The following is a 71,353-nucleotide window of genomic DNA, read 5'->3' on the forward strand; positions in this document are numbered from 1 at the left end:
GAAAATCATTAGTTATAACCTAAACTAGAGTTAAATAAAGTTAGTAATACCTTTTATCACATGAATTATATTAATTGTCATAGGGTATGATTTGGTTACTTAATCACTTAAGAACTTCGGAAAATCATATCTTCTTAACTGTAACTCCAATTTTAGCTGTTCTCGAACCTACGATATCGTGGCAACGCGTAGAATAATAATATGCAGTTCATTCTCTTGTTTGGTGTGATGTTAATTTTATCCATACAATGTTTGTTTCTATTGTTGCGAGTAGACAAGCAAGTGACTGAAGAACTCGAAGCACAGCAGGTTGAAGACTCTGAGTAGGAGCTCGCTGAAGGCAAGTTGTGCCCTTGATCACTCTTCTTTATCCAATATTGTGCATGTTAATCATTGTGACATGCTCATACTAATTTTGATGGGACCTAATAGGATACTCTAGTTTGGTTTACCTTGCACCTTGCTTACCACTAAACTATTGGGTAGTATCTGCTATTGCTCTATGTGGTTTTGGATGTTATAATACATCTTATTCATGATCATACTATTTAATGTCAACGGATTATTTACTGTTCATGATAAGATTATTGTGTTAATTAGAACATGGAGAACCACCAAAGAAAATAGTGCTACTGAAAGGGAAATGTGCCCTTGGGCCATTTCTAAGTATTTTGGTGATTGAGTGCCAACACAAGTGCTTAAATGTGAAATTATGCTCATGGATGAACAAGGTGCAAATCAAGAGCAAAGGTATGTTTCTAAGTCTTAGTACATTGGTTTTGTGTACTAATATACTTGTCTAAGTATCAGAAACAGAAAGAAGAAGAAAAGAGAAGAGTTGGTTGTATACAGCCAAGAGGCTGTTTCGGTCTGGGGCACCGGACTGTCCGGTGGTGCACCGGACAGTGTCCGGTGCGCCAGGCTGCCTCGGGCGAAGTGGCCGCTCTCGGGAATTTGCCGACGGCGTACGGCTAAAATTCACCGGACTGTCCGGTGTGCACCGGACTGTCCGGTGAGCCAACGGTCGGCCGGGCCAACGGTCGGCCGCGCGATCTGCGCGGGACACGTGGCCGAGCCAACGGCTAGAAGGGGGCACCGGACTGTCCGGTGTGCACCAGACATGTCCGGTGCGCCAACGGCTCCAGATCTGCAACGGTCGACTGCACCATTTAAGGAAGGAAATCGGGCACCGGACACTGTCCGGTGTGCACCGGACTGTCCGGTGCACCCGACGACAGAAGGCAAGGATGGCCTTCCAGATTTGCTCTCAACGGCTCCTAGCTGCCTTGGGGCTATAAAAGGGACCCCTAGGCGCATGGAGGATATACCCAAGCAACCTTAGAGCATTCTTGATCATCCACACTCAGTCTTTGCGCATTCGTTTGTCATTCTCAGTGATTCGAGCTCCGTTCTAGTGAGAACTTTGAGATAGTCTTTTGAGCTCGATTCTTGGCCGTGTGTGTGCGCATATTGCTGTGGATTTGTGTGTGTTGCTTCCCTCCCTTACTCCGTGCTTCTTTGTGAAATTCAATTGTAAGGGCGAGAGACTCCAAGTTGTGGAGATTCCTCGCAAACGGGAAAAGATCAAAGTAAAGAAGAACACCGTGGTATTCAAGTTGATCATTGGATCACTTGAGAGGAGTTGAGTGCAACTCTCGTCCGTTGGGACGCCACAACGTGGAGTAGGCAAGTTTTGTACTTGGCCGAACCACGGGATAACCACCGTGTCATCTCTGTGATTGATTTCTTGTGGTTATTGTGTTTTGGCTCCTCTCTAGCCACTTGGCAATTATTGTGCTAACGATTAACCAAGTTTTTGTGGCTATAAGTTTAAGTTTTACAGGATCACCTATTCACCCCCCCCCCCTCTAGGTGCTCTCAATTGGTATCAAAGCCGTTCTCTTCAAGAAGGGACTAATCGCCCAAAGAGATGGATCCTAAGGGAAAGGGGATGGTGGTCGACAACAACGAGAAGGAGTCTATCTTCAACGAGCCAAAGAATGACAAGTCTACCGACTTGGGCTCAAGCCACAAGCGCAAAGATGGGAAGAAGAAGAAGACAAGGCGCATCAAGGAGATCGTCTACTACGACAGCGACGAATCCTCTTCTTCCCAAAAGGACGACGACAACGACTACATGAAGACGGTCAATTCGAATTTTTCATTTGATTATTCTCGTATTCCACATAGTTCGAATTCGCATTTGCTTTCCATTCCTCTTGGCAAACCTCCACACTTTGATGGGGAGGACTACGGATTTTGGAGTCACAAAATGCGTAGTCATTTATTCTCTCTCCATCCAAGCATATGGGAGATTGCAGAGAATGGAATGAAGTTTGATAGCTCAGATAGCCCTATGTTTATTAATGAACAGATTCATAAAAATGCACAAGCTACTACTGTGTTGCTAGCCTCTTTGTGCAGGGACGAGTACAACAAGGTGAGCGGCTTGGACAATGCCAAGCAGATATGGGACACCCTCAAGATTTCTCACGAGGGAAACTACATCACCATGCTCACTAAAATGGAGTTGGTGGAGGGCGAACTTGGAAGGTTTGTGATGATAAGGGGCGAGGAGCCAACCCAAACATACAACCAGCTCAAGACCCTTATCAACAAAATAAGGAGCTATGGAAGCACGCGATGGACGGACCATGACGTCGTCCGACTATTACTAAGGTCCTTTACCATTCTTGATCCTCATTTGGTGAATAATATTCGTGAGAATCCCAGGTACACCAAAATGTCGCCCGAAGAAGTCCTAGGAAAATTCGTCAGCGGGCGAATGATGATTAAGGAAGCAAGGTACGTGGACGACGCCTTGAATGGACCGATCAACGAGCCGCAACCTCTTGCTCTCAAAGCAACAAGAGGCAAGGAGGCGCTACCTAGCAAGGTGGCACAAATTGAGGCGGCCGGACTTAATGATGAAGAGATGGCTCTCATCATCAAACGCTTCAAGTCGGTGCTAAAGGGTCACAAGGGGCAGCCAAGCAAGACCAAGACAAAGGGTAAGCGCTCATGCTTCAAATGCGGTAAGATTGGTCATTTTATTGCTAACTGTCCCGAAAATGAAAGTGACCAGGAACGCGAGAGCAAGAGGGAAAAGAAGAAAAATTACAAGAAGGCCAAGGGCGAGGCACATCTAGGAAAGGAGTGGGACTCGGATTGTTCCTCCTCCGACTCTGACAATGAAGGACTCGCCGCCACCGCCTTCAACAAGTCATCCCTCTTCCCAAACGAGCGTCACACATGCCTCATGGCAAAGGAGAAGAAGGTATGTACTCGAGACGGTACTACTTATGATTCCTCTAGTGATGATGAATCTAGCGATGAGGAAATAGACTACTCTAGCTTGTTCAAGGGATTGGATAGAAATAAAATTGATAAAATCAATGAATTGATTGATGCATTGAATGAGAAGGATAAACTCTTAGAGAAACAAGAGGATTTATTGTATGAAGAGCATGATAAATTTGTAGAAGCTCAAAGATCTCATGCTCTAGAAGTTAAAAGAAATGAAATGCTTTCTTGTGAACTATCTTCTTGCCATGAGACAATTTCTAAATTAAGGAGCATTAATGATGATATGAATGCTAAGTTAGAGATTGCTAGTAAATCTACCTCTTGTGTAGAAAATGCTATAACGTGCACTAGGTGTAAAGATATTAACCTTGATCCTTATAGTGAACACCTAGCTTGCATTTCTAAATTAAATGAAGAGGTAGCTAGTCTTAATGCCCAACTTAAGACTAGCAAAAGTGATTTTGAAAAACTAAAATTTGCTAGGGATGCCTACACAGTTGGTAGACACCCCTCAATTAAGGATGGACTTGGCTTCAAGAGAGAAGCCAAGAACTTAACAAGCCATAAGGCTCCCATTCCCGCCAAGGAGAAAGGGAAGGCCCCTATGGCTAGTAGTGTGCAAAAGAACCATGCTTTTATGTATCATGATAGGAGACAAACTAGAAATGCTTATAGGAATTATAATGCTTATGATGATTTTGACTCTCATGCCATGTTTGCGTCTAGTTCTTCCTATATGCATGGTAGAAATATGTCTAGGAGAAATGCTACTCATCATGTGCCTAGAAAGAATATTATTCATGCTCCTAGGAAAGTAGTGAATGAACCTTCTACAATTTATTGTGCTTTAAATGCTTCCTTTGCTATTTGTAGAAAGGATAGGAAAATAGTTGCTAGGAAGTTAGGGGAAAAATGCAAGGGAGACAAAACTTGCATTTGGGTCCCTAAGGATATTTGCACTAACCTTGTAGGACCCAACATGAGTTGGGTACCTAAGACCCAAGCCTAAATTTGCCTTGCAGGTTTATGCATCCGGGGGTTCAAGCTGGATTATCGACAGCGGATGCACAAACCATATGACGGGGGAGAAGAAGATGTTCACCTCCTACGTCAAGAATAAGGATTCCCAAGATTCAATTATATTCGGTGATGGGAATCAAGGCAAGGTAAAAGGGTTAGGTAAAATTGCAATTTCTAATGAGCACTCTATCTCTAATGTATTTTTAGTAGAGTCTCTTGGATATAATTTACTATCGGTTAGTCAATTATGCAATATGGGATATAACTGTCTATTTACAAATGTAGATGTGTCTGTCTTTAGAAGAAGTGACGGTTCACTAGCTTTTAAGGGTGTATTAGACGGCAAACTTTATTTAGTTGATTTTGCAAAAGAAGAGGCCGGTCTAGATGCATGCTTAATTGCTAAGACTAGCATGGGCTGGCTGTGGCATCGCCGCTTAGCACATGTGGGAATGAAGAACCTTCACAAGCTTCTAAAGGGAGAACACGTGATAGGTTTAACTAACGTGCAATTCGAAAAAGATAGACCTTGTGCAGCATGTCAAGCAGGTAAACAGGTGGGAGGAGCACATCACAGCAAGAATGTGATGACCACATCAAGGCCCCTGGAGCTGCTACATATGGATCTCTTCGGACCCGTCGCCTATCTAAGCATAGGAGGAAGTAAGTATGGTCTAGTTATTGTTGATGACTTTTCCCGCTTTACTTGGGTGTTCTTTTTGCAGGATAAGTCTGAAACCCAAGGGACCCTCAAGCGCTTCCTAAGGAGAGCACAAAATGAGTTTGAGCTCAAAGTGAAGAAGATAAGAAGCGACAACGGGTCCGAGTTCAAGAACCTTCAAGTGGAAGAGTTCCTTGAGGAGGAAGGGATCAAGCACGAGTTCTCCGCTCCCTACACACCACAACAAAATGGTGTGGTAGAGAGGAAGAACAGGACGCTCATTGATATGGCAAGGACGATGCTAGGAGAATTCAAGACCCCCGAGTGCTTTTGGTTGGAAGCCGTGAACACGGCTTGCCACGCCATCAACAGGGTCTACCTTCATCGCCTCCTCAAGAAGACTTCATATGAGTTACTAACCGGTAACAAACCCAATGTATCTTACTTTCGTGTATTTGGGAGCAAGTGCTACATTCTAGTGAAGAAGGGTAGAAATTCTAAGTTTGCTCCCAAAGCTGTAGAAGGGTTTTTATTAGGTTATGACTCAAATACAAAGGCGTATAGAGTCTTCAACAAATCATCGGGTTTGGTTGAAGTCTCTAGCGACGTTGTATTTGATGAGACTAATGGCTCTCCAAGAGAGCAAGTTGTTGATGGTGATAATGTAGATGAAGAAGATGTTCCGACGGCCGCTATACGAACCATGGTGATTGGAGAAGTGCGGCCACAGGAACAAGATGAGCAAGATCAACCTTCTTCCTCAACTATGGTGCATCCCCCAACTCAAAACGATGAACAGGTTCATCAACAGGAGGCATGTGATCAAGGGGGAGCACAAGATGATCATGTGATGGAGGAAGAAGCGGAACCGGCACCTCCGACCCAAGTTCGAGCGATGATTCAAAGGGATCATCCCGTCGACCAAATTCTGGGTGATATTAGCAAGGGAGTAACTACTCGGTCTCGATTAGTTAATTTTTGTGAACATTACTCCTTTGTCTCTTCTATTGAGCCTTTCAGGGTAGAGGAGGCCTTGCTAGATTCGGATTGGGTATTGGCCATGCAGGAGGAACTCAACAACTTCAAGCGCAATGAAGTTTGGACACTGGTGCCTCGTCCCAAGCAAAATGTTGTGGGAACCAAGTGGGTGTTCCGCAACAAACATGACGAGCACGGGGTGGTGACGAGAAACAAGGCTCGACTTGTGGCAAAAGGTTATGCCCAAGTCGCAGGTTTGGACTTTGAGGAGACGTTTGCTCCTGTGGCTAGGCTAGAATCAATTCGTATCTTGCTAGCATATGTCGCTCACCATTCTTTCAGGTTGTACCAAATGGATGTGAAGAGCGCTTTCCTCAATGGGCCGATCAAGGAGGAGGTGTACGTGGAGCAACCCCCTGGCTTCGAGGATGAACGGTACCCCGACCACGTGTAGTTTAGCAGGGTGATGACGCAGAAATTCGAGATGTCAATGATGGGCGAGTTGAACTACTTCCTTGGGTTCCAAGTGAAGCAACTCAAGGACGGCACCTTCATCTCCCAAACGAAGTACACGCAAGATCTGCTAAAGCGGTTTGGGATGAAGGACGCCAAGCCCGCAAAGACTCCGATGGGGACCGACGGACACACCGACCTCAACAAAGGAGGTAAGTCCGTTGATCAAAAAGCATACCGGTCAATGATAGGGTCTTTACTTTACTTATGTGCTAGTAGACCGGATATTATGCTTAGCGTATGCATGTGTGCTAGATTTCAATCCGATCCTAAGGAGTGTCACTTAGTGGCGGTGAAGCGAATTCTTAGATATTTGGTTGCTACGCCTTGCTTCGGGCTCTGGTATCCAAAGGGGTCTACCTTTGACTTGGTTGGATACTCAGATTCCGACTATGCTGGATGTAAGGTCGATAGGAAGAGTACATCGGGGACGTGCCAATTCTTAGGAAGGTCCCTAGTGTCATGGAACTCTAAGAAACAAACCTCCGTTGCCCTATCCACCACTGAGGCCGAGTACGTTGCCGCAGGACAGTGTTGCGCGCAACTACTTTGGATGAGGCAAACCCTCCGGGACTTTGGCTACAATCTGAGCAAAGTCCCACTCATATGTGATAATGAGAGTGCTATCCGCATGGCGGAAAATCCTGTTGAACACAGCCGCACAAAGCACATTGACATCCGGCATCACTTTTTGAGAGACCACCAGCAAAAGGGAGATATCGAAGTGTTTCATGTTAGCACCGAGAACCAGCTAGCCGATATCTTTACCAAGCCTCTAGATGAGAAGACCTTTTGCAGGTTGCGTAGTGAGCTAAATGTCTTAGATTCGCGGAACTTGTATTGAATTGTAGCATACATGTGTTTATGCCTTTGATCATGTTCATTCTGCATTTTGTTGCTTATTGTGGTGCTCAAGTTGTACAAACATTCCCCGGACCTCACAAGTCCTTGTGTAAGTGATGCACATGTTTAGGGGGAGTTCTGCTACAACTTGACCCTTTGAGACTAACCATATGCTTGAGTTTGGTTGTTTTAGCCTCAAAAGAGGATTGAAAGGAAAAGGTGGACTTGGACCATGAAAGACTTCCACTGCACTCCGATGAGAGGGTAACTTATTCCATGTTCATCTCATGTACTCTTATTGCCTTTGTATTCTTATTGACGATTTTGGTGAGGCAATGGGGTTAAAGGGCCAAGATTGATCCCGTTTTGGTGCTTGATGCCAAAGGGGGAGAAAATAAAGGCCAAAGCAATAAATGGATCAGCTACCACTTGAGAAATTTTGAAAATAGTAGAATAGAGCTTTTGGTTTGTCAAAAACTCTTTTATTGTCTCTTTTGTCAAAAGTTGGCTTCTTGTGGAGAGAAGTATTGATTATGGGAAAAAAGGGGAGTTTTTGAAATCCTTGATCAATCTCTTTTGGAATGACTCTCTTCATGTGTCAACATGTGTGTGTGACTTAGAGATAGAGATTTGAGTTTGATTTGCAAAAACAAACCAAGTGGTGGCAAAGGATGATCCATATATGCCAAAAATGAATCAAAATAAATTTGAGTTTTATTTGAAGTGATTTTGCACTTGTTCTAGTTGCTTTATGTTGTGTTGGCATAAATCACCAAAAAGGGGGAGATTGAAAGGGAAATGTGCCCTTGGGCCATTTCTAAGTATTTTGGTGATTGAGTGCCAACACAAGTGCTTAAATGTGAAATTATGCTCATGGATGAACAAGGTGCAAATCAAGAGCAAAGGTATGTTTCTAAGTCTTAGTACATTGGTTTTGTGTACTAATATACTTGTCTAAGTATCAGAAACAGAAAGAAGAAGAAAAGAGAAGAGTTGGCTGTATACAGCTAAGAGGCTGTTTCGGTCTGGGGCACCGGACTGTCCGGTGGTGCACCGGACAGTGTCCGGTGCGCCAGGCTGCCTCGGGCGAAGTGGCCGCTCTCGGGAATTTGCCGACGGCGTACGGCTAAAATTCACCGGACTGTCCGGTGTGCACCGGACTGTCCGGTGAGCCAACGGTCGGCCGGGCCAACGGTCGGCCGCGCGATCTGCGTGGGACACGTGGCCGAGCCAACGACTAGAAGGGGGCACCGGACTGTCCGGTGTGCACCGGACATGTCCGGTGCGCCAACGGCTCCAGATCTGCAACGGTCGACTGCACCATTTAAGGAAGGAAATCGGGCACCGGACACTGTCCGGTGTGCACCGGACTGTCCGGTGCACCCGACGACAGAAGGCAAGGATGGCCTTCCAGATTTGCTCTCAACGACTCCTAGCTACCTTGGGGCTATAAAAGGGACCCCTAGGCGCATGGAGGATATACCCAAGCAACCTTAGAGCATTCTTGATCATCCACACTCAGTCTTTGCGCATTCGTTTGTCATTCTCAGTGATTCGAGCTCCGTTCTAGTGAGAACTTTGAGATAGTCTTTTGAGCTCGATTCTTGGCCGTGTGTGTGCGCATATTGCTGTGGATTTGTGTGTGTTGCTTCCCTCCCTTACTCCGTGCTTCTTTGTGAAATTCAATTGTAAGGGCGAGAGACTCCAAGTTGTGGAGATTCCTCGCAAACGGGAAAAGATCAAAGTAAAGAAGAACACCGTGGTATTCAAGTTGATCATTGGATCACTTGAGAGGAGTTGAGTGCAACTCTCGTCCGTTGGGACGCCACAACGTGGAGTAGGCAAGTTTTGTACTTGGCCGAACCACGGGATAACCACCGTGTCATCTCTGTGATTGATTTCTTGTGGTTATTGTGTTTTGGCTCCTCTCTAGCCACTTGGCAATTATTGTGCTAACGATTAACCAAGTTTTTGTGGCTATAAGTTTAAGTTTTACAGGATCACCTATTCACCCCCCCCCTCTAGGTGCTCTCAGCTACCACAAGGGTGGTATGGAACATTTTTGGCTGACTAATTAGGAAAGCTAACGGAGTACCTTACCCGAAAGGGGTAAGAACGGTAGAGGAGCTGCTGATATAGGAAGGTTCTCGGATTGATCATTCTGCAATGGCTTTTCGTAAAGGAGATTATTATATCGCTCTTCTCAGAAACCGTAGCGGGTTTTCTAAAGCTAGTGGAAGTTTGTAAAGGCCCCGTAGTGCTACTCTGCCTCGTCTACTCGACAGAGATGAATGAGAAGTCGCGATCCCTTGGCAAATGGGTAACATGACTTGTGGGTAAAGATGTGCAACCTCTGCGGAGTGTAAAACTGGTATATCAGTGGTGCTCACGGTCATGAGCGGCTCGGACCCTCACATGAGTAACTTATGGAATTAAACTTAATCTGTCATATGCATTGCATTGTGGAATTTATTATTAATTGTGATCTCTTATTTAATTGGGTTCATATATACTTATACTTAGTAACTGCTAATAAAATTTTTAACAACTTATTAAAAGCAATGCTCAATCTTAATGATTATTTGTTGACCGGTCTTACATTGCACATGAGCCCCCACCATAAGTGAGCTCATGCACATTATTCTCCACACTTGCTGAGCAATGAATATCTGTGAGCTCACTCTTGCGATAACCCCCACCCCATAGGCAAAGAGCAGGTGCACCGGAGGAGGACTACTATGATGAGTTTGAAGAGATCTAGGTGTCGTCTCCCAGTCAGCTTGACGGCGGTGTGGAATAATAATCTTAGTTTGATTTATTTATTATTGTTGGGATCATGCTTCATCGCCGAAGGTCCTGCAGGAAGAAACAGCTTCGGCTAAAGCTACTTATACATGATGACCGAAGCTACCACTCATGAAGCTTCGGTGTTATAGCATATCCGAAGATGAAGGATCGAACCGACTTAAAGATAGAATGACCTTTTAGTCCATAAGGGTCTGAGTCATTGTTGTAAACTTTTGTAAGGGGTATGATTGTAATTCCTTACAAGCTGTGTCCTGTGCCTATAAATAGTGAACAGTATTCCTTTACTGTTCACACAATCCTTTAATTGCAAACGCATTGCTCGAGAATTATTATCTGTCAAGGCAAAGGTACAAATGTACCTAAACAATATGTTCTGATATTTTAGGTTCATATAATAAAATAATATGTGATTTCTGATACATCTATCTTTAATGTTTCCTGTTTTATATATTATTTCATATTATTTTGTAAGTCTAATCACGAAGGTGCAACCTTCGTGATATTCTGCTCATGGTCTTCGTTTGAAGTTCATTAAATCCTTGGGGAGATAATGCTTCAGCGGACGAAGAGCATTAATATTTAACATTTTATGTTGCCTTGTTCTTAATTCATAGCATTTGAGAACAAGTCCCCAACATTGGCGCCCACCTCCGGTGAACTCACTTCCACTTTCCTGAGACAATGGCTTCGTTCAAGAACCAAGCTGGAACTGCTTCGGCTCCAAAGCTGATTCTCCCGATAACAGGCGCTTCATGCTTAGAGCCGGCTAACAAGAAATAGAAGAAGGAGGCGCAGAGAAGAGTACAACATGTAGGGGTACAAGGACCCTTCATCAAGTCAAGATGGTCTCACATTCCAATTACCTTCTCTCAAGAGGATCTTCAGCTCAAGGATTACCCACACAATGATGTCATGGTTATCTCTTGTGTGATCAAAGGATTTCTGGTCCATAATGTTTTGGTTGATACAGGCAGTGCAGCTGATATCATATTTGCTAAGGCCTTCAGACAGATGCAAGAACCCGAAGACAAGATCCATGATGCCACACATCCCCTTTGTGGCTTCGGAGGAAGGCAGATTGTAGCTCTTGGAAAAATCACAATGCCAGTAACCTTCGGATTTATCAACAACACAAGGACTGAACAAGTTGTGTTCGATATTGTTGACATGGAATACCCTTACAATGCAATCATTGGTTGTGGTACTCTCAATGCCTTCGAAGCAATTCTTCATCCAGCATATCTTTGCATGAAGATACCTTCGGACCAAGGATCTATTGCCATTCATGGAAGTCAGGAAGCTGCCAGAAGGGCCGAAGGAAATTGGACAGACTCAAAAGCAATCCATAACATAGATGGAGCTGAAGCTTGTGAGCAGTACAAGTTTAGAAGGGAGAAAGCTTCTTCGACCGATCAGCCGAAGCCCATGCTTTTATGTGAGGACATAGCAGAGCAGAAGGTGCTATTGGGATCCCAACTGTCTGAAGAACAGGAGAAAACCTTGATAAGATTTCTGTTCAACAACAAAGATGTTTTTGCATGGTCAGCTAATGATCTTTGCGGAGTCAACAGAGATGTTATTGAACACTCGCTCAATGTTGACCCATCCTTTAGACTCAGAAAGCAGAGGCTTCGGAAGATGTCTGATGACAAGGCCGAAGGTGCTCGGAATGAAGTGAAAAGGCTCCTCAGTGCCGGAGTTATCAGAGAGGTAAAATACCCAGAATGGCTGGCTAACACTGTTATGGTAAAAAAGGCCAATGGTAAATGGAGAATGTGTATTGATTTTACTGATCTCAACAAGGCCTGTCCGAAGGACGAGTTTCCATTGCCAAGGATAGATTCTCTAGTTGATGCAGCAGCTTCATCAGAGCTTATGAGTCTGTTGGATTGTTATTCAGGCTATCATCAAATTTGGATGAAGAAGGAGGATGAGCCAAAAACCAGCTTCATAACCCCTAGTGGAACATATTGTTACCTTCGGATGCCTGAGGGGCTCAAGAATGCTGGAGGAAGCTTCAGCAGAATGACAGCGAAGGTTCTTCATTCTCAGATAGGCAGAAATGTGCTAACTTATGTTGATGATATCATTGTAAAAAGCACGAAGCAAGATAATCACATTGCTGATCTACAGGAGACCTTCGCTAATTTTAGACAGGCCGGTTTAAAGTTGAATCCAGAAAAATGTGTCTTCAGAGTGAAGAAAGGGAAATTTCTTGGTTGTCTAGTTTCAACAAAAGGGATTGAGGCTAATCCAAATAAAATCGAAGCTATCCTTCGAATGGAACCACCAAGTACAAAAAAAGGGGGCTCAAAGATTGACAGGAAGACTGGCATCTCTCAACAGATTTATATCTAGATCAGCAGAAAGAAATTTACCATTTTTCGAAGTGCTGAAGTCAGCCGAAGTTTTTCAATGGGGACCAGTTCAGCAGAGAGCCTTCGAAGAGCTGAAGCAATATTTGATAGACCTAACAACACTAACTCCACCAACGCCAGGGGCTCCTCTGTTGTTATATGTGGCAGCTTCGCACTCAGCGGTAAGTGCAGCACTTGTCCAGGAGAAGCTTGAAGGCCAAGTCAAAAAGCAAGCCCCAATATACTTTGTATCCGAAGTTCTTAGTTTATCAAAGAAAAATTATACAGAATTGGAGAAGGTGCTGTATGCTGTTTTGATGGCCTCCAGGAAGCTTCGTCACTATTTTCAGGCATACAATATAGTTGTTCCTTCTTCACAACCGTTGAAGGATATTATGAGAAATAGAGAAGCTACTGGAAGGGTTGGAAAATGGGCTGCGGAACTCAATGAATTTTGTATTTATTATGTGCATAGATCTTCGATTCAGTCCCAAGCATTGGCATACTTCATTGCTGACTGGACGCCAGGGGCTCAGGAAGAAGAAACGAGTAAAGATGCCGAAGTTTGGACAGTATTTTGCGATGGATCTTGGGGAACCTTCGGAGCAGGAGCAGCTGCTGTGTTGGTCGCACCTTCCAAAGTTAAAACTTGTTATGCAACAAGACTTGATTTCAGTTGCACAAATAACATTGCTGAGTACGAAGCTTTAGTCCTGGGTCTTCGGAAGCTAAAGGCGATGGGAATCAGAAGGGCGGTTCTTAAAACTGATTCCCAGGTTATTTCTGGTCATATTGACAAAAGTTATAAAGCAAGAGATCCGAAGCTCGAAAAATATTTAGACACGGTCCGAAGGATTGAGGCTTCCTTTGAAGGGTTTTCTGTTAAAAATATTCCTCGTGGAGAAAATGAATATGTTGATTTATTAGCTAAGTCAGCAGCACAAGGGCTGCCATTACCTTCGGAAGTATTTTTTGAAACAATAAAAGCACCTTCGGTTGAGCTTCTTGAAAGAGCAGTCCTCAACATATCCCCTGTTTATAGTGAAGACTAGAGAACTGAGATCATCTCTTTCCTTCAGGGTAACTTTCTTTCAGATGACGAAGCTTATAACAGGAAGATAGAGGCAAGAGCTCGACCATATGTTATAATAGAAGGGGAACTATACAAGCGTGAGGTCTGTTCTCCGTTACTCAAGTGTTTATCCAGAGCCGAAGGTATATAATTGATGAAGGAAATACACGCAGGCCTATGTGGATCTCACATTGGATCTAGGCCTTTACTTGGAAAAGTTTTTCGTCAAGGATTTTATTGGCCAAAGGCAGCTTCGGATGCAGCGGAATTAGTGCAAAAGTGCGAAGGTTGTCTGAAATGTGCAAGAGATCAAAAACAACCTTCGTCTTTAACTCAGTTAATACAACCCACTTGGCCGTTGCAAAGGTGGAGCCTTGATTTGTTAGGTCCGTTACCACCAGCACAAGGGAACTTAAGATATGTTGTAGTGGCAGTGGAATATTTTTCTAAATGGATTGAGGCAAAGCCTTTAGCCACAATAACTTCGGTCACTATTCAAAAGTTTTTCTGGAAAAATATTGTTTGTCGCTTCGGAGTGCCGAAGGACATTACTGTGGATAATGGGACACAGTTTGATTCTGAAGCTTTCAGAGAATTTTGCGATCAAATTGGCACGAAGATCCATTTCGCATCAGTTCGACATCCGGAGTCAAATGGACTTGTTGAAATAGCTAATGGCATCATAATGACAGGAATAATGAAGTTAATCTTCAATCAGCCCAGGGGAAAGTGGCCAGACGAATTAATCAAAGTGGTGTGGAGCCACAACACAACAGTATCAAGATCAACAGGATTTACACCATTCAAACTATTGTTTGGTGACGAAGCAATAACTCCAGAAGAAGCCAAAGCAGGATCAATAAGAATAGTAGCTTCGGCAGAAGACGAAGCTGAAGCTGATTACTCTGTGGAAAAAGATGCTATAGAGGGGATCAGGCTTCAAGCTGTGGAAAACATCAACAAATATCAAGCTGAAACAATAAAATGGCGTGATAGAAAGGTTAGGCTAAAGAACATTGAACCAGGACATTTGGTGCTTCGAAGAGTAGCCAACCCACAGACAGTAGGCAAATTACAGCTGAAGTGGGAAGGACCTTTTCTGGTAGTATCTTCGTCAAGACCCGGTTCCTACAGATTGAAGGATATGGACGTCAATGACATTCCTAGATCATGGAATGCGGACGAGCTTCGGCGATATTATGTATAGCTTGATGTAATTTTTTCTGTTCTTTTTTGTGGCACCCTTTTCCTTTCCAAAGGGGGAGAAAGGTTTTTAATGGGGCCACAACATGTAATTTTTCTTTTCTTTATTTAAATTCTATAAGAGCAATATCCCCCAAAGATGTAAATGTAAAAACTGAGAACGCACCATCGAGTGCAAAGGAAAGAGAAAAGAAAACAGGGATAAGCTCAAAAGTCGTTCCAAAGGGAATGCAGAGCTTACAGCGAAAAATAAACGCTGATTCCGCCGAAAGTAAAAGGCGAAGAAGCTCCTAAGGGAGGCTTACAGCGAAAAATAAACGCTGATTCCGCCGAAAGTAAAAGGCGAAGAAGCTCCTAAGGGAGGCTTACAGCGAAAAGTCAGCGCTGATACACCGAAAAGTAAACGGTGAAGCCGAAAAATAAATGGCAAAAAGATTTGAGTCATTCCCAAGGGAATGAGGGCTATGATTATGGTTTTTGGATGTACATTCGGATAATCATTTGCACAATGCATTACATCATGACATTTGCATTCATAAACATTCATTTAGACATATATAGGATCATCATCATCATACCATACAGAAAAGGCAGATGCTTCGGCTATGAGGAAAAACTTCGGACAAAGAGGAAATTTTCATGCTTCGTTGTGTACGAAAAGAAGGGAAGGTGTTTTTCGCCTTCGGCTCAAAAGTGAAGTTTCGTTCACAGCAAAGCAGATTGTACACTGATAAAGGAGAAAAGATATATTACAAGGTATGCACAAATTTACATAAGTTTTTTCCACAATTATATTACAAAGATTTCTCCAGAATTTTTTGCAGGAAAGTCTTTTACAACAACTGTTAAGCTTCAGCCCGTCATTCTTCAGCTTCATCATCCTGCACATATTAAAGCAGAATAAGAAAGGTGCAAATTTCAAGGAGAAGGTAAAAGTAACAAGTATAAGTTTCTCACCGGCTTAACGTGGCTCCGAGCTTCGTCACCAGCCATTTTTCGCCCGCCATTTACCCAAATCTGGGTCATAAATCTGTTTCCAATGCTTCGTGCTAGGCTTGGGATGTCAACCAAATCTGCTGGTGACAAGCTGAAGTTTGGCCTATTTACAATTTTTCCGTGCGTACAGCCAGCCTTCAGGAAAGCGGTAGCTGTGCCTCGAGAAGCTAGCAGGGCGCAGAAGTCAGCATGCCCAGCAATAACTTCGTCAAGTGCATCAACCTCGCCTTCAATGTATTCCAAGGTGCTGGGCAGGTTTTTAGCTGAAGGTGTAAATTTATCAGAGCTGGCTCCAATTGAGTGAAACACATCCTTCAGCCGCTGCACGCATCGGCTGCCGAAATTTAAGCATTTCTCCTGAAGCTCCTTCAATGATTTTTGCAAATTTGAATTCTTCTCGATTTCGGTCTTGAGACTTGTTTCGAGGTTCTTCTTTTCCTGCTCAGATTTTTCTGACTTTTTGAGTAATTCATTGTTTAACCTGTTATTTTCGGCTTGTGCTTCAGCCAATGAACCTTCCATAGAATGAATGACGAAGTCCTTCTTTTCCAAGGCAGCTTCGTGATCTTTAACTTTGATTTCAAGATCTTGAACAACAGAGTCTTTTTCCTTCAGAGCAGCTTCGTAATTTTTGACTTTGTCTTCTAGATTTTTTATGGTAGCTTCGTTCTTTTCATCCTCAAGAGCTTGTTGCATTCTCAGCACTTTACTTAGAAGTATACTCTGCCAAAACAACCTTTGTCAGAAAACAACTTAATTCAAAATAAAAAAATATAATAATAAAAAATCGAGAGTTTTTTACCTTGAAATTAGCATAGAGCAAGCTACCGGCGATATGTTGTCGCTGGTATCTGCAGAGGTCCGCTTCTATCTTCGGTAGACCAACGCTTTTGGAGAAGGTCCTAACAACCTTGGCCTCGGTTCGGTTCCGAAGGCATCTCAGCTTCCCTTCATTGACTCCACCAAATAGCAGAGACCCTGGTTTGTATCCACAGGATATAGCATATTTTTTCAGCTCTTCCTTTTCAGCGTCTGACAACCCTTGTCCAAGTATATCTTGAAAATTAAAATTTTCTTTTTCCAAAATGTCTTCAATCTGCTCTTTTCCTTTTTCTGTTGCCGTGTTCACTGCAACCACAGCAGCTTCTTCTTCAGCCATTCTCAGAAGCATATTGTCAATATCATCAAGTGTAGTTTCCAGGTTAGGATCTTCGTTGGCCCCGGTTTCGGCCCTGATGGCTTCGGCTTCAGTGCTTGCTCCGGTAGCTTCGGCTCCGGTGGCTTCGGCTTCAGTGCTTGCTCCGGTAGCTTCGGCTCCGGTGGCTTCGGCTCCCCCGGTTTCGGCTCCGATGGTTGTGGGTTCGGCAGTGACAATTTTTGACGCCGAGGTCGGTGGCGGTGTCTGATGAATGACATCTGCCACTTGGATAATTCTTTGTTTTTTCGGCTTTGCGGGACTTTCTGCTGCCGAAGCTTCTTTGCCCTTCTGAAAAAACTTTGTCAGTTCTGGCGCCAGCGGACTTAGCTTGACAGACAAAGGTTCAGTCATTACCTTCAGAATCTCTTCCACTTCGGCAACAGAAGGTGTCGCAGGAGTTTCCTCCTCCCGGGCCGATGTCTTTGGTTTTGGAGATGCAGGTTTTAGAGATGCAGCTTTTCTTTTCTTTGAAACAGCTACCTTCGGTCCAGAACTCAGTTTTTCAGAAATTTCTTTTTCCTTTTTGGCCAATTTGGTGCTTTCTTTGTCCAGGGCGCTGGCAATCCTCTTTCTCTTCGGGCCTTTGGCATTTCCGCCCAGTTGCTCATAATCAGGGTAATCAAAATTCAAAGCATCTAGCACACGATTCAATCTTCGCTTCGGACGAGTGCCAAAAGCTGCAGTCATCAACTGATCTTCTTTCTTAGAATAATTTCCGAGGATATCGTTGCACATAATCTCGATTGTGTCCAACCACTCCTGGCAGGGCTTTTTAAAGTGTTTCTTAAACTTGTAGTAATACGGCAATCGAACAAGTTCTCCCTTTTTCTTTTCTCCCTCCAGCTTCGGCATCTCCCAATCCCTCATTGTTGGGAACACTTTAAAAGCCAGAAATTCCTGCACCAAGTCTCTAGTGCCAATATGATCTGAAATCACGCGAAATTCAGCCAAAGCAATTTGGCTCGGGCTCCCCCTTATCATGTTGCATCGGGGCCTCGTTTCTCCGAAGGTTAGCTCTAGTGGACTCTGGACCAATTTATCTTCATCTTTATCAACTTTAACATAAAACCACTCAGATTTCCATCCGGCTGGCCATTTGCTTCGGTAGCTTATCACTGGAAACTTCGTAGTCTTGCGATAAGCAAAGTTGTAACATCCAAAATTCTCATGAAGACCATCTCCTCTGGCTTTAGTCTGATAGTGTAGTTCATGGACTCGGCAGAAACCTTCACCGAACGGTTCCACTCCCTGGCTACGAAGGGCCCAAATATAAACACTTAATCTAACAATAGTGTTAGGGGTCAGCTGATGAAGGTAAACCCCAAACTTCTTCAACACATCAGCAATCATCCCATTCAAAGGAAATCTTAATCCTGCTTTAAAGAAGCTTTTGAACACAACCACCTCATTCTTTTCCGGCTTCGGAGTAATCTCCTCCCCGCCAAAACGAACCAGCTCTTTTTTTGCTTCGCTGAAATAGCCCAGCTTCACCATTTTGGAAAGATCAGCTTCAGAGATGGTGGACTTTCCAAAGTCCAGATGACTAGGTTTACTTGGCGCCCCACAGCTGTACTCATCTTCGGAACCAGCTTCTTCAGCTTTAGCTTCTGTTGCTTCGGCACCAGGCGTGTCCTCTGATGAAACCAGCCCAGAACGCCTCATTGCTTCAGAAATCGGAACAGTTTCAACGGCTTCGGTCTCATCTCCATCACGCTCAACCCTAGCAGTGGAGCGTACTCTGGCCATTTGATTTTAAATTTTCTTGAAAATTCCTTAGAAGTTAGTAACCTTTTTTCGAAGTTCTTCTCGTGACAAAGCAGAATCCAAACTGGAGCTTCGTTTGAATGCAAAAATCAAGCTTCGGCTATGGTTAAATTTTTGGCAGCAAAACAGTGCAATAGCAATGAATGTTGTGGTAACTTCACACCTACCTGTCTGTTTATATAGTGTTGCAGGTAAGAAGGTGAATCATCAGGATTTTTACACCGGGCAAACAGTCGCTCGCACCCACTGCATGGTGGGACCGCTCCGCGCTCGGAAACTGTATCGTTTCTCGGCAACGAGCTCAGGGAAGGTGTTTTTCGGACCTTCGGCTTCCCGAAGCCTAAGAGACTTTTTTCACGGATCAAGCTCGTTACGAAAAACGATCTAGCACCGTGAAGGGGCTACTGTTGGGATCATGCTTCGTCGCTGAAGGTCCTGCAGGAAGAAACAGCTTCGGCTAAAGCTACTTATGCATGATGACCGAAGCTACCACTCATGAAGCTTCGATGTTATAGCATATCCGAAGATGAAGGATCGAACCGACTTAAAGATAGAATGACCTTTTAGTCCATAAGGGTCTGAGTCATTGTTGTAAACTTTTGTAAGGGGTATGATTGTAATTCCTTACAAGCTGTGTCATGTGCCTATAAACAGTGAACAGTATTCCTTTACTGTTCACACAATCCTGTAATTGCAAACACATTGCTCGGGAATTATTATCTGTCAAGGCAAAGGTACAAATGTACCTAGGGATGGCAACGGGGAATTCCCCGTCGGGTTTTAGCTCCCCAAACCCGTCCCCGCGACGAAAAAATTTCCCCGCGGGGATCCCCACGAACGCTTGCGGGGGACATTTCTTCCCTATCCCCGTTCCCCGCGGGGATAAATCCCCGTCGGGGATCCCCATCCCCGCTTAAATTATAATTAAACTGTACTTTACTTGTTATTAATGTAAAACATTGTCACTTATACACATTATTAGATGTAAAAATCATTATGTGCACATTAAAATCAATGTATTTGTACAACGGGTAATCTCTTGACAAGGTAATTCTTTATTTTTATCATTAACTATTATATGAAATCATTGTCACATGTACGTTTAACGGGTCCCCGCGGGGAACAGGGATGGGGAATGCTTCTCCATCCCCGTCCCCGTTTACCCGTCGGGGAAGAATTTTCCCCCGTTTACATCCCCGTGGGGGAAGAAACTTCCCCATCCCCATCCCCATCCCCTAATAGAGGAATTCCCCGCGGGGAATCGGGGATCGGATCCCCATTGCCATCTCTAAATGTACCTAAACATTATGTTCTGATATTTTAGGTTCATATAATAAAATAATATGTGATTTCTGATACATCTATCTTTAATGTTTCCTGTTTTATATATTATTTCATATTATTTTGTAAGTCTAATCACGAAGGTGCAACCTTCGTGATATTCTGCTCATGGTCTTCGTTCGAAGTTCATTAAATCCTTGGGGAGATAATGCTTCAGCGGACGAAGAGCATTAATATTTAACATTTTATGTTGCCTTGTTCTTAATTCATAGCATTTGAGAACAAGTCCCCAACAATTATCAATTATTTTGTAAGACATTTACGTTATGTAATAAAGTTTATGACATTCATTTCTATAAACTGAGTCATTGTATTTGTTGATTATGTTTGACGCACATATGAGACACACCCGGGTTTGCCCTTAAAACCTGGTGTGACATTTGACTAGTGAAAAATTCATTAGGTGGAGAAACGAAAAGGACAAAAATACCCTCTAATACGATTATTTTTTCTCCGTGAAAAAGTTAGATTTTAAGTTTATATATTCTGAAGAGAATGAAGTCATCGTGTTATAAAAATATGTTAAGACTTATTTCACATTTATATTGAGCCTCAGGGCAATAGAGTGAGGTGCAGATCTTACGAATATTGGAGGTAGATATTCTCGTTGTTTGTTTCACAAAATGTAACGTAAACGATAATGGTAATGATTTAGTACCAGCGTTAATAAGTTTGAATATGCCAATATCAATTTCTAATGTGGTATTTGATTACAGTTAGACTTAAACAAACATAATTTACCGTTATCAGTTACCCATCGGATTATAAATATGTGAATCAAACAGCACCAATTGTAAGCAATGCGACCGGTAATATAATTGAATCGATGTACTCATGCGCCCGGTGATCGGGTTTCCGGAATCTGGATGAATTTTAGGGGTACATGCTCCATATACACCAACCAAACTCCAAAGGCACCATGTCTATCTGCGGGTCAACAGGAGGAGCTCAATACTAGGTTTCGGATTCTGACTATGTGCAGAGGTATAAAAATAGCTCCTGGGAGCTGAACGTCAGAATGCACTGGCATTGCAGAACCATGATGAGTACTGAGTACAAGGTTATTTCAAACTCCTTTTACAAAAGTTATCAACGAGCAAGTATACACAACACGTTTCATGATCCCTTCCCTTTGTATGTATTTGTCAAAACTTGCCTACTACTGCATAAGTCTATAACATCCTTGTTATTATGCTTTGGCAAAAAAAAGGGGTATTACCTCAACTTACCATATGTATTTTCTATACTTATACAGGTAATAATCTACATAGACTGTGTTGTAGAAAGAATTAGTTTGATCAGGTCTCAAAGAATCAATAGAATCGTTGGTTGTTGAAGACTCCCTTGAAAGTACGATCTATATGTCACCCTGATGTGGAAGCTGGTTTGCCAGGACGCCAGAAACTCTTTGTAGCCACAAGAAATTGCTGTTTCACGACGACAATTTCATAGTGCAGAGACTTCAGGATTGGGCGTATCTTCTTTATCATCTCTAACGTGTCTTTCAACACAAACCATCTTCCAGGTCTCAGTATTCTGTCGATTTCAACCACCACGTCGATGAGGTCACACCTGAATAAAAGACACAAATATCACCTCAAGTTTCTGACAGAATGGGCGCACAAACAGCAGAAGTTATAAAGGTGTGAGAATGCACCTGTTTGTAAGATTTCCAATGAGATTACTCATGTGGAGAAGATCATAGGTACGAGGGTAGGTGCTGAAAGATTCGCACCAGTCATGATATGCCCCAATCAAACCTCTGTTGAAAATAAGTGGCAAGGTATCTGGTTGACCAATTGGCACAGCATTCATAACCCATAAAGGTTGATCAATGAGTGCTGCGGCAAACCTGGTTCAACAAAAGAAGCTTGATTAGCATTCCCATCACGAAATGAAGTCTCCAATTAGTTTAATACCAAGTGATTGTTAACCAGATTGGCATAAACAAAAATCAGTGAGATCTTTGGTACAAGTGTAACAGTGAGTTTCTGGGGTCTCTGCCTTACTGACTTTGCAGTAAGCCAGAAAGTAATAGGATAAAAAAATGGAGTAACCACTTAGGGCATTGCTGAAAGCCTGAAACAACTATAATTATATTCAAGGCTTCAGGCTATGATTCAGTATAAGTTATCCTAATTTCACTAAGAAAAATAATCAGATTGAAAGGCAGCACCCTGCTTTATCAACATATGCTCGGCAGAGCTGCCAACCATTAAAAAAGGAGTGGAGTACAAAAAATTCATGTTAAATCATCCGTTTATAACCCCTTGTGCTGCAGATGTATCAGAAACAATTGAAAGATATGACGAGGTGCTCTACAAGCATTAATATTCATGTCATACAAATTGACTTTAACTATATAAGAGAATAAGCATTAGAAATTTGCCTTAACTTACCCTCCAAACCCAGCATTCATGTCCATTACATTGCGAATGCTTGACCAATTAAGTGGGAAGTCATTGAAATATACTTCTGAAATGAGCTGTTTCCAATACTTTGTATCAGCTTCAAACTTCTCTTTGTTAGAAGCAGAATCATCAGGTACACTTGCATAGCTAACATCAAGTCTTTCAGGCCATGGAACAGGCCAATTATATCTTTCATCTGAAGTGGTAATGGCAGTTGTGAAAAGGCAACTATCAAGAGGAGCATACCTGCAAAAGAAAAAAACAAGGGCAATGGTATACATGACATTAGATAGAAAGATTGAATAGCTAGCACACATCATGTTAACACTATTTATCAGTGAACCAGTAAAGTTATAATCAGAAATACGCATTTGGAGGTGACAAGACAAGTTTAATAAGTTGTGACCTACCAAGGAAAGCGTGATCCATCTCTCTCGGAGCATAGAGGGGGCTCATTGGTCTTTCTTTCAGCATAGCAAGAATTCGATGCTGGCTTTTGATATATAACAACTCCAATTCCATTGACATCTTGAGACTTTACCACTGTTCTCCAGCAGATTGATTTAGTCAGAGTAACCATTGCTGCACAAGCAGAAACGGACATTTCAATTAGCATGGAAAAATATTCACCAAATGACAAAATGCAGATAAAATCTCTAGGATGTTGAATATTCTCGATAGAATATATGACAACCCACGAACCATTCCAGTCATCTTGGTCTCTTTGCTCTTGACGGTAGACAGGGGTTGCAGACCAAATGAAATATCCTCCAGGCCTCAGTACTCTATTAAGCTCCAACAATGGTTTTCCACCTGCCATTCAAAGTGGAAGATTAATTAAACAAAAAATCAAGGAAAATAAAGATGCACTTTACAAAACAGGACAGAAAAATATAATTATGATATTATTTTGGCTTTTATGAATATTGTGAAGAAATAGAATACTTGCCATTTGCATACCAATGGACCCTGCACCTTGCACAGTGTACAACATCGAACACATTATCAGGAAACGGAAGCTTTTGTGTTCCAATTACTGCTAGAAATGCTGGAATTCCACGCTCTAGGGCAAACTGTATCTGAGCCTCATGCTCGTCTTTTGGGGCAAATGACATAGTAATGGCATTCCTGTCAAGCAGGTATCCACCAAAGCTGGCAACACCACATCCAACATCCAAGACAGTTCTTGTGCGCCTTCCCCATTGTATGGTTGGCATAATCTAAAGATTGAATTATCAACAGTAGGTCACAAGGAAATAACAAAACAGCAAGTTGTAACAAAACTGATCTACTCGAGTATAGAATGACTAAACCCCAGCATACGAAATTATATTTAGCAATTCAAGCAAGGCCTTTATGTTCAAACCTGACCAGCAATGTCATGTGGGGACAAGTCTACACTAGGAGGCGCAGGGCCAGGGACGTACGCCGAGCAGAGGAACGTGCGGCCAGGGGGGACGCGCGCACAGCTGGCTCGAGCTGATCGAGTAGATAAGGCAGATGGATATTATTAGTTTTCCCTTAGGAGTTATCAGTTCCATAATTTCAGGAGTTTGTTACTCCAGTTAGTTGGGCTATGGCCCTATATATTCTTGTAACCAGGACCATTAAGGCAAGCAGATTATTAGCCTCATCTCTCTCTTATTTTCTAAAAGCCTACGGTAGAGGGGAATAACCTCACCGGAGAAGACGGCCGACGGCTACGAGCTCCGTAGCCGCGGTCCAGCCAGCCAAGGGTTTAACGCCCTTGACAACCTGGTATCGCGATCTAGACGATCCTCACCATCCCATCTCAACACCTCTTCCGCAGCCTCCATCAGCCGCCAATTTCAGCCGCCGCCATCACCACAATCTTCCACTGCCTCCTCAACAGCACCAGCCACCATGACCGAACCTACCCTCGCCGACGTGCTTGCATCGCTGAAATCCCTCACCTCGGAGCTCCAATACATGAAGGCAGAGGTGACCGCCTTGAAGGAAAAATCCGACTCAACGTCGGATAACGGCGGCAGACGACGGTCGGATGGAATGCGTGATCCGGACCCGCCACCGCAACACAAAAAGTGGGATTTTCCCCGCTTTGACGGCACGACAGATCCAATGCTCTTCCTCAACAAGTGCGAGGCCTACTTTCGCCAGCATCGCACTATGGCGGAGGAACGCGTGGGACGAGCTTCGTACCATATGGACGACATCGCGCAGCTGTGGTACACCCAACTACAAGAGGACGAGGGCACACCGACGTGGGGGCGATTCAAGGAGCTCCTGAACCTGCGATTTGGGCCTCCCCTCCGTTCAGCCCCAATGTTCGAACTCGCCGAATGCCGGCGTTCGAGCACAGTCGAGGAGTACGCCAATCGTTTCCAAGCCCTACTGCCTCGCGCGGGTCGCCTTGACGAGGCTCAACGCGTACAGCTTTTCACGGGGGGTCTTCTTCCACCACTCAGCCACGCCGTCCGCATTCACGGACCAGAGACGCTCGTGGCAGCCATGAGTTTAGCGCGGCAGGTGGAACTAATGGAGTCTGAGCGGCCGGCGCAGCAACCTCCTCGGGCGCCATCGCGCGGTCAGCCATCCGCATACAACCCTCGGGCCGCACTACCTGCGACTCCGCCACTGATGGCACATTCCGCTCCTCCGGTGGTCGCCCAGCAGGGCCGCGGCGACGGGAACCAGCGACGCCTCACTCCGGACGAGATGGCAGAGCGGCGCCGCCAAAACCTGTGCTTCAACTGCAATGAACGGTATACTCGGGGCCACAACAGGTTCTGCAAGCGCCTTTTCTTCATCGAGGGCGTGGAGATCGACGACGCTATAGACAGCAGCGCTGCTGCAGCAGCCGACACAGGGGAGACGGACGCGCCCATCTTTTCCCTCCATGCAGTGGCGGGCGTGTCCATGGGCAAGACCATGCAGATCCGCGTCGTGGTGGGCGCGACAACTCTCATCGCCCTCCTCGATACTGGCTCCACCCACAACTTCATTGCCGAAGAGGCGGCGCGACGATCCGGGCTGCCCATCCTACCCCGACCGCGACTCACGGCAACGGTGGCTAACGGCGACAAGGTGCCATGTCCGGGGGTCATCCGACATGCCCCAATCACCATCAACGATTTCAGTTTCGCCGTCGACCTGTTCGTTCTACCGCTTGCAGGGTATGACTTGGTGCTCGGCACCCAGTGGATGGAGAACCTCGGGCGTTTGACGTGGGACTTCACCGCGGGCACAGTGTCATTTGTGCGCCATGGCTGATGGAATAAGTCTTGAGCATCTAGAGGACAACCTGCTTTTGACTGTCCTCTGTAGTCCTTTAGCATCTAGAGGACAGCTTGACTGTCCTCTGTAGTCTCTTTAGCATCTAGAGGACAGCAGTCACTTTTTGACTGTCCTCTGTAGTCGCTTTAGCATCTAGAGGACAACAGTCGCTTTTGACTGTCCTCTATAGTCTCTTTAGCATCTAGAGGACAATCCTGTTGTGTAGTGTGTGTGAGAAGGTGTGGTAGTGCAGCCCCTAGGGCTATAAATATGTGTCCCCAACCCCTCTAAGGGTATGGCATTGTGTAGTGTTTGAGGAAATAAACAGAAAATTGCCCCAACTCATAGTGTCATCCTCTTGATGAGAGTTAGAGTCCCTCTACTTACAATTGGTATCGGAGCCAAACTATCCTGCAGCCTAAACATCTCGTGCACATCTCCTTCCCGCGTCTCTCCCCACACTCAGTCGGCAGCAAGAGCTCCAACTGTTCCTTCCTCCCCTGCTCAGACGAGCAGCCTTTCGTCTGAGACAGCCTCTTCCACACGCAGCAACCCCTCACTAGCCCACCAAGTCCCTACGCTCGGCCACTTCGAGTGCGCGGCGCCAGCAGGAGGCCGAGGTCGCCGCGGCACAAGAATGCGAGCGAGCAGCAGCAGCGGCTGCAGCGACAGCGGCGAGGGCAGCACGGTTGGCGGCGGCGGAACTGGCAGCGGCGAGAGCGGAAGTAGAAGCAGCGGAGGCGGCGGATGCTGCACGTGCGGCGGCAACAGAGCTCGAGGTTCTGCGCGGCAGTAGAGCTGGCAGCTCTGCTTCTGTCGACGACAACACCGACGAAGAGCTCAGGCTGGCGAGGGAAGCAGCGCGAGAGCAGGCGGCACAGTGGGCAGCCGCGCATCCCCATGGGGGCGCGCGTGGCGGCAGCCCGGATAGGCGCCGACGCGCCGACGACGCTCCAGGCGGGGGCGCACGCGGCGGCAGCCCAGACGGGCGTAGACGCGCCGGCGGTGCTCCCGGCGGCGGCGACCGAGTCGACGGAGATCGCGGCCTCTACAGGCGGCGCGGTTCTCCCTCCCCGGATCGGTACCATGGTCGCCGCATGGCCCAGGCCATTGTCAGGGACATCGGTCCCGGCGGTGGGTGGCCTATCCTCACCAAGACCAACTACGTCGAGTGGGCCGCGGTGATGAGGGTACGGCTCCAGGTTCGCCACATGTGGGAAGCAGTTCGTTACGACGACGTCGACTACCACGAGGATCGGCGGGCGCTGGATGCCCTCATTGCTGCAGTCCCGCCCGAGATGCAGTTTTCGCTTTCCCAGAAGCGGACTACCAAGGAGGCCTGGGACGCCATCGCTGCGACCCGCATCGGCAGCGATCGTGCTCGCAAGACCACACTGCAGGCACTTCGCAAGGAGTGGGAGAACCTGGCCTTCAAGCCAGGTGAGGATGTTGATGACTTTGCTCTCCGCCTCAACACTCTGTTGCAGAAGATGGTGCAGTTCGGCGACGACACCTACGATGAGGAGAGAGCTGTTGAGAAGCTCTTCCGTTGCATCCCCGAGAAGTACAGGCAGATTGCTCGCTCGATCGAGTCTCTGCTAGACCTCTCCACGATGACGATCGAAGAGGCGATTGGTCGTCTCAAGGTGGTCGACGGCGACGAACCACAGGCTCTCTCTGGGCCTATCACTATCGGCGGGAAGCTACATCTCACTCGGGAGCAGTGGGAGGCCTGCCAGGGTGACAAGAAGAAGGGGGAGTCCTCCTCGACACGAGGCCGCAAACGCGGCAAGCCGCGCAAGGCGCGTGGAGGCGCCCAGGCCGGGGCGCGAGGACATGCTGAGGGTGGTGCACGTGGAGGTGCCCAAGGCGGCGCCGTCGGCAACAAGAAGCCGGCACGAGACGATGGCTGCCACAACTGCGGCAAGCTTGGCCACTGGGCCAGGGATTGTCGGCAGCCACGACGTGGCCAGGCCAACGTCGCACAGGCGGAGGCGGAGGAGGAGGCCCTGCTCCTGGCACATGCAAGCATCGAGCCATCTCCAGCGGCACCGGCCGCAGCGGCACTCCTCCACCTTGATGAGTCGAAAGCACGCGCTTTCCTCGGCGACGGCTCCAACAAGGACATGATCGAAGGATGGTGCCTCGACACCGGCGCCACTCATCACATGACCGGCCGACGGGAGTTCTTCACCGAGCTTGACTCTAGCGTCCGAGGCTCCGTCAAGTTTGGGGACGCCTCCGGCGTAGAGATCAAGGGCGCCGGCTCAGTCGTCTTCACCGCCGCGTCTGGTGAGCACAGGCTGCTCACCGGAGTCTACTACATCCCCGCGTTGAGGAACTCTATCATCAGCTTGGGACAGCTGGATGAGAACGGTTCGCGCGTGGAGGTCGAGCACGGAGTCATGAGGATCTGGGATCCCTCTCGTCGCCTTCTTGCCAAGGTACGCAGGAGTGCAAATCGGCTTTACATCCTCAATGTGAAGGTGGCACAACCTTGCTGCCTTGCTGCTCGTCGAGACGACGGGGCATGGCAGTGGCACGAGCGCTTCGGGCACCTTAACTTCGAAGCCCTGAAGCGGCTCAGCGCCAAGGAGATGGTACGAGGCCTGCCGTGCCTTGACCATGTGGAGCAATTCTGCGATGTCTGCGTGTTGACAAAGCAGAGACGACTCCCCTTTCCCCAGCAGTCGAGCTTCCGAGCCAAGGAGAGGCTCGAGCTCGTGCATGGGGACTTGTGTGGCCCGGTGACACCAGCCACACCAGGAGGACGACGCTACTTCTTGCTGCTCGTCGACGATCTCTCCCGCTACATGTGGGTGATGATCCTTGGCAGCAAGGGAGAGGCTGCGAACGCCATCAGGCGTGTGCAGGTCGCTGCGGAGGCGGAGTGCGGCCGCAAGCTGCGCGTGCTGCGCACCGACAACGGCGGCGAATTCACGGCGGCTGAGTTCGCGTCGTACTGCGCGGATGAGGGCGTTCAGCGCCACTACTCCGCGCCGTACAGCCCGCAGCAGAACGGCGTCGTCGAGCGGCGCAACCAGACGGTTGTGGGGATGGCTCGGGCTCTCCTCAAGCAGAGAGGAATGCCAGCTGTCTTCTGGGGAGAGGCGGTGGTGACAGCGGTTTACATCCTCAACCGCTCGCCCACCAAGGCTCTCAACGGGATGACACCGTACGAGGCTTGGCATGGGCGCAAGCCGGCGGTCTCTCACCTACGGGTCTTCGGCTGCCTCGCGTTCACCAAGGAGCTTGGCCACATCAGCAAGCTCGACGATAGGAGCACCCCGGGGGTGTTCATTGGCTACGCGGAGGGCTCGAAGGCCTACCGCATCCTTGACCCAAGAACACAGCGTGTGCGCATGGCGCGCGACGTAGTGTTCGACGAAGGGCGAGGGTGGGCGTGGGACAAGGCGGTGGACGACGGCACGACTCCGACGTACGACTTCACCATCGAGTACGTCCACTTTGAGGGAGCTGGGGGAGTAGGCAACTCTTCTCCGAGCAGGTCTACCCCAGCCCCCAAGTCTCCACCGACTCCAGCGCCACACTCTCCAGCTCCTGCTACAACGAGCTCTTCACCACCACGCACTCCAGCCACGACTCCGGCTACAGCGAGCTCTTCGCCACCATGTACTCCAGCACCGACGGTACCCTCTCCGGGAACGTCCTCTCCGACACCAGCTCGTGTCGAGCACGACCCAGTGGAGCTCGTGACCCCTCTGTCCCGCGACGAGGAGCGCGTCGACGCGTGCTACGACGGCGAGCCGTTGCGGTATCGAAGGGTGGAGGGCCTTCTCATCGACCCGTCGGTGCCAGGCCCTGCATCTCGCATTCTGGCAGGAGAGTTGCATCTTGCATGCGACGATGGTGAGCCTCGGTCTTTCGCGGAGGCCGAGAAACATGCGGCTTGGCGTGCCGCGATGCAGTCGGAGATGGACGCGGTTGAGACGAACCGCACTTGGGAGCTCGCTGATCTCCCTCATGGTCATCGCGCGATCACCCTTAAGTGGGTGTTCAAACTGAAGAGGGATGAAGCCGGCGCCATCGTCAAGCATAAGGCTCGCTTGGTGGCACGCGGTTTCTTGCAGCAGGAGGGGATCGACTTCGACGATGCCTTCGCCCCTGTAGCACGGATGGAATCCGTGCGACTCCTCCTCGCGCTGGCAGCCCTGAAGGGCTGGCATGTTCATCACATGGATGTCAAGTCGGCGTTTCTTAACGGCGACTTAAAGGAGGAGGTCTATGTACACCAGCCGCCAGGTTTTGCGATCCCTGGCAAGGAGGGCAAGGTGTTGCGCCTGCGCAAGGCACTCTACGGCTTGCGACAGGCACCAAGGGCGTGGAATGCCAAGCTGGATTCCACGCTCAGGAGGATGGGCTTCATGCCAAGCCCGCACGAGGCGGCCATCTATCGGCGGGGCAATGGAGAAAATGCCCTGCTGGTGGGTGTCTACGTCGACGACTTGGTGATCACCGGCGCCAAGGATGCAGAGGTGGCAGCGTTCAAGGAAGAGATGAAGGCCACCTTCCAAATGAGTGACCTGGGGCATCTCTCCTTCTACCTGGGGATTGAGGTGCACCAGGGAGACTCCGGGATCACACTTCGCCAGACCGCCTACGCCAAGCGCATTGTTGAGCTGGCTGGGCTCACCGACTGCAACCCAGCTCTCACTCCGATGGAGGAGAGGCTGAAGCTGAGTCGCGACAGCGCGACGGAGGAGGTGGATGCTACACAGTACCGGCGTCTTGTGGGGAGCCTTCGCTACCTCGTCCACACACGGCCTGACTTGGCATACTCCGTCGGCTACGTTAGTCGGTTTCTGCAGCGACCGACGACGGAGCATGAGCAGGCTGTGAAGAGGATCATCCGCTATGTTGCGGGGACTCTCGACCACGGTCTCTACTACCCGAGGTGCCCTGGGGAGGCACACCTTGTCGGGTACAGCGATAGCGACCACGCCGGCGACATCGACACCAGCAAGAGCACAAGCGGGATCCTCTTCTTCCTCGGCAAGTGCCCCATCAGCTGGCAGTCGGTCAAGCAGCAGGTGGTGGCCATGTCCAGCTGCGAGGCCGAGTACATCGCAGCGTCCACTGCTTCGACTCAGGCGCTCTGGCTGGCTCGCCTGCTCGGTGATCTCCTCGGGAGAGACACTGGAGCGGTGGAACTCAGGGTGGACAGCCAGTCCGCTCTGGCATTGGCCAAGAACCCCGTGTTCCATGAACGGAGCAAGCACATCCGGCTGAGATACCACTTCATCCGAGACTGCTTGGCAGAAGGGAGCATCAAGGCGCGTTACATCAACACCAAGGATCAGCTTGCAGACCTGCTCACCAAGCCCCTTGGGAAGATCAAGTTTGTTGAGCTTTGCTCCAGGTCCGGGATGGCCCAACTTTCTCACAAGACGACGCCCAAGACTTAGGGGGAGAATGATGGAATAAGTCTTGAGCATCTAGAGGACAACCTGCTTTTGACTGTCCTCTGTAGTCCTTTAGCATCTAGAGGACAGCTTGACTGTCCTCTGTAGTCTCTTTAGCATCTAGAGGACAGCAGTCACTTTTTGACTGTCCTCTGTAGTCGCTTTAGCATCTAGAGGACAACAGTCGCTTTTGACTGTCCTCTATAGTCTCTTTAGCATCTAGAGGACAATCCTGTTGTGTAGTGTGTGTGAGAAGGTGTGGTAGTGCAGCCCCTAGGGCTATAAATATGTGTCCCCAACCCCTCTAAGGGTATGGCATTGTGTAGTGTTTGAGGAAATAAACAGAAAATTGCCCCAACTCATAGTGTCATCCTCTTGATGAGAGTTAGAGTCCCTCTACTTACAATGGCCGCACGATCTGCTGGGCAGGGGTGCCGTTTCCGGAGGCGGTGGAGTCCTGTGCGGCCGCGACATCGGCGCCTTTGCTCGATGAGCTCCTTGTCGGTTTCGGGGATGTCTTCAGGGAGCCGCAAGGACTGCCACCCACGCGCAACTGTGACCATGCCATCACCCTCAAGCCCGATGCACAGCCGGTGGCGGTTCGCCCCTATCGCTATCCGGCTGCACACAAGGACGAGATGGAGCGGCAATGCGCCGCAATGATCACACAGGGCATTGTCCGGCGTAGCGTCTCGGCATTCTCATCGCCGGTACTCCTCGTCAAGAAGGCGGACGGCGCATGGCGTTTTTGCGTCGACTACCGGGCCCTGAACGCGCTCACCATCAAGGACGCGTTCCCGATTCCCGTCGTCGATGAGCTGCTCGACGAACTTCACGGTGCCCGTTTCTTCACCAAACTCGACCTACGGTCGGGATATCACCAAGTTCGCATGCGGCCTGATGACATCCACAAGACGGCGTTTCGAACTCACGGCGGCCTCTACGAATTTTTGGTGATGCCATTCGGATTGTGCAACGCCCCGGCAACATTTCAGGCACTCATGAACGACGTCTTACGGCCATTTCTGTGGCGCTTCGTACTTGTCTTTTTCGATGACATTCTTATCTACAGCCAGACATGGGCGGAGCACCTGCGCCATCTTCGCGTCGTGCTCACTGAGCTCCGGAGACACCAACTCTTCGTCAAGCACAGCAAGTGCGCGTTCGGCGAGCAGTCGGTCTCCTACCTGGGCCACAACATCTCGGCATCCGGCGTCGCCATGGACCCGGCCAAGGTGCAGGCCATCCACGACTGGCCTGTACCTCGGTCCGCTCGGGCTGTGCGCGGCTTCCTCGGCTTGGCGGGCTACTACCGCAAATTTGTCCACAACTACGGCACGGTCGCCGCTCCGCTGACCGCTCTCCTAAAAAAGGAGGGGTTCTCCTGGAACGACGCTGCGGCCGCGGCTTTTGAAGACCTCAAGTCTGCAGTCACTTCAGCGCCCGTCCTCGCCATGCCAGATTTCGCCAAGTCCTTCACCGTTGAGTGCGACGCTTCCTCTTTTGGTTTTGGCGCGGTCCTCATCCAGGGAGGCCACCCGATCGCCTTCTTCAGCAGGCCGATCGCTCCTCGACATCGCGCACTCGCTGCCTACGAGCGTGAGCTCATCGGCCTTGTTCACGCCGTGCGGCACTGGAGGCCGTACTTGTGGGGACGCCGTTTTTTGGTGAAGACAGATCACTACAGCCTCAAATACTTGCTGGACCAGAGGCTCTCGACGACGCACCAGCACCGTTGGGTGGGGAAGCTCCTCGGCTTCGATTTCGCCGTCGAGTACAAATCCGGAGCAACGAACGTGGTCGCCGACGCGCTCTCACGCCGCGACACGGAGGACGGCGAGGAAGGAGCCACGCTAGCGCTCTCGGCTCCACGCTTCGACTTCATCACTCGGCTCCGACAGCACCAAGGCTCGGACCCGGCACTCGTAGCGTTGCGCCAGGAGATCACCAGCGGCGCACGGGGCGCGCCCTGGTCCCTGGTTGACGGCATGATCCAATACAAGGACCGGCTCTACATACCGCCTGCCGCCACTCTGATCCAGGAAATAGTCTAGGCGGTGCACGAGGACAACCACGAGGGCGTTCAGAGGACGCTGCACCGACTCCGCCGAGATTTCCATTTCCCTAACATGAAACAATTGGTGCAGGATTTCGTTCGGGAGTGCAGCGTTTGCCAGCGTTACAAGTCGGAACACATGAATCCGGCGGGACTTCTCATACCTCTGCCTGTGCCGAACAGTGTCTGGACCGACATAGCGCTGGATTTCATCGAGGCGCTGCCCAAAGTGCGCGGCAAGTCCGTCATTTTGACAGTGGTGGACCGTTTCAGCAAGTACTGTCACTTTATACCACTGGCGCACCCGTACTCGGCAGAGTCTGTCGCAGAAGCTTTCTTCATCAACATTGTTCGTCTGCATGGCGTACCACAGTCGATGGTGTCGGATCGCGATCCGGTCTTCACATCAATATTCTGGCGCGAGCTCATGCGCCTGACGGGGACCAAGCTCCACATGACTACAGCATTTCACCCTCAGTCGAAAGGACAATCCGAGGCGGCTAACCGGGTCATCATTATGTATCTCCGCTGCCTTACAGGGGACAGGCCGCGACAATGGCTGCGTTGGCTTCCGTGGGCGGAGTTCATCTTCAATACGGCGTACCAAACATCCCTGCACGACACGCCATTCCGTGTCGTCTACGGTCGCGATCCACCGTCACTCCGATCGTATGAGCCAGGCGACACGAGGGTCGCTGCCGTCGCCCGGAGCATAGCAGAGCGCGACGAGTTCCTCGCCGACATTCGCTCGCGGCTAGAGCAGGCGCAGCAGGTTCAGAAGCGCTACTACGACGCCGGACATCGCCAGGTGGTCTACCAAGTAGGCGACTGGGTCCTCCTCCGCCTGCGTCAGCGTGCAGCCTCCTCGCTTCCTCAGGCCTCGACGGGAAAGCTAAAGCCCCGCTATTTCGGGCCCTACTGCATCACCGAGATGATCAACGACGTCGCCGTCCGTCTCGACTTACCAACCGGAGCCCGCCTGCATGACGTGTTCCATGTCGGACTTCTCAAGAAATTCCATGGGACTCCGCCAGCAGCACCTCCACCTCTGCCGACAATTCACCATGGCGCGGTTGTCCCAGAGCCGGAACACGCGGTGCGCTACCGACTTGCACGTGGTGTGCGCCAAGTGCTGATTCAGTGGAAAGGTCAATCAGCTGCATCGGCCACCTGGGAGGACATCGACACATTCCGTGCCAAGCATCCAGCGTTCCAGCTCGGGGACGAGCTGGGTCTCGACGGAGGGGGAGATGTCATGTGGGGACAAGTCTACACTAGGAGGCACAGGGCCAGGGACGTACGCCGAGCAGAGGAACGTGCGGCCAGGGGGGACGCGCGCACAGCTGGCTCGAGCTGATCGAGTAGATAAGGCAGATGGATATTATTAGTTTTCCCTTAGGAGTTATCAGTTCCATAATTTCAGGAGTTTGTTACTCCAGTTAGTTGGGCTATGGCCCTATATATTCTTGTAACCAGGACCATTAAGGCAAGCAGATTATTAGCCTCATCTCTCTCTTATTTTCTAAAAGCCTACGGTAGAGGGGAATAACCTCACCGGAGAAGACGGCCGACGGCTACGAGCTCCGTAGCCGCGGTCCAGCCAGCCAAGGGTTTAACGCCCTTGACAAGCAAAGACTCAAATGACATTGAACAAACTGAGCAGCGAGCAAGGCTGTGAAATTTATCAAAGGAAACACACAAGAGAAACATCTCAATTCACACGATGCGTGCAACTCACTTGTCTATCAAAGTACTTAACAAAATTCCTCTGCAGAGTTAAGCTGTCCCAACAAACTGAATGTTTACCTGTTCAACAAACTGAATGTATCTTCCCACGCCATCTTTGAATTGAGTTCCACCTCCAGGAAAAACAAGATAATCACCAGATCTTGTAACCCAGTTCTGATCTTTCTTATACTCCACCAGCTTTGGGTGAGGGACGTTGTTGTACCAAATCTGGATGTGCAGTGAAATGAAACAAAATCAGATAGTCAGCCACCTAATGGCATAACAAAAAAAAACTGTCTGGCAAAGGTAATTATAAAGAGTAATTCATTAACTGATACATCAGACACTTGAAACAAGTAGCCCCATAAGTTATTTGTTAAAAAAGTCCACGTGCAGAATATTTTAATATGAGAATAAAAAAAAATTGGATCCCGATCCATGGCTTGTACTTCCTCCATTCCAAATTATAAGTTTTTTTTTGTAGAGCTAAAGCATATTACTTTAACCAAAATTATAGAAAATAGAAATCTTGCTTAACAAAAGTCAAACAACACTAAGTTTAACAATGTTTATACAAAAACAGTATAAGTGTTTATATCTTTAGATAAGTTTATTATAAAATATATTCTATAAATATTCTAGTGATACTTAAGTAAAATAGTATAGTACAGCACTAGCACCGCTGGCAGCCCTATAAACGAACTAGCTGTATGCCCGTACGTTGTTACGGCGGCAACATGTTATGATAAAATACATTAATATGAAGAAACATTAATCGTCATTCTACCTATGTGCTCCCCAATGAACAAACAGATGTCAGGAAAACAAAACATGTTGTGACAGCTGCTCCCCTCCCCAACGGTCGTGGCTGTTGTGCGGGGGAGGGGGACTGCAGAGGGAGCAGGGGCGGAGGGAGCGGACACTGTGCGAGGAGGGGATCGACTGGGTTGGTAGTCGTGCGGAGGGGATAAACAGTGAGAGGATGGGGCGGATGTGGCATGCAGATGGCCCATGCGTGGCTCACAGATGTGGCGGTTTGTGCGGGCGAGGGAAACGGAGGCGGGTGCGGGCGCGGAGGAGAGGCGAGGGCATGGCTGTGGTCTACACTATCATCTTAATAGTTAGTAGAGAAGTAGAGATTTTCTGCCAAGTGGCTCACTTCCATAATCCTAAAAGAGCGAAGGGGCGGAATAATAGAGTGACGAAGCCACTGGACAAGCATGTTACAATCCCAATTATCTCCCTAGTTAGAGTACCTAGTCGAGCTATTGCTCGGCGCCTCCGCCTCGTCCACACCACACAGCCGTTGAGTCCACTTCGCTCACTCACCGTCAAACCCACACCTCAAACTCCTTCCCTTCAAGAATGTCAGATTATCCACTGCGGCCTCTTCCTCCTCTTCCTCCGCCCCTCCCACCATGATTGCCACCCATCTCTCCCCAGCCCTCAAGCAGTACCGCTTCTCGTCCCCGCTCCACTCCACCTCTCACAACCACCACCTTCTCGTGCACCTCCCGCTCCCCCGCCACCACCGCAACTTCGCTAAGCCCGCCGCGGCCGCGCCAGGCCTCCTCGCCAGCGTCGAGTCCGTGGCCTCCGCGGCCTCCGTCCTGGCCGCTATCGTGCTCGTCCACGAGTCCGGGTACTTCCTAGCCGCGGCGTCCCGGGGCATCCACGTCTCCCAGTTCTCCATCTGCTTCGGCCCGCCGCTCGCTCGCTTCCACCTCGGCCCCGTGAAGTACGCGCTCCACGCCATCTGTTAGCAGCCCCTAGGAAGGGGATCGAGAGAACTGGAAGAAGAGCTCGTAGATTGAGATTTCGGAAGAGGAAAGTGATCGGCTGGGATAGAGACTTGGAGAAGAAGAGAGATAGAGACAAAGGAGCACGAAGGCTTCTCGATAGAGTTCTGATATTTCTTCTTTGATACCTTTTACAGATGTCTGAGCATGTATTTATAACTCCTTAATACCACATAACCTATAGCCCATCTAGTATACATGACCATAGCCCATAGTATACCTAACATTCCCCACTCCTTGAAATGTGGCTTGCCCCCAAGTCGCTGATGGTGTAGGATCAGCTTCTTCTGCTGCATCATTGTTGAATGCATAACGTTTCCTCTGCAGCCCTCCATCTGAAATTCGACAACTCTTGCAACACTGGAACGACACTTGAAGCTGGCAATATGACAGCACAATCACCAGGATCCCAAACAAAAATTGAAAAGTTGCCTTGGCGACTTCTGACGGCACTCAAACCAGAGGTAACCAAGCCCACGCTAGTACCAATCCCTACCTTCCGAAGACTTGGTAAATCCTCAACACAAAACCTTGACACACTTTTCCAGTTTTCATCTCTGCAACTCACTGTGTGCAACAATGAAGGGGCTGCAACCTTTCTTGATATAAGCATGAACCCTCCAGTTGAGTTATCAGTTGTATTCATGGCTTCCAAAATAAGTTGCAATGGAACCCAATGCAGAGGATATTTGAAACGGGCTACATCCAAGATGAGCACCATATTCTGCTCGGCATGGTAGCCACCATTTGGGAAGAAATGACCAGATACAGTCTGTCCGAAAGGCCATATTGTGAACTGATGGGCTTCGACAGCTTTTCTGTTGGTAAATATCCCCTCTGGCCCATCCTCGTCCTTGACTGGTAATCCAAGCCGTGCAGCAAAAATCGAGAAACCCATGATCTCAGCAACAAGCTTGCACACAAGGTTGTCATTGATGTGGATGTCGGTGATGCTCGCGACAGGATTGGGGCGCGGCACTGCATCCTTGCTGCAATGGAATAAAGGCGAGAAACAACACTGTATGATACCCATTGCACCGTCCTCGAGTGCCTGCGCAAGGAAGGAGATTTTGGCCTCAGCAAACAGAGGGTCCCCGGCTTCTCCCAGCGGCAGGAGACGATAGCTTCCCTCCCAACACGGCGTGCAGCAGCAAGCCTCGATCCAGAGCACTCCGACCAGCACGGCGAGTTGGCAGTTCCATCGCATAAGGGGAAAGTTGACATATGTCGCCGTCGGATATTGACCAAGCATCTGCCGATTTGCGCTGTAGGGCAAGGTGAACACAAGCGTCTCAATTTCAGGGCCAATAACATTGCTTGGCTTGCGTTCGTAGCCGTTGCAGGTGTGCACGATTTGGGTGGCAACGTAGCTGCTCTGGGGAAGGCATAGTCGCACAGCGAGGCCGTTGACTCGAAGGAGGTCAAGGAAAGTGGTGTAGGTGCAGAGCCTCGCGATGATCGTGTCCTCCGTGAGGTCCCCGACACTCTTCTTCGCCATGGTGGCCATGGCCTGCGTGTCGCGCGAGGACGCCTGTTGGCACTGCGACGCGACGTGGACTGCGAGCCGCGCGTTGCCCACTGTGAACGCCAGTGACCATGCTGGCTGCCATGTCGCGGCAAGGTCTCCCCTCTCACAGGGCAGTTGCCAGTCATAGCGCGCCTGCTTCAGCTTCTCGATGTACCGCATCTGTTCGCGGGTCTCGAGACCCATGACCTTGGGGTCGTCCGGGTCGGGGTTGGAGAGGCCGCCGCCGACAACATGGATGTCCGGGAGCATGGAGCGGTTGGAGCCGTAGTCGTCGGAGTTGGGCCCACCCAGGATGCAGACCACGGGGCGGTTGGGGACAGAGTAGGTGCCGCGGTTGAGGCCCATTCTCGAACACTTGGTGCGCGTGGTGGTGAGAACCTCCTCCTCTGCGTCGGTGTTGAACGAAACCTGGGCGGGTTGGCAGGCGCGCTCCAGGAGGAGGCGGTGGACGACGGGCTTCAGCGGTCGGTCGTCGGGAGCGGGGAGCGGGTGCGGCGAGTTGAGGCACGCGCGCAACGCCGGTGGGTGCTCCATTTCATCCGGGTCCCGGCGGAACAGCGCCGCGCCCTTCGGGAGGAACGGGTGGAGCGGTGACCCGCTGCTGTCGACGTTTGAGTCGAGCGGCGCGTCGGGGTCGAGCACCGCATTGACGGGGACAACGCCTGAATCGTCGTTGAACTGCAAGGGAGTGCGTATGTGTGCGGGTTGTTCGCCGCAACTTCCCCGACGACGACCCGGAGTCCGGGTTCGCGCCCGACGACCCCGACCTCCTCCGCAAGCGCCCCGTCCCAGACCGCCTGCTCGTTGTCTCCGCCGGCGTCGCCGCCAACCTCGCCTTCGCCTTCCTTGTCGTCTACGAGCAGACGCTCACCGTCGTCCCGCGGCGGTGGCTTGGCCATGGATGCGGAGGACACGGGGTCAGGCGGGCGAGTGATGAGGATGTGACGTGGGCGTGGGAAGTTGCATCGCGTGAGCGGTGCGTGAGGTGCGGGAGGCCGTTCGCTGGCGCGTGCGGGTAGAGAGTGGGGGCAGTCTACACTGCCCCCTTAATAGTTAGTAGAGATAAACTAAAGAAAGAGGATCAACAACCAGAGCCACTTCCCTCCCTTGCCTACTACGGCAAGCAAAGCTAGCGCGGGGGAGGTCCTCACCATGTCACGGCTCCGCGGCCACGGCACAGGCGTCCGGTACCCTGCAGGCAGCGGCACCAGGCACCTGAGCCGGGGCGGCAGGGGGCAGTGCCGCTCGCGGTGCTCCATGTGCCGCCTCGACCGCAGCGCCTTGATCGCCCGCACGTTGTCCAGGCACGGGATGTAGTCCGTCGACGACACGCCCCTCCCCAGCCTGCTGCACGTCTGCCACCTCACGCTCACCGGCGCCTCCTCCTCGTCGTCCCCACCTTTCTCCACCGGGGCGACGACGCTTGTACCCGTCTCCCCGTCCGCCCCGACTCCCCTGGCGCCGCTGTTACCGCCTGAGCCGCTGCCACCGCTGGATTCCTTTGCGGATGGTCCCGATGCGCTACCGTTGGCATCGGCTTTTGTGACGGGTTGCGATGCGGTGGCAGTAGTGCCCTCCTCCGCTTTCTCGGTGGCGCTCGAGCCGTCTGGTCTCGAGTGAGGTGGGCTTCTGCTTCGCGGGGCGCGGCTTTGTTGCTGGGGGGTTAGAGGAGGTGCGAGGGAAGGGGCTGATGCGGAGAGACGGGAGGGGAGGAACGCGAGCGATCCGGGCGAGGGGTCGAGGAAGAGGAAGAGGAGGACGAGGATGGCGGAGATGAGGAGGAAGAGCGAGAGCGAGGGCGAGAGGGGGAAGGGGCGTCTCGCGCGGTCGGAGGAAGGGACGGCCATCGCCTCCGCGCCGCGGTGCGGAGTGGAACCAGCCGGAGGCCGGAGCGGTGAAATTGTGGAAGTATGAGGCAGCCGCAGCAATGACGGGTGGTGGGGTTAGGCGGGTGGATGAGTGGGTGGGTTTGGAATGGAAGCGGACCGTCGCGCGATCACGCCTGCTGCGTTGGCACCTTGGCAGCCGGTGCTGGTCCTTTTCGGATGGTGGCATAGTATGAAACTTTGAACAATCCTCAGTACTCCTTCGTCTTAATTCGTTTGACTTTATAGACTAAATTAGACCGACTCGTCTTATTTAATTTTAAAAAAAACTAAAAAATTTAAACCTAAAACTAGTATATTATATGATAAATAATACCATAGTAAAAAAATTAAAATAATTATATTTTTTTAAATAGCACAAGTCAGTTAAATAAATTATAAATTAGAATAGATAGAGTACAGTAAAACTCTTAAGTAGAGAGCCAAACGGACGCTCGGTCTAGCTTGTTTGGGTCTGACCCGTCAGGCGCGGTTAGAAAATCGGGCTGGGCCATCCATGCACGCGGGCTTGTTTCCCTGTTCGAGCCTTGCCCGCTGCGGGTCTAAACGGGCCGGTAAGCACGAAAAAGCGAGCCGAAAAGCGGGCTAAGTGGCCGGTAAGCATGGTTTATTACAAAAAAAAATGGGTTTGACGGTTTTATAGAAAACGGGTCGTGTCGGGCTAGCCCGCCGGGCTTAGTTTACTGTCCGGGCCTGACCCGCTTATTCATGCCGGACCGGACTGGACTCGTACCGGACCAAAAAAACATGCTTCGTGCCGGACTTTCGTGCTTCGGACTTTCTATACATCTATACTCTTAAGCACACGTTTGCCTTTGCCAGTGTAGGACTTAGGGGGTGTTTGAATGCGCTATAACTAATAGTTAGTTGGCTAATAAGTTGCTAGCAAAAATAGTTGGCTAATTATTAGCTGCTAACTATTAGTTTGGTGTTGTTTGGATTGTAGCTAAAAGGTTTCAGGTTAGCCGAAGCAGTCCTTTGTTTCAGCTGTACATCCGTTCAATAGATTTCAACCATTTTTTATCTAATCAATATTCAATTTCAGCTTTACAACCGTTCATTTCAACTGCCCATCTCAACCTCACCTTTTTTTCAAACAAAAAACAGTCATTCTGAAAATGTACATTTGTTTATAAAAATGTAGAGAAACTTGTCTCATAGCGATACAAACTGAACTACTTTGTCAACACAAATAGTATCTCCAACTTGTCACCCTCTCATGATGAACAACGCATTTGCAATGTTGTCACGGAAAGCGTTCATGCCTTGTTCTTCATCACCATCTTCTTCAAACAAATTGGGGAGCTTGTACTCTTGGGTGCACAGTAGAAAATTCTGTATCTTTTGGTTTAATGATATGAGCAGACATATTATAAACACAATGTAACACTTCTTCAAATTTTCTACTAATCGTCTCTTTTGACCTCTCAAAACGATTGGCAACTTGTCTAATTGATTGTGGAGCACCAATGATCCACAAAAACATGGCTAAAGCTTCTATGGAACTCATCTGACATGTTGACCGCAATCCATATGTTGATGCAAGGACATCATGAAGACTTTCAAATATATGCTTACTCATTCTAAACATATTAAAGCACTCTCTAGGATCATTAAGTGTCCTCACTACCCAATCATATCCAGTGACTTGAGGTTCCCTACGACTTCTTTTATTAAAGAAGGTAGCATCATAGTACATACCAAATGTAGACATGAAGGCACCATATTGTTCCATCATCTCAAGTTCACCAAGAGCCACCTCAACTATGTCATCTGTCTCATCCTCATCATTTGGGAAAAAATCAATCTACATAGACAATAATAAGAGATCAACAAACTTAATCATTCAAGGCACATACATATGATTTGAAACACATAGAAGATTCATAAAAGGTTCATGATAGTAGGTTTATGACAGCAGTACATAAAAGGTTTGTGACAGCAGACACACATAGAATGTTCACGACATCAATACATAAAAGGTCCATGACAGTAGATAGGCAGACACACATAGAAGGTTCATGATAGAAATATATAAAAGGTTTGTGACACACTCATGACAACTACCAACTCAAGACAACCCATAGTCCTGACAATTTCTCTTTAACCAAGACAATCTTCCTTCATTTGATTCAAAAGTAAAGAACATATCTCGGTTTTCAGCTTTCACGAACAATTTTGTAGCCATGTAATGCTCAACACTTCCTCCAGGTGCACCACATTCCTTAACCAGATTCATCGCCTTCTTGATTGACTCTATCCTTAATTCTCCCTCTAGGACCCTTTTTGCAGCAACACTATTAGACTGCAAAGTTCCCCACATGCCCCTCATAACCTTCAACATAGGGCTTTGTCCTCTCTTCAATGGACTTGTTGCAGTACTAGTGTTGCACACCCTCTTCTTTCTTGCTCCACTAGCTGGACTGTCAATATCCTCATCCAAGTCATCACCTCCGTCACCTTCATTCATATGCTCTCCAGGAATACAAGACGATGAACCATCAACAGCACTATGCTCATACATCTGTTGAAGCTGATCAAGATTTTCAGGTGGTCCATATTGTAACTTCTTCCATTCAGAGTGATTCTGGCAAAATTCAGAATGATTAGTACCTTTGTGTCTCACAAAAAACACAAACAGAAGGCAAGCTTCATGAATACCTTTGTGTTTTCCCTCCAAAAAGATTCATCAGCAACAACAGTACCATTTGCCCGGCCAAGACCCGTTTGTTTGTTGAGCCACAACCAAAAGCTATAGAGACCCTTCAACTGATCCCATCTATTTTTCAACTGAGTTTTAGAATGTCTTAAACCAGTTCTTAGATAATACTTCTCAGTTATGACATGGTAGCCTCTGGTAGTCATGAAGCCATTAACCCTATTACCAGCCTTTATTTGCTCAACACAAAGGTCACAAAATGTAGTATTGTTGTATGGATCCGTCCAATTTGCCTTGTCAAATGCTTACCCGTCTACCATATGAAAAGGCAGAGCAAACATGAATGTCCAATAAAAATATTTCTGTACGGTAGTGCAGCAGAAGCAGCATGATGTATCAATACACTGATAAACTATTAGTTCAAAACAGTTCAAAACATTTCACCTCTAACTATTAGTTTAAATAGAATTTAGGATAATAAAGAAAGAAGTCACACAACTACAACATTGGAGTGACCAAGTTAGGAAAATGAGTTACTTGTGCAAAGGGATCGTCATTGTCCTCTTGATTGTGAGCGGCATTTGGCGCTGAAATATTGGCACCACGACCACTTGTGGCACAACGACCACCTGACGAGGAAGCACCAATAGGTCGAGGCATACTACGTCCACGAGATAAGATGCTTCGTGCTCCACGACCACCTCTAGGACCCTCACTGGTCGTCTGTGTTGCTCGGAAGCCTCTTGAGAGCACCTAGAGGGGGGGGGGGTGAATAGGTGATCCTGTAAAACTTTAAACTTAAGCCACAAAAACTTGGTTAAAGTGTTAGCACAATAATGCCAAGTGGCTAGAGGGGAGTCTCAACAAAACACAATAACCACAAGAGATCAATCACAGAGATGGCACAGTGGTTTATCCCGTGGTTCGGCCAAGACCAACGCTTGCCTACTCCACATTGTGGCGTCCCAACGGACGAGGGTTGCAATCAACCCCTCTCAAGCGGTCCAAAGACCCACTTGAATACCACGGTGTTTTGCTTGCTTTACTATATTCCGTTTGCGAGGAATCTCCACACTTTGGAGCCTCTCGCCCTTACACTTAGATGATCACAAAGAAGCACGGAGTAAGGGAGGGATAAGCAACACACTCAAGACAAGAAATCACAGCAACACCACGCACACAAGTCGCAACAAGAGCTCACAACACAACTTAATGAGTTCACAACTCAACTAGAGATCTAATTGCTATCGCAAAGAATCAAAGGCGCGGAATCGATGTCTTAGTGCTTAGGACTGCTTTGAGAATGCTTGGTGTACTCCTCCATGCGCCTAGGGGTCCCTTTTATAGCCCCAAGGCAGCTAGGAGCCGTTGAGAGCAATCTGGGAAGGCAATTCTTGCCTTCTGTCGTCTGGCGCACCGGACAGTCCGGTGCACACCGGACAGTGTCCGGTGCCCGATTTCTTTCCTTCTACGGCGAAGCCGACCGTTGGCAGCCAGAGAACCGTTGGCGCACCGGACAGTCTGGTGCCCCCTTCTAGCCGTTGGCTCGGCCACGTGTCCCGCCCAGATCGCGCGGCCGACCGTTGGCTCACCGGACAGTCCGGTGCACACCGGACAGTCCGGTGCACACCGGACAGTCCGGTGAATTATAGTCGTACGTCGCCGGTGAATTCCTGAGAGCGGCACGTTCGCTCGAGCCAGCCTGGCGCACCGGACACTGTCCGGTGCACCACCGGACAGTCCGGTGCTCCCAGACTGAGCAGACTTTGGCTGAACAAAGCCATCTCATTTCCAAATCGATTTTTCCTATTTCCAGCACTTAGACACAATACATTAGTCCATAAAATAATGTACTAAGTCTAGAAACATACCTTTTGACATGGTTTGCACTTTGTCCACCACTTTGCATATATTAACACTTAAGCACTTGTGTTGGACACTAAATCACCAAAACACTTAGAAATGGCCCAAGGGCACATTTCCCTTTCAATCTCCCCCTTTTTGGTGATTTATGCCAACACAACATAAAGCAACTAGAGCAAGTGCAATATCACTGCAAATGAAAACTCAAATTTGTTTTGAATCAAATTTGGCATATATGGATCATTCTTTGCCACCACTTGGTTTGTTTTTGCAAATCAACCTCAAATTCCTATCTCTAAATCAAACACACTTGTAGAGACATAAAGAGAGGTATTCCAAAAGAAATTGATCAAGGATTTCAAAAACTACCCCTTTTTCCCCCATAATCAATACTTCTCCCCACAAGAGGTCAACTTTTGAGAATAAGAGACAATCAAAGAGTTTTGACAAACCAAAAGCTCTATTCTACTATTTTCAAAATTTCTCAAGTGGTAGCTGATCCATTTATTGCTTTATCCTTATTTTCTCCCCCTTTGGCATCAAGCACCAAAATGGGATCAATTTTGGCCCTTTAACCCCATTGCCTCACCAAAATCTTCAACTAAGAGTAAAAGGCAATAAGAGTACTAAGATGAACTTGGAATAAGTTACTCGTTCATCGGAGTGCAGTGGAAGTCTTGCATGGTCCAAGTCCACCTTTTCCCTTTCAATCCTCCTTCGAGACTAAATCAAGCAAACTCAAGCACATAGTTAGTCGCAAAGGTTCAAGTTGTAACACATCTCCCCCTAGATATGTGCATCACTTTGCAACGGACTTGTGAGGTCCGGGGAGTGCTTGTACAACTTGAGCACCATAATTAAGCAACAAAATGCATAAGGAACAAGATCAAAGGCATAAACACATGTATGCTATAAATCAATCCAAGTTCCGCGAATCTAAGACATTTAGCTCACTACGTAACTTGCAAAAGGTCTGCTCATCTAAAGGCTTGGTAAAGATATCGGCTAACTGGTTCTCGGAGCTAACATGAAACACTTCGATATCTCCCTTTTGCTGGTGGTCTCTCAAAAAGTGATGCCGGGTGTCTATGTGCTTTGTGCGGCTGTGTTCAACAGGATTATCCGCCATGCGGATAGCACTCTCATTGTCACATAGGAGTGGGACTTTGCTCAAATTGTAGCCAAAGTCCCTGAGGGTTTGCCTCATCTAAAGTAGTTGCGCGCAACATTGTCCTGCGGCAACGTACTCGGCCTCAGCGGTGGATAGGGCAACGGAGGTTTGTTTCTTAGAACTCCATGACACCAGGGACCTTCCTAAGAATTGGCACGTCCCCGATGTACTCTTCCTATCGACCTTACATCCAGCATAGTCGGAATATGAATATCCAATCAAGTCAAAGGTAGACCCCTTTGGATACCAGATCCCGAAGCAAGGCGTAGCGACTAAATATCTAAGAATTCGCTTCACAGCCACTAAGTGACACTCCTTAGGATCGGATTGAAATCTAGCACACATGCATACGCTAAGCATAATATTAGGTCTACTAGCACATAAATAAAGTAAAGACCCTATCATAGACCGGTATGCTTTTTGATCAACGGACTTACCTCCTTTGTTGAGGTCGGTGTGTCCGTCGGTTCCCATTGGAGTCTTTGCGGGCTTGGCGTCCTTCATCCCAAACCGCTTGATCAAGTCTTGCGTGTACTTGGTTTGGGAGATGAAGGTTCCATCCTTGAGTTGCCTCACTTGGAACCCAAGGAAGTAGCTTAACTCGCCCATCATCGACATCTCGAATTTCTGAGTCATTACCCTGCTAAACTCTTCACAAGACTTTTGATTAGTAGAACCAAATATTATGTCATCGACATAAATTTGGCACACAAAAAGATCACCATCACAAGTCTTAGTAAAAAGAGTTGGATCGGCTTTCCCAACCTTGAAAGCATTAGCAATTAAAAAGTCTCTAAGGCATTCATACCATGCTCTTAGGGCTTGCTTAAGTCCATAGAGCGCCTTAGAGAGCTTACACACGTGGTCGGGGTACCGTTCATCCTCGAAGCCAGGGGGTTGCTCCACGTACACCTCCTCCTTGATTGGCCCGTTGAGGAAAGCGCTCTTCACATCCATTTGGAACAACCTGAAAGAATGGTGAGCGGCATATGCTAGCAAAATGCGAATGGACTCTAGCCTAGCCACAGGAGCAAAAGTCTCCTCAAAGTCCAAACCTGCGACTTGGGCATAACCTTTTGCCACAAGTCGTGCCTTGTTCCTTGTCACCACCACGTGCTCGTCTTGTTTGCTGCGGAACACCCACTTGGTTCCCACAATATTTTGCTTGGGACGAGGCACCAGTGTCCAAACTTCATTTCTTTTGAAGTTGTTGAGCTCCTCCTGCATGGCCAACACCCAGTCCGGATCTAGCAAGGCCTCTTCTACCCTGAAAGGCTCAATAGAAGAGACAAAGGAGTAATGCTCACAAAAATTAACTAATCGAGATCGAGTAGTTACTCCCTTGCTAATGTCACCCAAAATTTGGTCGACGGGATGATCCCTTTGAATCATCGCTCGAACTTGGGTTGGAGGTGCCGGTTGCGCTTCTTCCTCCATTACTTGATCATTTTGTGCTCCCCCTTGATCATACGCCTCCTTTTGATGAACCTGTGCATCTTCTTGAGTTGGGGGATGCACCATTGTTGAGGAAGAAGGTTGATCTCATTCATCTCGTTCCTGTGGCCGCACATCTCCAATCGCCATGGTGCGTATTGCGGCCGTTGGAACTTCTTCTTCATCTACATCATCACAATCAACAACTTGCTCTCTTGGAGAGCCATTAGTCTCATCAAATACAACGTCGCTAGAGACTTCAACCAAACCTGATGATTTGTTGAAGACTCTATACGCCTTTGTATTTGAGTCATAACCTAACAAAAACCCTTCTACGGCTTTGGGAGCAAATTTGGAATTCCTACCCTTCTTCACTAGAATGTAGCATTTACTCCCAAAACTCGGAAATACGAAACATTGGGTTTGTTACCGGTTAGTAGCTCGTATGACGTCTTCTTGAGGAGGCGATGAAGGTAGACCCGGTTGATGGCATGGCAAGCCGTGTTCACGGCTTCCGACCAAAAGCGCTCGGGGGTCTTGAACTCTCCAAGCATCGTCCTCGCCATATCGATTAGCGTCCTGTTCTTCCTCTCAACCACACCATTTTGTTGTGGTGTGTAGGGAGCGGAGAACTCGTGCTTGATCCCTTCCTCCTCAAGATACTCCTCCACTTGAAGGTTCTTGAATTCGAACCCATTGTCGCTCCTTATCTTCTTCACCTTGAGCTCAAACTCGTTTTGAGCTCTCTTTAGGAAACGCTTGAGGGTCCCTTGGGTTTCAGATTTATCCTGCAAAAAGAATACCCAAGTGAAGCGGGAAAAGTCATCAACAATAACTAAACCATACTTACTTCCTCCTATGCTTAGATAGGCGACGGGTCCGAAGAGGTCAATATGTAGCAGCTCCAGGGGTCTTGATGTGGTCATCACATTCTTGCTGTGATGCACTCCTCCCACTTGTTTACCGGCTTGACAAGATGCACAAGGTCTATCTTTTTCGAAATGCACGTTAGTTAAACCTATCACGTGTCCTCCCTTTAAAAGCTTGTGAAGGTTCTTCATCCCCACATGTGCTAAACGGCGATGCCACAGCCAACCCATGCAAGTCTTAGCAATTAAGCATGCATCTAGACCGGCCTCCTCTTTTGCAAAATCAACTAAATAAAGTTTGTCGTCTAGTACACCCTTAAAAGCTAGTGAACTGTCACACCTTCTAAAGACAGACACATCTATGTTTGTGAATAAACAGTTATATCCCATATTGCATAATTGACTAACAGATAGTAAATTATATCCAAGAGACTCAACTAAAAACACATTAGAAATAGAGTGCTCATTTGAGATTGCAATTTTACCTAACCCTTTTACCTTGCCTTGATTCCTATCACCGAATATTATTGAATCTTGGGAATCCTTGTTTTTGACGTAGGAGGTGAACATCTTCTTCTCCCCCGTCATATGGTTTGTGCATCCGCTGTCGATAATCCAGCTTGAACCCCCGGATGCATAAACCTGCAAGGCAAATTAGGCTTGGGTCTTAGGTACCCAACTCATGTTGGGTCCTACAAGGTTAGCACAAATATCTTTAGGGACCCAAATGCAAGTTTTGTCTCCCTTGCATTTTGCCCCTAATTTTCTAGCAACTATTTTCCTATCCTTTCTACAAATAGCAAAGGAAGCATTTAAAGCATGATATATTGTAGAAGGTTCATTAACTTTCCTAGGAACATTGACAATATTTCCCCTAGGCATATGATGAACATCATTTCTTCTAAACACATTTCTACCATGCATATAGGAAGAACTAGAAGCAAACATGTCATGAGAGTCAAAAGCATCATAAGCATTACAACTCCTATAAGACTGTCTTCTATCATTGTACATAAAAGCATGGTTCTTTTTAGTACTACTAGCCATAGGGGCCTTCCCTTTCTCCTTGGCGGAGATGGAAGCCTTATGGCTTGTCAAGTTCTTGGCTTCCCTCTTGAAGCCAAGCCCATCCTTAATTGAGGGGTGTCTACCAACCGTGTAGGCATCCCTAGCAAATTTTAGTTTATCAAAATCACTCTTGCTAGTCTTAAGTTGGGCATTAAGACTAGCCACCTCGTCATTTAATTTAGAAATGCGAGCTAGGTGTTCACTACAAGCATCAATGTTAATATCTTTACACCTAGTGCAAGTTACAACATTTTCTACACAAGAGTTAGATTTACTAGCGATCTCTAACTTAGCATTCAAATCATCATTAACACTTCTTAAATTAGAAATTGTCTCATGGCAGGAAGATAATTCAGAAGAAAGCATTTCATTTCTTTTAACTTCTAGAGCATGAGTTTTTTGTGCTTCTACAAATTTGTCATGTTCTTCATACAACAAATCCTCTTGCTTTTCTAAAAGCCTATTCTTATCATTCAAGGCATCAATCAATTCATTAATTTTATCTACCTTGGTTCTATCTAGACCCTTAAATAAACATGAATAATCTATTTCATCCTCATCACTAGATTCGTCCTCACTTGAAGAAGCATAAGTAGAGTTTCGAGTACATACCTTCTTCTCCCTTGCCATAAGGCATGTGTGATGCTCGTTGGGGAAGAGGGATGACTTGTTGAAGGCGGTGGCGGCGAGTCCTTCATTGTCGGAGTCAGAAGAGGAGCAATCCGAATCCCACTCCTTGCCTAGATGCGCCTCGCCCTTTGCCTTCTTATAGTTCTTCTTCTTCTCCCTCTTGTTCCCTTGATCCTGATCACTATCATTGTCGGGACAGTTAGCAATAAAATGACCAAGCTTACCACATTTGAAGCATGAGCACTTCCCCTTTGTCTTGGTCTTGCTTGGCTGCCCCTTGCGACCTTTTAGCGCCGTCTTGAATCTCTTGATGATGAGAGCCATCTCTTCATCATTAAGTCCGGCCGCCTCAATTTGTGCCACCTTGCTAGGTAGCGTCTCCTTATTTCTTGTTGCCTTAAGAGCAAGAGGTTGAGGCTCATTGATTGGACCATTCAATGCGTCGTCCACGTATCTTGCTTCCTTGATCATCATTCGCCCACTCACGAACTTTCCAAGTATCTCCTCGGGCGTCATCTTGGTGTACCTAGGATTCTCACGAATATTGTTTACAAGATGAGGATCAAGGACAGTAAAAGACCTTAGCATTAGGCGGACGACGTCGTGGTCCGTCCATCGCGTGCTTCCATAGCTTCTTATCTTGTTGACAAGGGTCTTGAGCCGGTTGTACGTTTGGGTTGGCTCTTCTCCCCTTATCATAGCGAATCTCCCGAGTTCGCCCTCCACCAACTCCATCTTGGTGAGCATTGTGACGTCATTCCCCTCATGAGAGATCTTGAGGGTGTCCCAAATTTGCTTGGCGTTATCCAAGCCGCTCACTTTGTGGTATTCATCCCTGCACAATGAAGCTAGAAGAACAGTAGTAGCTTGTGCATTTTTATGAATTTGCTCATTAATGAACATGGGACTATCCGTACTATCAAAGTGCATTCCACTCTCTACAATCTCCCATATACTAGGATGGAGAGAGAACAAGTGACTACGCATTTTGTGACTCCAAAATCCGTAGTCTTCTCCATCAAAATGAGGAGGTTTACCAAGTGGAATAGATAATAAATGAGCATTTGTACTTTGAGGAATACGAGAGTAATCAAAAGAAAAGTTCGAATTGACCGTTTTCTTTTTCTCGTAGTCGTCGTCGTCCTTTTGGGAAGAGGAAGATTTGTCGCTGTCGTAGTAGACGATCTCCTTGATGCGCCTTGTCTTCTTCTTCTTCCCGTCTTTGCGCTTGTGGCCCGAGCCCGAGTCGGTAGGCTTGTCATCCTTCGGCTCGTTGAAGATAGACTCCTTCTCGTTGTTGTTGACCACCATCCCCTTTCCCTTAGGATCCATCTCTTCGGGCGATTAGTCCCTTCTTGAAGAGAAGGCTCTGATACCAATTGAGAGCACCTAGAGGGGGGGTGAATAGGTGATCCTGTAAAACTTTAAACTTAAGCCACAAAAACTTGGTTAAAGTGTTAGCACAATAATGCCAAGTGGCTAGAGGGGATTCTCAACAAAACACAATAACCACAAGAGATCAATCATAGAGATGGCACAGTGGTTTATCCCGTGGTTCGGCCAAGACCAACGCTTGCCTACTCCACGTTGTGGCGTCCCAACGGACGAGGGTTGCAATCAACCCCTCTCAAGTGGTCCAAAGACCCACTTGAATACCACGGTGTTTTGCTTGCTTTACTATATTCCGTTTGCGAGGAATCTCCACACTTTGGAGCCTATCGCCCTTACACTTAGATGATCACAAAGAAGCACGAAGTAAGGGAGGGATAAGCAACACACTCAAGACAAGAAATCACAGCAACACCACGCACACAAGTCGCAACAAGAGCTCACAACACAACTCAATGAGTTCACAACTCAACTAGAGCTCTAATTGCTATCGCAAAGAATCAAAGGCGCGGAATCGATGTCTTAGTGCTTAGGACTGCTTTGAGAATGCTTGGTGTACTCCTCCATGCGCCTAGGGGTCCCTTTTATAGCCCCAAGGCAGCTAGGAGCCGTTGAGAGCAATCTGGGAAGGCAATTCTTGCCTTCTGTCGTCTGGTGCACCGGACAGTCCGGTGCACACCGGACAGTGTCCGGTGCCCGATTTCTTTCCTTCTACGGCGAAGCCGACCGTTGGCATCCAGAGAACCGTTGGCGCACCGGACATGTCCGGTGCACACCGGACAGTCCGGTGCCCCCTTCTAGCCGTTGGCTCGGCCACGTGTCCCGCCCAGATCGCGCGGCCGACCGTTGGCCCGGCCGACCGTTGGCTCACCGGACAGTCTGGTGCACACTGGACAGTCCGGTGAATTATAGTCGTATGTCGCCGGTGAATTCCTGAGAGCGGCACGTTCGCTCGAGCCAGCCTGGCGCACCGGACACTGTCCGGTGCACCACCGGACAGTCCGGTGCTCCCAGGCTGAGCAGACTTTGGCTGAACAAAGCCATCTCATTTCCAATTCGATTTTTCCTGTTTCCAGCACTTAGACACAATACATTAGTCCATAAAATAATGTACTAAGTCTAGAAACATACCTTTTGACATGGTTTGCACTTTGTCCACCACTTTGTATATATTAACACTTAAGCACTTGTGTTGGACACTAAATCACCAAAACACTTAGAAATGGCCCAAGGGCACATTTCTCTTTCACCTCTGCCTGTAACACCGCGGCTAAGAACTGATCGAGAATGATTGCGACCCCTATGACCATTAAGAACTGGAGTAGCAGAGTAGTTGGCAGCAGACTGAGACTGACGAAGGTCTTGAAATGATGTGATGTTATGGAACTCCACGTCGCTGGAGTTGAGGTCCAGCCCATCCACTCTACCAGATCGCGGAGAAGGGATAAACCGATCCCTATGAAGACTTGGCGCCACTTCATCTGAGAAGAGACCCCTGTTCACGGGATTGGAGGGCGACCTGATAAGGGTCGTGTGGTACTCAGCCTCGTTAGAACCGAAGAACATGGCTGCAATTAGAGAGACCAAACAATCAATACTCTGAACATATCTCATCATATAGATGAGTTCAACATTACAAAAAAGGTAGCCATAGCTGCTATAACTCATCGACCACAAAAAATCTAAAATATGTCATGGAATTGAGTTTGACATCATTACTTCAGTACTATGCATACTATAACTAGGAATTCACAGAAGTAATTTCAATGCAGTACGTCTCTAAAATCTAGCGGAATCTGGGACGCACACACAGGATCTCGTCGTGGGCGAGATTAATCAGCTGAAATGAAACAGGCAACGAGACGGGATGATTCGCACCTTGTGGATTGGCGATGTAGGGGACGATGGCAGCGTAGAGGACGACAGCAGCGTAGGGGACAGCGGCGGCAGTAATGGCGAGGTCCAGCGATGGCGGAGGGGATCAGTGGGAACCGACGGTGGTTGCAGGTGGGAAGACGCCGCTCCACCCTACGGGGCTCGGCATCGGCGTGGAGGTGGGCCGTGGTGCCTCTCGCGGTCCGGTCAGTGTGGAGAAACAGGGGATTGATTAGCTGGTTTTAGCCGGTGTGGGATAGCTAGAGAACTAACGGATTTTTGGGATATAGCTAATTATTAGTTGCACTTTTAGTTGAGCTATTTGGATGCATATAACTAATATTAGCAGCTAATTATTAATTTTAGTGCATTCAAACACACCCTTAGGTTGTCTCAAAGTTTTGTCAGTTGACTGTGTTCAATGGATATGTATTGACTTTGTTGCACCTACGTCTCGGTCGTAGCTGCTTGCTCCTGCCACGACAAACAATGGAGAGAGAGGGCCGCCCGCCGCCATGGCATGGGGGCCGTCGCCGACGCCGACGGTCTGGACAGCGACCTTGCTGGTGGTCGTCCCTCCCGGCAGCAGCTTCCCCCTATTGGCGACCCCACAGATCCCATGGCTCGTTGTCCGAGAGTGGACATCGCCTTCCATGGCTCGTTGTTACAGTAAGGGCATGTACAGTGGAGAGACACCAAAACGGTTCTCCAAGCACAGGAGACAACTAAGAGACTTTATTGTACAATGGAGTGTCTATAAACGTAGTCTATTAATAAATACAGAATTAAATGTATTTGTATAACATCAGATCGATAGAATGAACGACAAATTCGTACGGTAGGAAGTGAGGCGTCTGTTGTTACTTGGTTTACGAGCCAGAGGCGTCTCTTCACGGAGAGACAACTCTAAGATTTTTTTGCAAATAATCCCCTAAAACACCTTAAGAGCCCCCACATTAAACACCACTGTACATGCCCTAAGTGTGTCCGGGAGTGGACGTCGGCTCCATGGCTCGTTGTTGGTGGGCTCGGTGGAGGCTTCAGCTCCTGCTGTGGTCGTTGAGGTCCCTCTTCCTGCTCGCGACGTCGTGTGTCGCCCCTTCAGGTACAATGTCTCCAAGAGTTCCCCTGCACCCATTGTTGAGGTTAGAACCTGAGGTGAGGCACACGTAAGTTCTTCCTAGTTCGGTTGATTTGCTAGAATTGGTAATGATTGGTAATGTATAAATTGTTCTTTACTGTGATTCTGTGAAGGACAATCCATTTGCTCTAGCTATAATCGAACCATCTCAAATTGTTCGGAGTAGCATTCAGATTGAAAGTAGATGGGACGAGAAAGGACAAACTGGAGTACCTAAAGAATATCTTTTGTATATTCAACTAGGATTGCAGCGTGAGGATGACATTGAAAATAGGGAAAGTGAAGTTGCGACTAGTGGTAGTAGAGGGTACTTCTTCAGAGAAAATTTATGATGAAGATACTTTGGCAATTCCCGAATGTGAGTTCATATATACCAGAAGATAGGGTTATTGTATTTGACCCATTGAATCTGGTAATGAAAGTTGGTAGTTTGTATCCAAACATGAAAGTATTCAGACTCACCTGGAGAAGGCGGACGCAGAGCTCTCGAAAGAACACAACGTAGCCAGGGGTCGGTGTTTTTCCTTTGTCCTTATATGTCTTTTGCATCTGCTCTTCGTGGTTGCTCAGCCCTTTACCTTTTCCAGAGCTCCAGAGGATGTTTTCCCAAGCCCAGAAGGCCACGAAAACGGCAGAGGAGGTGAAGACGGATGTGGAAGCCAAGATGCGAGAGCTTTCGCAAGCTCGTGATGACGTCGTTGCTGCGACAACCCAGGCAATGGCTATGCTCTCGGAACGGAGCGCCGAGCTTCAGAATTTTTGTCTATTTATCAATTGTAGTGCAGGTAATTTTTTTATTTCATATCTATTTATCAATTGTTGCAATTATATTATTAAAAATCTAACTGGACCATCCATCACTAAAATCCTAGCTACGCCACTAGACCCACGTTTGAAACCCGAACTTCAAAACCGTTCTAGATTTGAAGACTACGCTGGATTAAAACTCGTCTCTGCCCCTAAATCTAGCAGGGACCCAAAATCTGACGCCTAGAGGCAAACAAGCCATCAGTAATACCGAGCCATAGAAATAACAAACATCAAAAGAATAACAGCAATACTGTACAACCCACGAATCCACGATCCATATAATTAAATAACAAATATCAAAGAATAACATACATATCCATAGCACGTAGATGATATTCATGACTAGTACACCGGAATCAACGATAATACATTGTCCGACAAGTTATGTCACATTTATATATCTTCACATTTGTAGTGGGGCTGTGTCTTAGGAGAGAGAGAGGAATACAAACAAACAGTCATTGAATCATCAACAATGCACGCTATTGTGGCAACTTTATAAGGCAAATGGGTACGCGATACTCTAAAGAAATTTGTATTGAATTTTATTTTACGGTTGTTCCGAAGCGTGTTCCAAATCTATAGTACTCAAAGAACGCAGTACACGATGCACAAATCCTATGAGTTCCCCAATCCAAATTTAGATTTACTATTCCTGAACTCACGACGCAGCCATCTTTATCGCGAAATTCATACGCTTTCCAGCCACAGAAACTCTACCGAACAACCAGAGCTCAATAAAATCTCGAGGCTATGAAGTTTTAAAACTTCTTTTGGCATGTCGCTCATTCCTCTCCCCTTCTCTGCCTCTCGCCCCGCCTACACCTACACTACACCGTGCAGACCGCCATGGAAGACACGGCCTGACGAGAAAGGGCGCAGGGCATTGTCGTCGGCGCCGGCAGGGACACGCAGGGAAGATGGACGACGGCATCGACTGCTACGTGGTCCCGCAGATCACGGGCGCCGGGCGGAACATCTTCCAGGGAGGCAACCCACTGCAGGAGTCGCTGCCGCTGCTCGGCTTGCAGCTCGTCCTCATCGTCGCCATCACCCGCGTCCTCTACTTCCTTCTCAAGCCATTCAAGCAGCCCCGCGTCGTGTCTGAGATCATGGCACGTCCATCCTAGTAGTTTGCACTTTGCAGCGACGCCATGAACGTTTTTTTGCTTTCACCAGCTTGATTGAAAGCTTTTTGGCGCAAATCAACTGAAACGTGCTGCTCTATCTGATGTGTTTCAGGGCGGCATCATACTCGGCCCGTCCATGCTGTCACGCAGCCCGGCGTTCAAGGAGACGGTGTTCCCGGCGAGGGGCGACCCGGTGCTGCACACCATCGCGACGTTCGGGCTCATGTACGTCATCTTCCTCATCGGCGTGCGGATGGACCCGATGCTCGTCGTCCGCTCCGGCAAGAAGGGCGTGATCATCGCCCTCTCCGGCTTCATCCTCCCGCTGGTCATGACCACCGCGGGCTTATCCGGCGCCGCCATGGTCGAGGAACCCGACGTAACGAGGCGTTCCACGTTCCTGTTCGCGCTGGCCACGTCGCTCTCGGTCACGTCCTTCGCGGTGCTGTCGCCGATCCTGTCAGAGCTCAACCTCCTCAACTCCGACCTGGGCCGCACCGCCATGTCGGCCTCGATGACCACCGACGGCATCGCGTGGCTCATCATGGTGGGGTACATCCTCGCCGAGGCGTTCCTCGTTTCGGCCGTGACGTCGCTCTGGGCGTTCCTCTCGGTGGCCGCGCTCGGCGCGGTCATACTGTTCGCGGTGCGCCCGGTCGCGCTCAAGGTGATCGAGCGCACGCCGCCGGGCAAGCCCGTGGACGAGAGCTACGTCTTCTTCTTCCTCCTCGTCGTGCTTCTTGTCGGATTCTACAGCGACGTTATCGGGACCAACTCGTTCCACGGCGCGCTGATGCTGGGGCTGGCGATCCCCGACGGACCGCCGCTCGGCACCGCGCTGGGGGAGAAAATTGACGCCATGGTGTCCGGCCTGATTCTGCCTCTGTACTACGCCATGACCGGCCTCAGCACCGATGTGTGGTCCCTGCATTGGGGCAGGCTGCAGCTAGTCGTGCTCCTCGGATGGTTTGGCAAGATGATCGGCGTCATGGTGCCGTCGCTGTACCTTGAGATCCCCCTCCGGGACGCCGTGTCCCTCAGCTTGTTCATGAGCTCCAAGGGCATCGTCGAGGTCATCACCTTCACCTTCTTCCTCACAAACAAGGTGATCGCTCGTACGCTGATACGACAGCTCTGCAGATGGAAGAATCAAATGCAACAACCACCAACCAATTTTGCATTTTTGTTCACATTCTTTGCGTCGGCCTTGAAACATTTGATCGGTTCTGTTCGCAGTTGATCGGCAAGAACACCTACAGCGTCCTCATGTGCTCGTCGGTGGCGATCACAGCGGTGTCAGTGCCAGTGGCGGGATGTATGTACGATCCGGCGCGGCGCTACGCCGTGTACAAGCGGCGCACCTTGCAGCACCTCAAGCCGGACGCCGACCTGCGCATATTGGCGTGCATCCACGACGAGTCCCACGTATCGGGGACGCTCGCGTTGCTCGAAGCGTCGCACGCCACGCCCCAGACGCCCATCGGACTCTACCTCCTGCAGCTCGTCGAGATCGCGGGCCGCTCCGCGCCGGTGTTCATCCCGCATAACCCCCGCCGGAACGCGTCTCGGATCGCTGCACCCAACGCGCCGTCCACCGACGTCGACCGCATCATCAACGTCTTCTTCCGGCACGAGCTCCGGCACCCGGAGGGCGCGGTGTCGGTGCACCCGTTCACCACCATCTCCCCGTACTCCTCCATGCACGACGAGGTGTGCCGCCTCGCCGTCGAGAAGCGCACGTCGCTGATCCTCCTCCACTACCACAAGCACCACTTGCTCGCCGGCGGCGTGCACGCGTCAGTTGGGCTGCGCGTCGTGAACCGCAAGGTGCTGGAGGTCGCGCCGTGCTCGGTCGCGGTGTTCGTCGACCGCAACGCCGGGAATGTGGGGCTGTGCAATTTCATTCCCGGGCCGCTGCAAGACTGCTCGGGCTCCTCCACGGCTAGCAGTGGCCTCTCGTCGAGCGGGCCCCAGTTCCGCGCCGCCGTGGCGGCGCTCTTCTTCGGCGGCGGCGACGACCGCGAGGCCATGTCCTACGTGGCGCGCATGGCGCGCCATCCGGGCGTGACAGTTGCAGTAGTGCGGTTCCTACCAGCCCGAGGCATCAAGGACGACCCGGCGGATCGGCGGGTGGACAACCGCGCCATCGAGGAGGTGAAGGCGCTCGCGGCGAGGAGCAGGAACATGCAAGTCCGGGAGGAGCTCGTTGGCGACATGGAGAGGATCGTCGAGGTGCTGAGGGGTCTTGACAAGGCCGGCTATGACCTGGTCATCGTTGGCATGAGGCACAGGTGGTACCCGGTGATGCCGGCGAACGGGCTATCGGACTGGAGCGAGTGCCCCGAGCTTGGCGTCATCGGCGACCTCCTGGCGTCCTCCGACTTCGACACGCCCTACTCGGTGCTCATCATGAAGCAACAGGACCAGGCTGGCCTGAACGCCGCTGTGCCGGGAGCCCAGGACCAATGGCACGGTGCACTGCCGCCGCCACCGTCGCGAACCATTTCGCTGGCTCAATCTAGCATGTCCAAGCGTTAGGATCGGGGTAAACAACTCTGTAACTTATCGTTACCTTTGCTTCATAGAATGACAGTGGCGGGGCTAGTTTCTAGGACCTGGTTGAAATAGATTTTCAGATTGTTCTTTCGCAATGCTGTGTACAGTTCAGGGCTAGCAAGATACTAGCTATCATTGCGTGCATATTTTTGCTGTTTCTGTTAAGTATAGTAGCATGAGCTGCACAAATCATCAAAAAAGCATTCCCCAGAGGAAACCTTCATCAGCACCTATTACTTCATAGAGACCAGTTCATGGTAAGGGGAAAAACATTAAACATGACATTAGTAATGCTGGAAGGATATACAAGGGTGATGTAGCAATGGAGCATCCAAATGCATCCCAGTAGAACTTTTGACAGTTGCAATCGTTGTAGTTTAGAATCAAGGCATGCTACTGTATCAACTAACTATAAGCAGAATTTGTCCTACGCCTAGTTATGCAATGCTGCAATATAATACTACATACACCCATACAAAAAAACAAAGCAAATGACAAAATGACCCTGAATTTGTCAAACAAGTGACGTTTTGAAACTTCATTTTACCTACAGTTTATCAGTTGAAATGACCCTGAATTTGTCAAACAAGTGACGTTTTGAAACTTCATTTTACCTACAGTTTATCAGTTCAATGTACGTAAAGTAAAACCACACAGATCCTCTTTCGAATGGCATACCATATTGTTGCCAAAATGTTTGAGATGCCAGTGTCCAATCACCCTAACCGCAGCAAAACCATCATTCCTATTACAACAGAAACTCCTTGGAAGATTTTTGCTTGATTCTCTGGACCCCAAACAGTATAAAGCATCAGTAATGCTAACCAGTATAACATTTGCAAATGATTTTTCTATATTGTCACCAAGTTCAGCATTCATTTGACAATGTATCTTATGTTGCTCATCATCAAAACACTGTGCAGTGAAATATGAATGATAACCAGAAACTGCCTGCAGTGAATACATCGGATTTCATCGAAGCAGTGGCAAGGAATCCAGATTATGCATGCTATAGTAAATCCACCCCCGATTTGCTGGAGCAATAAGCATAAATAGCAAATCAACCTAACAGAGCATGAAGACATCACTCATCAGACTATTGGATTCTGATGGCTGCACACAGGCTGCTACAGCACTCTACTGAGAGCGGAACTACACACTTTTAAGTTCTGTGTTTCCTTATCTATTTCATGATAATTTGCAGATCATATTCACAGTAGTGAGTATTCCAGGTCAATTTTCATGCATGAGTTTTCAACACCGGAGTTTGAGGGACTAATGAGAATGGTGGAACCAAGTCTGATAAAGATGCAGATAAAAATCGTCTTAAAAAGCCCCAGTTTCTGGTGGAGGCATGTTTGATCTTCTAAAGCCGTCGAAAAACCATGTACTGCTTTCAAAACACACTGCTTTCAAAACATTTCATCCTTAACCACTATCTATACCATTGCATTGCATTATGCGACGCCTCAAAAAACCATGGTCAGAGGTCAGAATATTGCTCACTTCTGTAATAGTGGAACTTTACTCAATTTTCAGAGTTCGCCAAGCTCTAACCATTCAAATATAAACTAACCGCGGTTGATGCTAGACGAAACTAGGTTGCTTCTTTTCAACACAACTGACAAAGCACATAGATTGAATAGAAGATCTTCATTAGACAAGAAAATGTGATTCTATAGGGGGGTAACACCAAGCTAACTTCATGAAGCAGCATGAAAATTTAGCTGTATTTCTATGACGACTTAACCTTCTTGGTTTAGTTCTAAGCCATTTGAAGACAAACACTGAAATGTCACAACATGTCTTCTTTCATTGGTTGGTTGGTTACTCATAACTTCAGTAGGGCAGTAAAAGTTTTAGAATATTAAACATAGTAACTGAAATGACATGTTTTCTCCTGCTCTTTTAGAAAGAAAGAAAAGAGCAATGTCAAACAGCACCAGATACTTGCCTAACAATCAAACCTATCAGTTAACATGACTGGACAGTGGACAGTTATGCATAATTTATTCACTTAAGATTTAAACTTTATTTCATATAAGCTAGCAGTGATGAATTTTCAAAATGCATAATGGGTAACAACCCTTCTTCAGCCTCACCTGGTGACACAGCAATTCATCACTTCTTGCATATATCTAATAGATGAAAATGCTGTGGCCTGTGACAAGGTTTCATGGTTTGATGTCCATTTTGGGCTGCAGATACTCTATACTCTAGCCATCATCGAGTTAGATCATCCACAAAGTTATCATAGAAAAAACTTAGAAGTTCAAAAGGTTGAGCACAAACTTATTGAATTAAATATTGAAATGCACACATAACACTTAATGGGGTTAAATTAAAGTAGTGCTTAAAACAGATATGGAATCCTAATATTGTTACAAAATAATCATGCTACTCATGGAGGACAAAAACAGTGATGCACAGTTGTAATTTGAGCAACAGCATCACCATATGTGAGTACAAGACATTAACCACAAATGGAGAATCCATGGTAGCATCTTCACAAGTTCAGAAGAGCAGAAGCTGCAGTATAACAGGCTACAAGGATACATATCATTTATCACTTTGCTGCTCCTTCAAACAAGTGCTGGATGTGGGCTACAACATCCTCTGGGGTGTATTTGATGTACAAATCACGCCCAGTTTCAGGAGAAGACTTTAACTTGGCAATTAAAGAGGCGTAAACTGGCATCACTGTCTCCTCCACCGCTGCCCTAATGTCAACCTTTAGCTGGTCATCTGCTATCACCCATTCTGACTGTGCCGCATAGATCTCCTCAAAATATGTATTAAACATTCGCAGTTTCTGCAGCATTGCCTTGGCTGGGAGTCCACCAATGCCTGGAGTGCCACTTTGCAGCACAGTTGTAACCTTGCCCCATGTTGCCCGCTGATAATCCATGCTCCAGCGTCGAACTCTATTTGTCATCTGCTTTATCCACTCATCACCGAGTAAAACACCCAACTCACTGTCATTCACCTTGTGTATGATGTACTTGCCATTATTCATCAGGAAGATAGAAGCAAGAGATGGATCACGGTATATCTTAGACTTCATATCCAGATTCTTTTGAAGAACATCCATGATCCAAGCAATGTGCACAGCAAGGGATGATGTGGGACGGTCAGGATCAACAGCCACAGGCGCACCTCCATTAGCCCCAAAGTCACCTTCCATCACCTCTTCCAATGTCTGCCGCGATCCACACGCAGCTCGGAGATAGTTCATAACATACCGAGTGATAGGATGTATGACGCCACCTTGGGCAGCAATTCGGGCAGGGTCACGGCGGATGAGATTTTCCAATTCCATAAATATACCCTTGATAGAGGACCCCAGTGTGTTGCACATCGAGGAGACCTCCGCACGGAGTGCAGCGGAGTATGGGTCAGAGAACACAGGATCAAGGTCAGGGAGGATGTCACGCACAGCCTCGTACATGTCAACGACGCGGAAAAGGCGCTCCGGCGCGCGGCTTGAGGAAGAGATAGCGTCGCCGAACGATATGAGCTGCAGAGCCTGGGTACGCACGGCGGCGATGAAGGCAAGATCGCCGAAGGGGGCGAGGCCGTCGAAAACGCGGTCACATAGGCGGCGCTCACTGGGAATCAGTATGCGAAACACCATGTTGAACGCCGGGATCCAGCGGGCGATGTCGAACTCAAGCTCCTCCCAGGGTGAGGCATGAACCTCCTCGGCGGTGCGGGAACGGACGCCGAGGCGCGCAACGCTCTCGTCGACGAAGCCGCGGCGCGCCGCGGCGTAGGCCTCAGCGCACTCGCGGCCAAAGCCGGCGTCCACCATCCTCCTGGCGATCTGGTGCACGTTGGCGATGGACCCCGGAGAGAGAGCATCGATCACGACGTCGTAGTCCGTCACCGGCTTGGCGATCGGGATAGGCTCGTCGCCGTAGTTGTTCCCACCTCCGAAGTCCTCCTCGTCGTCGTCGCTCCCGTCCGACCCGAACCCACCCGGCACCACGGGGGCGGCGGCGTCGGGGCGCTCTATGAGCTCCCTGAACTCATCCTCCAGACGCGCCATGCACCGGCTGAGCAGCTCGTCGGAGCGGTCGAGCAAGGCGCGGTTGGTCCCCGCGGCGTCCAGCTCCTGCACGGTGCCGATGAGGTCGTCGACCGCCTCCAGGAACGCGTCCGCGTCGGCGGAGTCCGCCCAAATCAGCCGATCCATGGCCACGAACTGCGAGATCTGGCGGTCCAGCGCGCGCACGGTCCGCTCCATCGACGTGACCAGCGGCCTCGGCCCAGCGGCCGACACCGCCGCCGCGGGAGGCGGGGGCAGCGGCGGTGACGTCGGCATCGAGCGCTCCCCTACGATTCCTCCCCCTCCTCCTCCTCCTCCTCCTCCGCCACCACCGGACGCAGCGGCCGCCGCCGCCGCGCGCGCGGCGTAGAGCTTGTCGAGCGAGAGGCGGCCGTCGTAGTTGGAGAAGACCTTGAGGATGTCCTCCGTCATTGTGTCGCTGCTCCCCAGCGTCTGCACGATATGCTGCACCGTCGCGAGCAGCTTCTCCTCGCCATCCTCCGCCATGGCTCTTGGGTCGGGGTGCAAGACGGCTACTTTCGTGGCCGGAACAGCATCACCCGGCGCGCTGGCTCCGATCTGGATGATGGCTCCACGCGGCTTCGGGTGATGTTTGTTGTGGGCGGAGACGAGGCGAGGGGAAGACTTCTCGCTTCTCGCTCTGGAACGCGGTGGCGTCTAGTCGAGACTCGAGAGCGACCGCTTGCTTGACTGGTGGCCACTGCTACGGCACGGGGCACGGGCAGCTCTCGAGTTGCAGTGCCGTCATGCCGAGTGCGCGGCGTAAACTTGCGGTGGGTGTTGGGCCAGTCACGGACGGTCTTGAGTCTTGACGGTGAAAACGGCGTGGCCTCGGGAGATGCGAAAGGCAAAGGTCGTGCCGTGTCGTCGGTGACAGCGTCGGCATAGCACAGGGCTAGGCTGCTTGTCTCTTGTCTGGCACAGACGAAAAAGTCATGGCACAGGGCTAGGCTGCTTGTCTAGCAGGTGGGTTTCAGACGGAGAAGGCGGGAAGGATGACTGGATGAGGCTGGTTTCAACGGCGTGAGCCGCGGGAAGGACAGTCACGGGGATAATGAACTATCTCTCCAAAATTCATGTTTACGGTTTTCTTAACAGTTTTGCCATTATAGTTTAAAAGATACTACACTTTTGCCATTTTGCCTACGTGGCTGACCACTTCCGTCCGCCACATTATTAACACTAGTCCAATGCATACATACACCGGCACATAATCATGATTCAGACTTTATCGGCAATGCAATAGTTGAGCGATACACGAGGGTCTAATAAATCATTATGGTGGACCTTCTCAAAAACAATATTCATAATAAATAAAGTTAATATCTATGAGAATATATTGTCTATATCTAGTATTGATAATAAAAATAAATATTACACTTTACCTTAGTTAAATGACCGAGAAATATATAAGTTAAAAAGGACTTTTAAAATTGATCCTTACATGGTTTGGGAAACATTAAATACTGCAGGCATTTCTAAATCGTTGTATTACCAATTAAATTCAGACTCGTCCTGTTGTGGGAAAAGAAATTATTTTATCTTTATCAAACATATCTAATGGGTCTTTAAATGCACTATAGTTAATAGTTAGTAGCTAAAATTAGTTAAGACCTCTAAACACTCTAGCTAATAGTTCAACTATTAACATTTTTTGGTAAATTAGTGTCGGGGACCATAATTAGGGGTACCTCAAGGCTCCTAATTCTCAGCTGGTAACCCCATCAGCACAAAGCTGTAAAGGACTGATGGGTGCGATTAAGTCAGGGATCGGTCCATTCGAGGGCCTCGATCACGCCTCGCCCGAGCCTAGCCTCGGGCAAGGGCAGCCGACCCCGGAGGATCTCCGTCTCGCCCGAGGCCCCCCTCCAGCGACGAACATACTTCTGGCTCGCCCGAGGCCTAGTCTTCGCCAAGAAGCAACCCTGGCCAAGTCGCCACGCCAACCGACCAAATCGCAGGGGCATTTAATGCAAAGGTGGCCTGGCACCTTTATCCTGACGCGCGCCCTTCCGTCGACAGAGCCGAAGTGACCGCAATCACTTCGCCGCTCCACTGACCGGCCTGACAGAAGGACAGCGCCGCCTGCGCCGCTCCGACTGCTGCGCCACTCGACAGAGTGAGGCTGACAGGCAGTCAGGCCCGGCCTCAGGCACCATAGGAAACTCTGCTTCGCCCGACCCAGGGCTCGGACTTGGGCTCAGCCCCGGAAGACGGCGAACTCCGCTCCGCCCGACCCAGGGCTCGGACTCGGGCTTAGCCCCTGAAGACGACGGACTCCGATCCGCCCAGCCTCAGGGCTCGGACTCGGGCTCAGCCCCGAAAGACGACGAACTCCGCTTCGCCCCACCCAGGGCTCGGACTCGGGCTCAGCCCCGAAAGACGGCGAACTCCGCTTCGCCCGACCCAGGGCTCGGACTCGGGCTCAGCCCCTGAAGACGACGAACTCCGATCCGCCCGACCCCAGGGCTCGGACTCGGGCTCAGCCCCGGAAGACGACGAACTCCGCTTCGCCCGACCCCAGGGCTCGGACTCAGCCCTGGCCTCAGCCGACGGTCTCCGTCTCGCCCGACCCAGGGGCTCGGACTCGACCTCGGCCACGGAAGACAGACTCGACCTCGACCTCGGAGGAGCCTCCACATCGCCCAACCTAGGGCGCGGACCGTCCACGTCAACGGGAGGCGCCATCATTTCCCTACCCCAAGCTGACTCAGGCTACGGGAAACAAGACCGGCGTCCCATCTGGCTCGCTCCGCCAGACAAGCAATGATGGCGCCCCGCACGCTCTATGACGATGGCAGCTCTCAGCCCCCTTACGGAAGCAAGAGGACGTCAGCAAGGACTCGACAGCCCCGACAGCTGTCCTTCCGCCAGGCTCCAGCGCTCCTCCGACGGCCACGACACCACACGAACCGGGTGCCAAAACCTCTCCGGCTGCCACGATGGCGTGTACTTAGGGCGCTAGCTCTCCTCCGCTAGACACGTAGCACTCTGCTATACCCCCCATTGTACACCTGGATCCTCTCCTCACGCCTATAAAAGGAAGGACCAGGGCCCTCTTACAGGGGGTTGGCCGCGCGGGAAGATGGGACGGCACGTAGAGTCCCTCGCTCTCTCCCACGCGGACGCTTGTAACCCCCTACTGCAAGCGCACCCGACCTGGGCGCAGGACAACACGAAGGCCGCGGGTTTCCCCTTTTTGCCTGTCTCCCTCCTTTGGTTCCCCCCTTCGCGCTCCGTCTCGCGCCGACCCATCTGGGCTGGGGCACGCGGCGACATTTCACTCATCGGCCCAAGGACCCCCCCGGTCTCGAAACGCCGACAGTTGGCGCGCCAGGTAGGGGCCTGCTGCGTGTTGACGAACAGCTTCCCGTCAAGCTCCAGATGGGCAGTCTCCAGCAACCTCTCCAGCCAGGACGGTGCTCCGTTTCGGGAGTCTTGAGTTCATGTCCCTCGACGGCAGCTACGACATGATACTCCTTCCCCCGCCGTGCGACAGCGACAATGGCGGCCGACAGCCCGCCCGCCGGCGGCGGAATCGACGACGCCTTCCCCGTGTGGTGGAAGAACAACATTCGAGCTCACCCCGCCCTCTCCCCCACCGACGGAGGAGGAGGCGGGGCAACCAAGGCCAAGCAGGAGTGAGAGCACCTAGAGGGGGGGTGAATAGGTGATCCTGGGAAACTTAAACTTATAGCCACAAAAACTTGTTAAGTGTTAGCACAATAATCGCCAAGTGGCTAGAGAGGAGTCTCAACAAAACACAATACCACAAGAGATCAAACACAGAGATGACACAGTGGTTTATCCCGTGGTTCGGTCAAGACCAACGCTTGCCTACTCCACGTTGTGGCGTCCCAACGGACGAGGGTTGCAATCAACCCCTCTCAAGCGGTCCAAAGACCAACTTGAATACCACGGTGTTTTGCTTTGCCTTTCAATATACCGTTTGCGAGGAATCTCCACAACTTGTAGCCTCTCGCCCTTACACTTGAGATCCACAAAGAAATACGAAGTAAGGGAGGAACTAGCAACGCACACAAGACTCAAAATCAGAACAACAGCACGCACACAAGTCGCAACAAGAGCTCGCAACACAACTCAATGAGTTCACAACTCAACAAGAGCTCTAGATGCTATCACAATGAATCAAATGCGCAGAATCGATGTCTTGGTGCTTAGGAATGTTGTAGGAATGCTTGATGTTCTCCTCCATGCGCCTAGGGGTCCCTTTTATAGCCCCAAGGCAGCTAGGAGCCGTTGAGAACAAATCTGGAAGGCCATTCTTGCCTTCTGTCGTCTGGCGCACCGGACAGTCCGGTGCACACCGGACAGTGTCCGGTGCCCGATTTCCTTCCTTAAATAGCGAAGCCGACCGTTGCAGATTTGGGAGCCGTTGGTGCACCGGACATGTCCGGTGCACACCGGACAGTCCGGTGCTCCCTTCCGACCGTTGGCTCGGCCACGTGTCCCGCGCAGATCGCGCGGCCGACCGTTGGCCCGGCCGACCGTTGGCTCACCGGACAGTCCGGTGCACACCGGACAGTCCGGTGAATTTTAGCCGTACGCCGTCGGCGAATTCCCGAGAGCGGCCACTTCGCGCCGAGTCAGCCTGGCGCACCGGACACTGTCTGGTGCACCACCGGACAGTCCGGTGTGCCAGACCGAGCTGAGTCTTGGCTGTACCCAGCCAAGCCTTTTTCATCTCTTTTCTTTTCTTCTTCTTCCTGTTTCTAACACTTAGACAAGTATATTAGTACACGAAACCAATGTACTAAGGCTTAGAAACATACCTTTACTCTTGATTTGCACTTTGTCCATCCATGAGCATAAATTCACATTTAAGCACTTGTGTTGGCACTCAATCACCAAAATACTTAGAAATGTCCCAAGGGCACATTTTCCTTTCAATCTCCCCCTTTTTGGTGTTTTATGCCAACACAACATAAAGCAACTAGAACAAGTGCAATATCACTTCAAATAAAACTCAAATTTATTTTGATTCAATTTGACATATATGGATCACTCTATGCCACCACTTGGTTTGTTTTTGCAAGTCAAAACTCAAATTCCTATCTCTAAGTCAAAACCACTTGTAGAGACATAAAGAGAGGTTTTCCAAAGAAATTTGATCAAGGATTTCAAAAACTCCCCCTTTTTCCCATAATCAACACTTCTCCCCACAAGAGGCCAACTTTTGACATAAGAGACAATAAAAGAGTTTTGACACCCAAAAGCTCTAATCTACTATTTTCAAAATTTCTCAAGTGGTAGCTGATCCATCTATTGCTTTGGCCTTTATTTTCTCCCCCTTTGGCATCAAGCACCAAAACGGGATTAATCTTGGCCCTTTAGCCCCATTGCCTCAACAAAATCTTCAAGTAAGAGCAACTAGGCAATAAGAGTTAAAAGATGAACTTGGAAAAGTTACTCTTTTCATCGGAGTGCAGTGGAAGTCTTGCATGGTCCAAGTCCACCTTTTCCCTTTTAATTCTCCTTCGAGACTAAAACAAGCAAACTCAAGCATATGGTTAGTCTCAAAGGGTCAAGTTGTAACACATCTCCCCCTAAAACTGTGCATCACTTTGCAACGGACTTGTGAGGTCCAGGGAGTGTTTGTACAACTTGAGCACCATACTAAACAACAAAATGCAAAAAGGAACATGGTCAAAAGCATAAATACATGTATGCTACAATTCAATCCAAGTTCTGCGAATCTAAGACATTTAGCTCACTACGCAGCCTGCAAAAGGTCTTCTCATCTAGAGGCTTGGTAAAGATATCGGCTAGCTGGTTCTCGGTGCTAACATGAAACACTTCGATATCTCCCTTTTGCTGGTGGTCTCTCAAAAAGTGATGCCGGATGTCAATGTGCTTTGTGCGGCTGTGTTCAACAGGATTTTCCGCCATGCGGATAGCACTCTCATTGTCACATAGGAGTGGGACTTTGCTCAGATTGTAGCCAAAGTCCCGAAGGGTTTGCCTCATCCAAAGTAGTTGCGCGCAACACTGCCCTGCGGCAACATACTCGGCCTCAGCGGTGGATAGGGCAACGGAGGTTTGTTTCTTAGAGTTCCACGACACCAGGGACCTTCCTAAGAATTGGCACGTCCCTGATGTACACTTCCTATCAACCTTACATCCAGCATAGTCGGAATCTGAATATCCAATTAAGTCAAAGGTAGACCCCTTTGGATACCAGATCCCGAAGCAAGGCGTAGCAACTAAATATCTAAGGATTCGCTTCACTGCCACTAAGTGACATTCCTTAGGATCGGATTGAAATCTAGCACACATGCATACACTAAGCATAATATCCGGTCTACTTGCACATAAATAAAGTAAAGACCCAATCATAGACCGGTATGCCTTTTGATTAACGGACTTACCTCCTTTGTTGAGGTCGGTGTGTCCGTCGGTCCCCATCGGAGTCTTTGCGGGCTTGGCGTCCTTCATCCCAAACCGCTTCAGCAAGTCTTGCGTGTACTTCGTTTGAGAGATGAAGGTGCCATCCTTGAGTTGCTTCACTTGGAACCCAAGGAAGTAGTTCAACTCGCCCATCATAGACATCTCGAATTTCTGCGTCATCACCCTGCTAAACTCTTCACAAGACTTTTTATTAGTAGAACCAAATATTATGTCGTCGACATAAATTTGGCACACAAAAAGATCACCATCGCAAGTCTTAGTGAAAAGAGTTGGATCGGCTTTCCCAACCTTGAAAGCATTAGCAATTAGAAAGTTTCTAAGGCATTCATACCATGCTCTTGGGGCTTGTTTAAGTCCATAGAGCGCCTTAGAGAGCTTACACACGTGGTCGGGATACCGTTCATCCTCGAAGCCAGGGGGTTGCTCTACGTACACCTCCTCCTTGATCGGCCCATTGAAAGCGCTCTTCACATCCATTTGGTACAACCTGAAAGAATGGTGAGCGGCATATGCTAGCAAGATACGAATTGATTCTAGCCTAGCCATAGGAGCAAAAGTCTCCTCAAAGTCCAAACCTGCGACTTGGGCATAACCTTTTGCCACAAGTCGAGCCTTGTTCCTCGTCACCACCCCGTGCTCGTCCTGTTTGTTGCGGAACACCCACTTGGTTCCCACAACATTTTGCTTGGGACGAGGCACCAGTGTCCAAACTTCATTGCGCTTGAAGTTGTTGAGTTCCTCCTGCATGGCCAATACCCAATCCGGATCTAGCAAGGCCTCCTCTACCCTGAAAGGCTCAATAGAAGAGACAAAGGAGTAATGCTCACAAAAATTAACTAATCGAGATCGAGTAGTTACTCCCTTGCTAATGTCACCCAAATTTTGGTCGACGGGATGATCCCTTTGAATCACCGTTCGAACTTGGGTTGGAGGTGCCGGTTGTGCTTCTTCCTCCATCACGTGATCATCTTGTGCTCCCCCTTGATCACACGCCTCCTGTTCATCGTCTTGAGTTGAGGGATGCACCGTTGTTGAGGAAGAAGGTTGATCTTGTTCATCTTGTTCCTGTGGCCGCACTTCTCCAATCGCCATAGTTCGTATAGCGGCCGTCGGAACATCTTCTTCATCTACATCATCACAATCAACAACTTGCTCTCTTGGAGAGCCATTAGTCTCATCAAATACAACGTCGCTAGAGACTTCAACCAAACCCGATGATTTGTTGAAGACTCTATACGCCTTTGTATTTGAGTCATAACCTAACAAAAACCCTTCTACAGCTTTGGGAGCAAATTTAGAATTTCTACCTTTCTTCACTAGAATGTAGCACCTGCTCCCAAATACACGAAAGTAAGATACATTGGGTTTGTTACCGGTTAGAAGCTCATACGACGTCTTTTTGAGGAGGCGGTGAAGGTAGACCCTGTTGATGGCGTGGCAAGCCGTGTTCACGGCTTTCGACCAAAATCGCTCGGGGATCTTGAATTCTCCAAGCATCGTCCTCGCCATATCGATGAGCGTCCTGTTCTTCCTCTCTACCACACCATTTTGCTGTGGTGTGTAGGGAGCGGAGAACTCGTGCTTGATCCCCTCCTCCTCAAGGAACTCCTCCACTTGAAGGTTCTTGAACTCGGACCCGTTGTCGCTCCTTATCTTCTTTACCTTGAGTTCAAACTCATTTTGAGCTCTCCTGAGGAAGCGCTTGAGGGTCCCTTGGGTTTCAGACTTATCCTGCAAAAAGAACACCCAAGTGAAGTGGGAAAAGTCATCAACAATAACTAGACCATACTTACTTCCTCCTATGCTCAGATATGCGACGGGTCCGAAGAGGTCCATGTGCAGCAGCTCCAGAGGTCTTGAAGTGGTCATCACACTCTTGCTGTGATGCGCTCCTCCTACTTGTTTACCTGCTTGACAAGCTGCACAAGGTCTATCTTTTTCGAATTGCACGTTAGTCAAACCTATCACGTGTTCTCCCTTTAGAAGCTTGTGAAGGTTCTTCATCCCCACATGTGCTAAGCGGCGATGCCACAGCCAGCCCATGCTAGTCTTAGCTATTAAGCATGCATCTAGACCGGCCTCCTCTTTTGCAAAATCAACTAAGTAAAGTTTGT

General features: G+C 48.8%; 3 protein-coding genes across 4 annotated transcripts; 1 reads left to right on the forward strand and 2 right to left on the reverse strand.

Moving 5' to 3' along the window:
• Positions 1-21,045: 21,045 nt before the first annotated feature.
• Positions 21,046-40,246, reverse strand: LOC100383917 (uncharacterized). Of its 2 annotated transcripts, none has more exons than XR_002748993.1 (8): positions 35,721-40,246; positions 35,012-35,161; positions 23,421-23,691; positions 23,174-23,284; positions 22,882-23,053; positions 22,460-22,717; positions 21,718-21,912; positions 21,046-21,632 (listed from the first exon to the last, which is right to left on the reverse strand). XR_002748993.1 is itself a non-coding variant. In NM_001353412.1 (8 exons), exons 1-8 carry the CDS (start codon positions 40,105-40,107, stop codon positions 21,425-21,427), a joined length of 2,061 nt encoding a protein of 686 aa, NP_001340341.1. In that variant the 5' UTR covers positions 40,108-40,186; the 3' UTR covers positions 21,229-21,424. The 2 variants fall into 2 exon arrangements, 1 of the variants encoding a protein (NP_001340341.1); NM_001353412.1 differs by having other exon boundaries at positions 21,229-21,632; positions 39,412-40,186.
• A 15,597-nt stretch (positions 40,247-55,843) lies between these two features.
• LOC103635794 (cation/H(+) antiporter 15) lies at positions 55,844-58,885 on the forward strand. Its single transcript, XM_035961755.1, has 3 exons — positions 55,844-56,170; positions 56,298-57,290; positions 57,422-58,885. Exons 1-3 carry the CDS (start codon positions 55,976-55,978, stop codon positions 58,721-58,723), a joined length of 2,490 nt encoding a protein of 829 aa, XP_035817648.1. The 5' UTR covers positions 55,844-55,975; the 3' UTR covers positions 58,724-58,885.
• A 2,221-nt stretch (positions 58,886-61,106) lies between these two features.
• Positions 61,107-63,549, reverse strand: LOC100285072 (uncharacterized). Its single transcript, NM_001157967.2, has one exon. It carries the CDS (start codon positions 63,294-63,296, stop codon positions 61,308-61,310), a length of 1,989 nt encoding a protein of 662 aa, NP_001151439.2. The 5' UTR covers positions 63,297-63,549; the 3' UTR covers positions 61,107-61,307.
• Positions 63,550-71,353: the final 7,804 nt, after the last annotated feature.

This window comes from Zea mays, chromosome 8 (assembly GCF_902167145.1).
Source record: "Zea mays cultivar B73 chromosome 8, Zm-B73-REFERENCE-NAM-5.0, whole genome shotgun sequence".
Lineage (NCBI taxonomy): Eukaryota > Viridiplantae > Streptophyta > Magnoliopsida > Poales > Poaceae > Zea > Zea mays.

Bases quoted from the DNA above. Each gene is read 5' to 3' on its own strand.
- LOC103635794 (XM_035961755.1), top strand. From the start codon at position 55,976: ATGGACGACGGCATCGACTGCTACGTGGTCCCGCAGATCACGGGCGCC. The intron at 56,171-56,297 runs GCACGTCCATCC...GATGTGTTTCAG, and splicing joins GCGTCGTGTCTGAGATCATG to GGCGGCATCATACTCGGCCC. The intron at 57,291-57,421 runs GTGATCGCTCGT...TTCTGTTCGCAG, and splicing joins CCTTCTTCCTCACAAACAAG to TTGATCGGCAAGAACACCTA.
- LOC100383917 (NM_001353412.1), bottom strand. From the start codon at position 40,107: ATGGCCGTCCCTTCCTCCGACCGCGCGAGACGCCCCTTCCCCCTCTCG. The intron at 23,054-23,173 runs GTTCGTGGGTTG...CTGCTTGTGCAG, and splicing joins AGACCAAGATGACTGGAATG to CAATGGTTACTCTGACTAAA. The intron at 21,633-21,717 runs GTGCATTCTCAC...TCTTTTATTCAG, and splicing joins ATTGGAAATCTTACAAACAG to GTGTGACCTCATCGACGTGG.
- LOC100285072 (NM_001157967.2), bottom strand. From the start codon at position 63,296: ATGGCGGAGGATGGCGAGGAGAAGCTGCTCGCGACGGTGCAGCATATC.